Genomic DNA, 72,089 nt, shown 5'->3' with positions numbered 1-72,089 from the left:
ATATATTGAAGATTGTTTGTTGCAGGGTACTATTAGTTTATGACTTTCTTAGGAAATCCATACTAGTAATTCAAACTATATTCTGGATTTCTAAGGCACATAAAGTATTTTGAAACCCCCCTCCCCTTAGGCCAATTGTGGCAGTACAAAATTCCAAGATTCCAAGACTTACCATCTTGCCATATATTCTAAACCTGTTTATGGTGTGGTACCGCATGTTAAAAAAAAATTCCTGGGATTTTTTAGATAGGTTAAAGACTGAATTATGGAAACGAGATATATATTTTTAATTATAAATGTTGATGATCTTTTTTCTGTATCCTCCAGGATGAAGGCAAAACATTTTTTCATGAATCCTTTTTGAACTGAGAAATTTTAACTTCCACAGAAATGAATTAGCTTGTACTCCGTGCAAACATATTTTAAATGGTGATAAGGTAAACTTAGAAAGTAGACAACATAATATGGTGACCTTTCAAAAAGGTAATTATGGAGATAAAGATTTAGTATATTTAACTAAATGCTCATCTTATCTTTCATTTTATGTAGGAAAACAGAAAGGCTGCTTATGAAAAGAATATATGAATGTTGTTATGTTATTTTGAAGGAGAACATGACTACCGCAGTGTACAAATACAGTCTTGTGTGTGAGCAATTTGATAAGTTTCTGTTTGAAATTTTTGAAATCATTATCCTATACCACAGAGTAGGGCATGACAAAATATGTTGAAATAAAAAAGAACTACTATGGCAAAGAACACTTAATGCCATCACTCCCCCACATTGAAATGAAAGTATATCCATAATCCCCTTTCTGAAATTATGACCAGCTAAATTATAGAAGTTAAATGGTTCTCCTTCATAAAATCATGACCCAGATCATTGAGTCTGAAAATGTCGAGATGAAAATGTCATAAGTGTAGATGCACAAACTCCCGGAACATCATATTTCCTCTCTGGGTAAGTAACCACTTGGACACCATGGGGAACTTTGCCCTTTCTCCACTGTAGTGTGATCTCGGCATTGGTATATTTAAGTAGGGGGGTATGGGTGGTGAACCCTCCCATATATGGCAGGTGTGGGGGGGGAGAAGCCCCCCCACTTCAATGCATGTAATTTGCTACCATTTAGGGTGTTTTCATTGGTGGCCAAGTGGTTACTTTCTCAGAGAGGAAATGCAGTATTCTAGGAGTTCATGCTTCTGCATTTATATTTTGGTTACAACGTTTTCAGACTCAACAAATTGGGATGCGATATTTTGAAGGTAAACCAAGTAAAACATACCTTATAATATTTTTTGTTATTTAAATTATGGATGAGTTTGATTGGGTTTACTAATTAAGGGCATGTAACAAAACTATACCTTTTGAATTTTAAACATTTTTATACATATATTTTATGTTTTTACACTTTTAGAAATTATTTTAAGTTGATCATTTAAATTGACTGGTTATCACTATTATTTTACTAGTTGGGTTACTATCCATTTGTGTATTTAATTTTTGAATTGATTATTCTGTGATTTCCTGATTTATTATATATATATATATATATGTCTTTAAGAAATAAAGCACTTAGGCCTCCATTTGCATTTAAGTGACGCAATTTGGAAATATTTTTTGTTCTGATGAAGTTCCAAATGTAGGGGATGAAAGTGTTTAACTGATTATTATTGTATCATTTGTTTTTTGATGTTTTGGATGGAAGAAGTAATTCTTTAAATTATTTTTTTTAATGGTTTATAGCTTTTTACCTCTAAACCAGGATGAGTGGAAGTGCTTGGTGTGCTGATTTCTTCCTAGTTATTAGTTTCCTTCAGCACACACATTTATTCTCACTGCAGGCTGAAAATAATCCTAGGGGAAGAAAGATAACTTTATGCAGGATGACACAAAAAGACAGGCAACTTTCTATACTGAATGGAAGGGGAACCTTACAAGCCTAGTGGCACTCAAAGGTGTAAGTTGCCTAATGAAAGATATTTTTGCAAGCTGCAAATCCTCCTAGTGGAAGAAAGATAATTGTATGCAGAATGTCATAGAAATACAGAGAAACCAACAACTTTCAATACTGAATTGAAGGGGCAATCTTTCAAGCCTGAGGCAATCAAAGATGTCAGTCTGTATATTGTCTGCACTGAAAAATATTTTTGCAGGCTGCAAATCCTTATAGTAGAAGAAAGATAATTTTAAACAAAATGATGCAGAAAGATATATATGTATATGCAGATAGATAAACATATTTTAACTTATAAGTCATTATATCATACATGATAACAGTTTTAGAAATTTGGAAATTGAGCAAACATGTTGAATTCCATAGATGCTACTACAGGGTCCCAACAGCCACCCTCCAGGAACCACAAGTCCTGCCTGACCTTAAATCACACTCCTCATATATCAGACTTTTATATGTAGCGTAATGTTTTTCATATTGATCAATGCACCAGTAGCCTTAGCTATATGGGTTTTATTCTCCCAAGGATATAACAGCCAGCCACCTTTCAAGGCTTCAGCATACCTTCCATGCACCCAAACTGTCAAGCAGCTTAAGCTGAGCTGAGTAAAAGACAAGTTTGAGCAGCAAGCCCTTCAGAGCTTTACTGCTGCCAAAGAGTACACTCCTCTGAGGCATTTGAGGATTAATGGTCGGCTTCTACTTTCCTTTGCTAAGCAGATAATTTCCCTTTGGAGAAAACCCTTCCATTTTCTTAAATTTATTGTAGTTTATTACTTTCCTCTTCAGGAAATTTATTTTAAAGCCAGGAGTAATATGTTTTAATGGGCTGCCTCGAGACTGTAATGTTCTTTAAATTGAATAATCATGTTTTTCTGTCAGTTTAAAAGTACTGTAAACTAACTGAAAAATATTTTTTGTAGAAAATTGAGCTTATTTTTCTATTGTGGGGTTGCCATAGTGTTTTAAAGTGCTTTTTACTGTGTTTTTTTCTCTCAAAAAGGCACAGTTTTTGGCTTGACCAGGGAAAAGATTGCTGATCCCATGCCAAGTCCTTTTTCTAACAACAAAAAGAAAAAGTTAAGCAACAGCCTTTACTACAACAGCAGGCTAGCAATTTGCATCTGCCACAAGTGGGTGACTCTGCTATGGCCATTTATTTATTTATTAATTACAATTTGATGACTGGGATAGTCCACTGGGCCTGGAAGAGCCTGTTTTCAGTGGAGGCCTGGGGAGTTAAGCCCCACAGGGTACAGACAATTTTACAATAGTTATACAAAAGTAAATAAAGTGGTAGAACAGTGAAAAATACAGAGATAATATACAATTTGTTAAAAAAAAGTCATAACATTTCTAATGCTAGGTAATGATTTACAAAAGTGAGATTCATTTGTTGTGCCTTTCGTCTTTTACCCCGGATCCTTCTAGTGTAGCACCTAGAGCTACTGTAGACTACATCCTCTACAGCTGTTGAACTTCCCTCAGAGGGCAAGGGAGAACCATTCTTGTCAGTGCTGGGAGAGGAAATAGGGAAGGTTTCCCTGTTGTGTCAGAATACTGTACCCATACCTGGAGAAGCAGTGCTGCCATTAGTACCGTGGTTGTTCTCATTTTTCCTGTCAAAAAGAAACAGAAAACCAAGCATGCATCTAATCCTGTTCTAAGAAGTAGTTTACCGGGACTGTGTAGGGTTTAATTCAAGGTCTTGATCCTTCTTGTAAAGTAGTTTCCGGTAAAAGAAAGAGGGATTCTGCTTTTCTTTAAGAGATTCAAGATTCTGAAGATGAACAGGAAGATGCAGGAATGGATTCAGGGTTTTGTCCTCAGATTTATGATTCAGATTCAGAGGAGAGCTCAGTTTATGATAATACCTGTGAGGGTTCTGTTTCTCAGCCTATTGCTATAATGTCCCAGTATTTTTAGTGGGAGAACACTGAGGCTTTTCATTCCCTCAGAAAATACTATGAGTTGTTACAGAAGTATTTTCCAGCACCTGCACACATTCCTCCTGTTCTGTCTGCTTTAGAGGATGTATGCCTTACTGCCTGCAGTTTTCCTGATAGATAGCTGTCCCTAAAAAGACAGTCCACTGGGCTTAAAAGAGCCCATTTTCAGTGGAGGCCCGGGGAGAAAAGCTCCAAGAAGAACATAGATACAGAAAAAAATGAAACATTAATTGGTACAGAAGTAGAAGCAGTGTTACACACAGTGATTACAGCAATATATATACAGAATATATACATAAAAGCAGGAATTCAGTTGTTTTGATTACAGCAAAATATACAAAATATATATTGTTCCTAGGATTATTTTTCCCTAAACTCTTCATGACTACTGTGCATTTACTTGCTTACATTAGATTCCAGCATTTTGCATTATGTTACATTCTTTGCATGTCTTTGACTATTTTACCTGATTTATTATACCCAAGCTTTTGTTGTAGACACATAACACTGTCTATTTGTTCAAAGTATGACTATCTTTTATTGTAAGAAGCAACTGTTGGCCTACTGGCCCTTTATTAGTTGTAAACTTTCTTTCTTAACTTCTGAGCTTTACTCCAATCTTGGTAGAGCTAAAATGTATGAGGGAGGCCACCACGTTAGCCTTAGTAGGCCCTCTACTACCTTGAGTGTTCAGATAATACCTGTTCTTATCAGGAAATGTCATCCAGTTTTTTTAAATACATAATTACAGGCTCTGTACAGTTAGACTATTCCAACTACCACTGCTGAAAAACGTGGTCTTTCTACTTCACAAACTAATACTGCCCAGGTGTTATACTTAAATGCATGGTCTATTCGTAATAAGTCAGGCCTTTTATTTAACCTTATTAGTGCTATTGATATAACATTCATCTCTGAAACCTGGTTGCACCACAACTGTGGTCCTATGTTTTCAGCATTAATTTCATCATATTACTCATTTTTTCTTTACATTCAACCCACTCATACTGACAGTGGTGTAGCCATGATCTACAACTCTTCCCTTATATCTAACAGTTACTATATTTTAATTTGCTCTAGGACTAGGTACTTCATTTCACTGCTTTGCTATTTAAGCTCCTCAAGGTGATAATAGAGTATGTTAAGTTGTCAATCTCGCCTTCATTCTTGCTGGATGGGTTCGGAGCCGATCCTCGGCTCCGACTCGGCACTTGCTTTAGCTTGAGAACTCCTTTTACCAGCTCGAGGCAACCCTATATCCTATGATGCAAGGCGGAACTACCTCAGATCTCGTTTGCCGCTTAGCGAAAGAGGTCTCCTTTTTGCCAGCTGAGGTAAGTTGATATTTACAGAAAGCTTAGTCAGGGATTTATTTCTCCCTTATTCCCCTTTTTATAGTGTGTAGTGTTTCTACAGCCCACCCTATTTCCCTTATAGTTAAAAACTTTTAAATTCTTTTTATAATTCTGAAAGAGTTTTCAGTTAGGCCTAGACCCCCTTGCTTAATCCCTACCTGTGTGTCTGTGTGTTTGGGGATTAATTGTGTGATTGTTGGGGTGTGTGTGACTTCTTCCTCTAGGACTATGTCTAAGGAAGGCAAGGTCTCAGGCTTCAAGAAGTGTGACTCGTGCTGTCAGAAAATGTCTCTGACAGACGGTCACACTTCTTGTGTTTACTGCCTGGGGCCTTTGCACCTGCAGGACTCCTGTGCTTTGTGTCACTCTTTTAGCCAGAGAGTCCTGCAGGAAAGGAGGAATAAATTGATCCTCCGTGGCTTTAAGCCAGAAGGTTCTCCCTCTAAAACAGGGTCCAGTAAACCTTCTAAGCCTCCGAAGGTTCAGGCTACAGTGTCTAAGCCTCCTCTGGTGGCTCCGGCTCCAGCTGGAGCCGATCTTTCTGCTTCTAAAGTAGTGGGCTCGGCACCGATCGGTTCCGACACCCAATCTACTGTTGCCTTGTCGGCTCCGGCTGGAGCCGACACCTTATCCAGCATCGGAGCCGGGAAATCTTCGGCTCCATCTGGAATTCAGGGGACTTCGGCTCCGATGACTTCGTCCCGAAAGAGATCTCGGTCCCCTTCATTGGAGAGTATCCACTCGGCTCCGGGGTCTCCTCTTTTGTCGGAGCGGAGCCATCGGAGCCGATCTTCGAGATCTTCCAGGCTGTCTGACCACGACTTAGAGAGGGTGGTAAGCAGGCTGTTAAAGTCGCAGGCACTGGCCCAAATGCTCCATAGCCCGTCTCAGCAGACTTGACTATTGCTTCACCCTTGAACTTCCTCCTCCGACTCCCCACCAGAGTTCGGAGCCGGAGCTCGGGACAGTGACAGTTTGGCGAGCCGATACATCCTTCGGCTCCGTCGTCTTGCTCCGATCTCCTCCTTGAGACCTTCCTTGGAGGGATCCGGTCGTCGAGTTTCCTGGTCGGCTCTGGGGGCTAGTGGCATCGGACCCTTGTCCGACCTCTCTCCTCTCGGGGCTCGGCTTTGGTAAGCTCGGCACCGACATCGGCCTCGAGCCTTCCCTCTCAGTGGAGGGAATTCCTGTTTCCACCACGGGGATATTCCGGTCTCCGGGAGGGAGCCTTTGAGGTGATGAGGAGTGTCCTGGCTCCTGAGCCAGGTCAACGGTCCATCCCTCTAGCTCCTCCCTCTTCGGTGCCTATAGACACATCTTGCCAGCCTCTTGCTCTCAGGCCCAGGGATCCATCACCCCAGGTTTCCCCATTGGGAATTTCCTCCTCTTCCGAAGTTTCTCCTGATCCTGCAGGTGAACCCCCTCGGAAGAGGACGTGTAAGAGGAAACACACAGACTCCCCTGAGTCTACTACATCTGATACCGACTTAGATGAGTCGGAGGGTTCCCCACGATCCCCCTCTGAGGATGTCTCCTTTTCAGACATCCTTGAGCTCCTCAAACAGAGGGGGAATTGGCCATCCATTGATCCCTCCGAGGATGAGTCGGTATACCTGGAGGCTTTTGGATCCTGACCCTCCACCTCCTGGGTGTCTCTGCCTTTCAACCCACTTATGCAGGTAGTGGCTCGAAAGGCGTGGGCAGCTCCAGATTCTGTGGAACCTGTCCCCAGGAGGCCATCCAAGTTTATTACAGCCCCTACGGACAAACAGTTTCTTTCCAAGGGCGTTTCTGTGGATGCTATGGTGGTGGTGGCCGCCACTAAGAAGGAACTTGCGGATCCTTCAGTACCTGTCCATCCTCCTAACAAGGATTCTAGGACCATGGACAGGTATGGAAAGTGGATGTTTTCTTCAGCGACCTTTGCTATGCGTTCGCTGAACTACCTTTGTCACTTCACCAGGCTTCAAAGAGATATTCTCAAGGAACTAGGTGAAGTGGTCCAGGATCCTTCTGCTGCTGGGGCTCAAGAAAAGATTGCCTCACAGCTAGCAATCCTGAATTCCTTATCCAACTCCTCCATGCGGCTCATATCCTATGCGGCCGATGGAGCAGGGCCGCAGGCACAGGAGTGGCTCTTAGGCGTCAAGCCTGGATGCGGCTTTGTAATTTTATGGACCCCTTTAAGGTGTCCTTCACCAATACCCCTTGATGGTTCGGCTTTGTTTAGACCTCAGGTGAAGGATACCTTGACCAGGTGTGAGCAGGACGGTAAAACTCTTTCTGCCGTTGGAGTCCATTTTTCCACCCCTTCTAGACCATATCCCAAGGGTCAGAAGGGAGGGAAGATGTGATTCCGCAAAGCCCAAGGAGCTACACCGGACACACGTGGTCAGTTTACCCCCAGAGGCAGAGGGGTAACAATAATAGACGCCACCCTAGAGGCAGGGGGGGGTCCTCAGAACCAGGGCAACAGGGAGTCTCTTCCTGAGAAGCCCTTTCAGCACCCCTGAGGTGTTGCCTGACTGTCCACCCTTGGAGGCAGTCGGGGGAAGGATTTCGCTGTACCCAGTAGCCTAGCATTCCCTTTCACAAGATATGTGGGTACAGTCGATCATATCCGAGGGTTACAAAATCCCCTTCGAAAGGTATCCCGTACATCAACAATCCCGTCCAGACATCTCACCCAGTCAAAGGGATTTGGCAGAACAGGAGGTTTCAAAGCTCCTAGGAAAAAGAGCCGTCCAGACTGTTCCGGCAGACCAAGTAGGATCCGGCGTCTACTCGAGATTCTTTTGGTCCCCAAAGGACGGGAGATTGGAGACCAATATTAGACCTGAGCAGGCTAAACAGATTTGTCAAGAAGGCAAGATTGCGGATGGTCACGCTTCAGTCCATTCTGCCGTGTCTGGGCAAGGACAACTGGATGTGCTCTATAGACCTTCAGGACGCAGCACTATCACATAAAGATTCACAGGCTCCAGAAGGTTTCTCCGCTTCGCTAGGGACCAGTCATTACCAATTCAGAGCCCTGCCTTTGGCCTCACTTCAGCCCCCAGAGTGTTTACCAAATGCATGGCAGTGGTCACAGCTCATCTGAGACGTCAAGGATTCCAGGTGTTTCCTTATTTAGACGACTGGCTCCTCTCCGCCTCCACCAGGTGTCAGCTTCTTCAGACCAGAGACTACACTCTGCAGCTTTGCAGGAGTTTGGGAATTTCAGTGAATTTCGAAAAATCTTCTCTGCGGCCTTGCCAATCTATCACCTTTATAGGCGCAGAATTAAACACCGTCAAAATGTTAGCCAGACTAACAGATCAAAGAATTCTGGACCTCCAAAAATTCATTCGGATTCTATTGCAGAGCAGCAAGGTCAAAGCCAGATTGATACTAAAGGTTCTAGGTCTTATGGCTGCGGCCATTGTACTTCTACCACTGGCTCGCTTCCACATGCGTCTTCTGCAGTGGATGTTATTCACTCAGTGGTCGTTCCACAGTCTTCCGATGAGGCACGAAATCTTAGTCACACAATTGTGCAGAACTCATCTGAACTGGTGGATATCTTCCCCTCTTCTTCATCAGGGCCGACCCTTTGTTCCCCCTCCTCCAGTTGCCACAGTTACTACGGATGCCTCTCTGATCGGGTGGGGGGGCATTATCAGGGCAGGATGGTCCACGGGACGTGGCAACCCATAGAATACCATCTGCACATAAATGTCCTGGAGATGAGAGCGGTGCTTTTAACGTTGCAAGCCCTCAACGACTTTCTTCCCACGGGGATTATTGCAGTACAAACGGACAACATGTCCGTGGTCTGGTACATCAACAAGCAGGGCGGGATCAGGTCCTATCCGTTGTGTCGAAGCTCTCAGACTTTGGCAATGGGCAATTTCCTCTCATCGGTTTCTGATAGCAACGCACATCCCGGCAGGTCCAACCTCTTGGCGGACAGGCTGAGCAGATCCATTCTCATGCCTCACGAGTGGTCTCTCAATCAATCTGTAGTGGATCAGATTTTTCTGAAGTGGGGCACACCTTGTTGCGATCTTTTGCTACACCCCAAAACAACAAGTGCCCGATTTTTCACCCTCTTTCCCTACCAGGCCAACCCCTGAGAGACTCTCTAACCCAGGATTGGCCCCGGGACTTCTGTACGCTTTTCCTCCCTTTCCCTTGATTCCACAAGTCATTCAGAAAGCCACCGATTTGCGGGCCAAGTTGATTCTCATTGCCCCTTACTGGCCTCGACAAATTTGGTTTCCGTCTCTGCATCGTCACCTCCTGGTGCAGCCCTGGCATCTGGACCCAGTTCCGGATCTCTTGATCCACCAGTCAGGTCAACAGCACCGGGCCATTCATTCTCTCAACCTCACTGCTTGGTTGCTCCACTTCCTTCCCTAGCCAGGCTTCCGATGATCTCTGATTCAGTCAGAGACATCTTAGTGTCTTCTTTAAAGTCATCCACCAGAACTGTTTATGCTAGCAAGTGGCAACGTTTTTCTATTTGGGCAAATTCCAGGAATATTGATCCCTTTACTGCTCCTGTGCATTCTGTTTTAGATTTCCTGGCTGAGGTTTTTCAGTCAGGATCTTCTTCATCTACAGTTAAAGTTCAACTGGCTGCTATTTCCAAGTATCATGTTGGCTTGCATGATAATAACGTTATGTCTCATAGATTATGCAAGGCCTTTCTGAGAGTTTTCCTCCAAAAGCCGCCGATAAAGCATCCTCCTCCGCAATGGGATCTAAATTTAATGTTGGCATCCTTGATGTTACCTCCCTTCGAACCGTCTGCTTCATGTTCTTTGAAATTATTGACCTGGAAAACTATATTTTTACTGGCTGTCACTTCAGCAAGAAGGGTTTCCGAGATTCAAGCTCTCTGCATCCATTCCCCTTACTTGGTTTTTCATAAGGACAGGGTATCCTTAAGAACGAACCCGTCCTTTCTCCCCAAAGTTGTGTCTCAAACCAATATTAATCAATCCATAGATCTACCAGCTTTTTTCCCAAACTATTCTGACAGAGCTGAACAAAAGCTTCATTTTTTGGATGTCCATCATCAGCTCAGGTACTATTTGCATAGAACGAAACAATTCAGGAAATCAGACCAATTATTTGTCTCCTATGCAGAAAACAGGATAGGTCTCCCAGTGTCTAAAGTGACCTTATCCAGATGGTTGTCTTCCACCATTTCCTATGTGTACTCTCTCAGAGGCAAGCAACTATCTTCTAAACCGAAAGCACACTCAACCAGAAGTCTATCCACTTCTGCAGCCTTTCAGGATAGACTACCCATTGATACCATTTGTGCAGCAGCTACTTGGGCCACTCCCCATACCTTTGTCTCTCATTACAAGTTAGACTTGGCCTCCAGAGACAGGGCCAGTTTTGGTTCCACAGTTCTCAAGAGTCTGTTCCATTGAGCCACCCGGGATACAGGTGCTAGGAACGCGGTCCCATCCAGCAAGAATGAAGGCGAGATTGACAACTTAACATTTAGAAGTTATGTACCTACCATAACGTTCCATGTTAGTTGTCTTCTCTCTTCTTTCTTCTTCCTCCCTCCTCCCCCCTGGCCTGGACAGATCTTGAAGAGTTCCTATCAGGTTGTTTCCTCCTGAGCCTTCATTAGAGGACTCTTTATTATGAACTTGGGTTTCCTAAATATGTTAGGTTAGTCCTTAGCAGGGTAGGTTAGCTACCAAACGAGATCTGAGGTAGTTCCACCTTGCATCATGGGATATAGGGTTGCCTCGAGCTGGTAAAAGGAGTTCTCAAGCTAAAGCAAGTGCCGAGTCAGAGCCGAGGATCGGCTCCGAACCCATCCAGCAAGAAAGAAGGCAAGAGAAGACAACTAACATGGAACGTTATGGTAGGTACATAACTTCTAATTATTGACTTTCTCCCTACCCATGTTCTTACTTACTGTCTTTGGCATTTGTGGCAGATTTTAACATTAGGATGGATGAACGCTGTATGCCTTTTTGCTAATGAGATCTATGTAACCTGAACAGTTTTCAATTTGCACAGGAAATTAACTCTTCTGGCATCAGTTTGGGTGAACGTTGGGTCTTATTTTCATGCTTAGCGATCCTATTACCACCCCCACTATTACGCCAGTAATCCAGTCTGATCACTTCACTCTGAGGTTTCCTGTTAATCTGCCTGTCCAATATCTACCTCAACTCTGTCCTATTGTCTGTAGAAGTGTCCATACTGTTTCCCCAGAGAGGTTTACCTCTGCTATCCTATCTCTATCTACTTGCTCCCCTAATGACCTTGAAGACTTTTCAATACTTATAGTTCCTTACTAAGCCACGCATTAGATGAGATCACTCCTGCACAAGTCCACCTTTGTAGTTTGGTTCCTTGAGATCCATTGTTTGAGCCATCTCTACAAGCCTTAAGGGGGAGTCATCATAAAGCAGAACATAGGTGTCAACATGCAAGCTCCCTAGAAGACGAACTTGCCCTTGCAAATCATTTTGCTCTTAACCACTCTTAAATTTCCCAACATAAATCTCCCTACATGTATAAACAGATTGTAGAGTCTACTAACTGTTTTGTAGCTGACCAACTTTACAATCCTCAGTGTTTGGACACCAGGCAGTCACTGTCATATGAGAAGTGCAACTTCTCTTTTACACCATTAAGCCCCATATGTCTTACAGTTGGGTCATGGTAAGACTTCGCCTACCACATCTGGGACGAGTTTATCATTTCTAACACTGATGACAATGCTTCTATCTCCAGTATCTTTACAGCTACTTGTTCACTAGATCCATGTCCATCAAGGTTTGGGGTGGCTATTCTTGAAGCAGTTAGACCACTGATACACAAGATTATCACCATTTCTCATAGGTGGAGGCTGTTTCCTTCTTTTTTTAAAGGAGGCTGTTGTTATCTCAACCCTCAAAAAGGCTGGACTAGATTTTGATGATGTTTGTAACTATAATCCCATCTCAAACTTTCCATTTCTTGGTAAGGTTCATGTGAAAGTGATGTACTGTCATCTGGAGAATGATCTGAGCTGTCATGGCATTCTTGATCTGCTCCATTCACATTTCAGGGATCAACATCATACTAATACAGCTCTTCCTAGAGTTTTTAATGACCTCCTAGTTTTGAGGGAACAGACTTTTTATCCACTATTGTTCCTTCTCAGTATCTCTCAATTTACCTTGGTAGACCTTTCTATACTGTTAGACTATTTGGCTTATACTGTGGTATCTCTGGACTAGTCCTTGACTAGCTTGCCTCCAACTTATCTGTTCTAACCCAGAGAGTGATTTCAGGGATTAATTCCTCTTCCTCCTACCCTGTAACTCATAGAGTACCTCAGGGCTTCATTTTTTGTCCCTTATTGCTCATTTACTCATTGCCAATGGGTGACATTAATCCTTTGAGAGGTTAGCAGTGCCACACCGTCATGTGAATGATGCACAGTTTCTCCCTCATATTTCCTCAGGACTCTGTGTTTGCCCTAACATCATTCTCTTATGATCTGGAATTTAGCCATGACTGGTTAGCCAGTGACAGGCTTTATCTCAGTACCTCAAAGACAGTTGTTTTAATGGTACATATTGCCTTGAGTGACTCTTCCCTTCCAGTTTTGTTGCCTGATACTTTCTATCAAGGTGACAAGCTTACTTTTTTGAAGAAGGTATGAGATCTTGGTAACCCACAAGGACTGTATTTCTGATGTTGTCAAGTCTTCAAGTTTCAACCTATGGAACATCAGTCTTTTCAAGCACATTATCTCTTAGTTGATCTTCTAACTGTAAACATGCTTTAGTTTCTTCATGCTTTGACTATTGTAATACCCTTTATATTGGCCTACCTGCTTCTAACATGTATCCAAGATGTACAAAATTCTGCAGCCCATCATTTGACTGGAATGCTACATTACTGTCATATTTCCACAATTGTGCATGACCTGCTCTGTTTTTTAGTTAGACAATGGATCATTTTTAAGGTTATGCTTATGGTTTATCTCATTCTCTGTAACCATGACCCTTCATGTCTAAAGGTCCTCCTGCAATTTTACAACACACTGTGCTCTAGCTCTGTGGACCTCCTTTCTATACCATGCAACAATCTTGACACCTTTGGTTTCTGCTCATTCAGCTTCTAGGGCCCTTTTCTATAAAATGTTCTCCTTAGGAAGCTTTTAAACTCACCCAAGCTGGCATTTCAAAAGGGACATTATTTACTGTATTTATTTATTTATTTGTATCTATATTTAATATGTTATATTTTATTTATCTTTTGTAACTTAATCTATTTGAAGTTGAATTTGCTATTACATTGTTAGTCACTTCATTAAAAATATGCATTATAATCACATGGCAAGAGTCAAGATGTGAAGCAAAGATCTTTATATTAAATTGTAGTTTACTTGCGGTCATCAAAGGCACTCTGTTTTACTCTTCAGTACTCAATATAGAAATATACATTACTGAGGAAATACAAGTTATTTGCACTTATTCTTCTTGAAAAAAGAGTTTTATAATTTAGATAGACAATGTTTGTGAAGGATAATGACTAGCCATAGATATAGAAAATATTTGTCAGCAAAAAAACAACATAATGCAGTGGTAAACGATGTAAAATTTTCCAACTACAGCACAAAACAAATCATTTAAAAGCAAAAGTGTATTGTTGTCTTAATAATATTTTGTACTGAATGTCATTAATAAACATAATAAGAACCCATATTAACTTTTAATTACATATGAGTTCAAAAACTGGAATATATATGATGAAATTTAGTTACTGAAAAATTAAGCAATTTTTGGAGAATTTCAATCAGTTTGCCAATTGTATTAAGGGGGAAATTATGGATATTAAATGTGAATATTTTATCTATTTTTATGCAATTCAAATTAAAAGTATATACAAATATTAGGAAAGAGATACAGCAGGTTAAGCACAGTTATCCCTCATGGTAAAAAGAAAGATAAACAGTTATATCATGTTTTATTCAAGTGAAATAAAGTGAGAACAATAATTCTAACAACACTTTGAAGTCGATAAAATAAAGGAATGAATAAATTATTGAAAGAATGACTGAAAACTGAAGAATAAGCAAGTGTACACTAACAACTGGCAGTTTACTAAGTCATGAACTTCATAATTGTAAGATTAGTTATTCTAAGAGACAAAATGTTTGTGAAAGGTTCTGCAACATCTACATTGCTGTATCATAAACCTAAGCACAAATCTCTGGAAAAGAGAGAAAAAAAGGTACGTTAAAGTGAAAGCTCCTAGAGCATCTAAAGCTATTTTCATTTAGAATTCTTATTGACTCACCACGTTAACATCAAAAAGTCAGTGGGCATTCATTGTTATTGTTCTTATTGTCATAGCCCTAGTAGTTAAGTGACAGCTTGTCAACTGCACTTATCAAAAGTGTGAAGTTGTTAGACATAGTGTGTGCATGATGAGTATAGAGATGTATTCACATAAGCACGGGATCTATCCAATAGAGTAGCTCCTTTTTTCTCTACAAGTCATATGCCATTTTTGTATGGGTGTATGAAAGTGCTGATAAGTGGGTTTGCATATATGCTTTAGGACTGGATTGGTGGGCTGTATGCAATTTAAGTCAATGTTTGCAGTGTCTGTAGTAATTTGAAAGCAAGTTTATTATATATGTACTCCTACTCTTGTACTGTGTGTGTGTGTGTGTGATTGTACATGTATGGCAAAAAAAGTAGTGAGTGATTGAGAATTGCTGTGTGTGTTAGATGTTTGTGTGTTTGGGGTTTCTATTTGTCATTGAGTGTGTGTGCATAGGTCAGAATTTAATTTGTATTTGGTGTGTGTTGTATAAAAGGTATGGACTGTATAAAGGTTGTATAAAATGGGTATTTTTATGATTCTGAGTCCTGAAGGTCAGAAACTCAAAGTTATTTACCATCTCAGAGTTGGTTTTGGCACACGTGTATAAGAGGCCTCCCCCAGTATGAAATGTGCTTTATGGATTTTCGTATGAACAGTGGTTAAGTGCACCATATATGCAAGCTCATTCACGTGTATGCAATCTGTAGAGAGTTTGATGTAAGACTAGAGTCTAGGAGATGTTTCCTTTTTTTGTTGCTATAAGAAGGAGCAATTGTTATATCAACTTTTGTCACCAGGTTACCATACAAAAAAAAATATAAGGTAGAAGGAAGAATTTTCTTTTATCATGATTACACTCACTGCATGATTTAATCAGCAAGCATGATTCTTTTGAAGCAATTTTTGAATTCGGGTAAAAAAAATAATGGTTATTTTCCTAATGGAGTCACATTGTTTCTCAGATTTTTTTAACAGTTCTATATGGAGTCTCCAAGTTGTAGAAGAGTACGATGATGAGGATTAAATATCAGATATCTTGGCTAAGGCTGATATGAGGGCCTTGTAGGACTTGTCTATAAGACGATGTCTTTAAATTACAAAAAACTAACTCTGTTGTTTGTACTGCAGGCAATATTGTCCTCTATGGAGGTAACCAATTTCAGTGACAAGGCTATGTTATGGTAAAAGACTTTACCTGTTATTAGCTAATGGGACTTAATGAATAAACCACCTTTAAAATAATTAAGTGTTAGCTATGGTTGAAGGGTATAGCCATATCGGCTTGTGTAACTGTAGCTCTATTTTACAGTAAAGATTGTTATGTTTGCTAACTTTTTCTAGTTATTTGTCTGTGTCATCACTCTGCCAATAGTTAAAATTGCTTAATACTATCAGCAAAATAATCATTGAAAAAAATTAACAATTTTCACATTTGAGAGAGCTCATTTTTTGCAATCAGTTTTCCCGTATGGGCAGAGAAGAAGTTTTGGGTTTATCCAGTTGCAATTTCTACAGGTCACATAAAGTTTGAGTTGAAAGAAGCTCTGAAATAAAATTCTTGTTTGGTACTATGACAGTGATAAATGTATTATTTTATTGTATTTATTTTTCATTTGATTACCGAAGGTCTGACTGGACACAAGTCTTTTTTCAGCAGAGGCCCAGGGAGATAAGCTCCACATTTACAACACAAGACAGATACATCAGTGTATATATATATATATATATATATATATATATATATATATATACACACACACACACACACACACACACACACACACACAAAGTAGAAAGCACAGATACAGATATCAGCACAGTCTTAACAATTGATGTAATAACATTTTCTTCAAACTTTAGTACATAGAGCCAGTATACTGCTTAGTAACATAGTAGTATATTAAGTAACATAGTAGCATATTTAGTAGAATTCAATATAGTCTAGAACAAATGTGTTCAACCAGTAGCAAAGGGGATTTGCCAAGACCGAAAGATGTGCTTAACATAAGGGTCAGAGTTAAGCATAGGCAATTTCAGTTTCAGGTAATAAATAGTCCATGATTTGGAGAGCTAGGGAAAACCTCTTTAGAAAGGATAGGTAGAAACTGTTAGTTTAGATATTATAAGAAGCCTAAGAATGTGTTGGGAATTAATTAGATGTTAAGGGGAGAGGGGTAGTAGTAAGGGGGACTGGTTGAATGTATCCAGAGCAAGTACAAGAACATAGGCATGTGTTAGATAAGTGGGATATTAATGTTTTTTTTTTTTTTTTTTTTTTTTTTTAAGTGGGAAGAATTAGTAGTTAGTCTTACAGTAGTTGTTAATGAGTTCCAGAGTTTGGCTGTGGAATAAGAATAGAGAGCTTCTCCAGTAGAGTTAATTGGTTTGGTAATATTTAGTAATGATTTATTACATGCACAAAGTACTCAGTTACTAGTATATGGAAGTAGCAAATCTTGTAGGCAGGGTTTCTTGGGTTGATTTAAGAGTCTGTGGGCTGTGGTAAGCTGGTTGTAGGCTAGAAGATGTGGTAGTTCCTTCAGGGCCGAGTAGTGGTGGGATCAGTAGGTCTGTAGCAAACTGCAATTTGATTGTAACGTGTCTAGTTTAACCAGTTCTGTTTTCCTTAAGTTTGTCATTATTGGTCAGACATAAAGAAGGGTAGAGACCAGATGTGCTCTGGCGAGGGTGGCTTTTGAGTGATTTGTTAGATACTGCTTGTTCCTATAAAAGGTGCCCATATTTTTGCATACTTTATCATCTGGGCTACATGAATGTCAAATTTTAAGGTGTTGTAAATAACACCCAGAAGTTTTGTCTGGGTTACTGCAGAAATATTGGTTTTATTTGAAGATATGATATTGAATAATGGGGCGATCTGCAGGTCTTGTGGGGTGGAAGATCATGATTCTGGTCTTATTTGGGTTTAATATGAGCTATGAATCCACTAACCATGATTCTACTGTGTTATGAGCTGTAACTGTTGTAGGATGGAGTGACGCATATTAATGTGGAATCATCTGTGTACTGGACAAGGAATGCATGTAGAGAGGCAGTATGTAGATCGTTAGTCAATATTGTGAAGAGAAGGGGACCAAGGATAGATCCTTGGGGGCTCCTAAAGTAACAGGTAGTAGAGGAGATAGGTCATGCTGCCATTTAACAGCTTGCTGGTGCCATGTTAAGTAGCCTTTGAGCCATTAAAGAGAAAAATTAAGTTTTATTTCTGAGAAGCCATGAATGAGCTTATGGTTAGTGACAGTATCAAAAGCTTTGGAAACATTGAAAATGATAGAGGAGACTAATTTACCATTGTTTCTATGCTGATTGTATTAGTAAAGCTTACTAGTGCAGAGGTAGTACTGTAGAAGGGATGAAATTCATGCTGGGTTTGGAACAGAAGGTTGTTAGCTAGGAGATGGTCCATAATTTGTAAGTGGATGCATCTCTCCAGGATTTTGGAGAGAGGTGACAAGATAGCTATTGGTTAGATAGTTCTGTTGATTTGGCCCTTTATGGAGTGGGATGATTTGGGAGATTTTCCATGATGTTAGGTCTTGATGTTCAGCAGTGGATCAGTTAATTAGGGGCATACTGGGTAGGAAAGTGATTCAGTAGCTACTCTGAGATATCCTGCTGATAGGTTGTCAGATGCTAAGGTGGTTTGCTTGAGTTTAAGATATTTTTTAATAGTGTCAGTTGGGACAGATTGAAGCAGAAGGTATTGTTGTCATTATATATTATAGGGGAAGTTGTTGGAGGGGTATGACAGAGCTAGTATAGTATCTGTGAAATATATATTAAAGTGTGTTGTTATGGTGTCTGTATTGTTGTTGATGTGTTGCTGTTTGATGTGTTTTATTGTATTTATTCAATGCCTAAGAAGATATGTTGGCAGATGGTCACTGAGGCTGTCTGGTAGACATCCATCATGTAGAGAGAGAGGGGGTCTGTTTGTTAGTATCTAGTTTAAGATGGATTGCCTGTTTGATGTTTTGTCAGTTCTAGTGGGAATTTGAATTATTTGTGAAATACCATGGAGGTTGATGTGATTGGTAGGGGTTTGAGTATTGCAATTATACCAATCTATGTTAATTTCACCCATAATTATTGTCTCTTGGGGTAGAAATTTTGAGGACCAGTGCAAATAATTTCAGCATTATTAAAGTCGGTTGTATTTTGTTTAAATGTTTCTAGAACCAGGTTGTTTTTAAATAAGATGGCTATGCCACTTCCTCTTTTGCCCTTTCTGTCAACCCTGTGAATGTTGTATCCAAGAGGCAGGATTTCATTGTCATTAATTGCTGTTTTTAGCCAAGTTTCAGTTATTGTATCAACGTCTGGTGCATAATGGGAGAGAGTGGCATGGAGCTCTTGAATTTTGTTTACAATACTTCTGATGTTTATGTTTAATGACAGAAGATCAGATCCTTTCCTAGGGAGATTTAGTATGAAATGGGACTAGTTTATGGTTTGTTGGTAATAATGCGTTATGTTGTTATTAGGGCCAGGGTTAGGGTAGATGTCTCTGCTAAGAAATAGTTTAGATATGGTCTTGAGGATTTTAGTGTAGAATTTATCATATTTTTTGGAGGGGTGGGGAGGGGTGGTTGTAGAAGTTTAGTGTGGTTAAGCTGATTAATATATGTATTATTGTATATTGAGGGTGATATTAAAATGCTCATGGGTTTTGAGGGTGGTGAATAGGTGAATTGAGTTGTAGGGTGTTATTGAATCTTTTAGTTATATGTGATATGATGCAAGATGTGCAGCAGATGATAGGATTATAAGGGTGGTAATATAATATGACAGCATTCTGTTTGGTGGTTGTGGTGTTAAGAATAGTTAGGGTGAGAAGTTGTATAATATTGTACCAACAGTTGCAGAGATCGATTTTACCGATTTTGATGAGTAGGTGGTTTGGTTATGTGTATTTGTGTTACCTTTATATTGATGGAATTTTTGTTAGGGTTAGATTGGAGGGATGAGGTGGGCTAATATGTAGCTAGAGGTTATAGTATGGGCAAGATTAGTAATTAGATATAATGTGATGTAATAGGGAAGTAGATGGGTGATTGGATGCAGGGGTTTGTGGGAGTGGTTAGATTGAAATACATATATGCATAGCAGGGATGGGTGGGTAATGGGGGTATTATAGGGGAACAAGGGTGAATGGAGCTGGTAGACCCGACCCTGACCATGATGTGCACAACACAAAAAAGTAACAGCCATACTGAGCAGAAAGGTTAGTCTAATACATTAAACTGTAAGTTGAGTTATTAGTGCAGGAACACTTTGCTTGAGCTCACTGGAACGGATACCTTTTATAATCTTATTTAAATTCTTTCAACCAGGATCAAAATATGCTATAATTTGTGAAGTGGCCTTGTAATCTTGGTTAGACAATAACTTAGTAGTATTTTGGGCCAAAATGTAAACAGACTAGTTAAAACTTAATAGTTTTCAACTACCAATCTTGGTGATATGCTCACCAGTGCAGTTTCAACAACTATATTTATGTGAGAGATGTCTTTCAAGGCTGACACTAGTTTAGATGTAACTCCTTCAGGGCCAAGATTTCTTTTAGGTTCTGGTCTTAGGTCGTGTTTTGGCCATGATTACTGGTGTTTCAGGGCACTCCTTACTTCGTAAGTTAGGAGACAATGACACTAGAATAAACAGTGGGAGAGTTAGAGCAATTACTAGAGAACTTTGGAAAGAGTAGGTACATTAAACAGAATAATATCCAATCGCCTTTGCTGTATAAAAGCCAGAAATATCAAGTTGGAGTAAATATGCAAGTAAAGTGAACATTATTGTTTTGGACACTTGGTCTATATGGTAGAGCTGTATAAAGTTAGTAAAATACATAAGTTTCCTCCTTGAGTAATTTCTAGCCTATACGATACCAAGTTTAATTACAATATTTACAACAATTTTTAAACATCTGCTGAGGTGATTCACCACTTTACAAAGTGGAAATAGTATTATCTAGACATGAAAACTTGTTCCAGAACTTTACTAAGTACGACTGCACCCTTCTCACATTTCCCAATACTGTTTACCCTTTGTTTCTTTGCCTGCTTATGTTGTTAAAAGTAACATTTACCGCCACTATAAAAAACACTTTTGTACTCTCAGTATCCCCTCACAATACTTGTTTTTGTTAGTGCCCAGGCTAATCAATGTTTACCATATTGGCAGTCTCAGTAATGTAGTGAAATATTAGTCAAGTTTAGACAAGTGATAAAATAATATTAGTTCTTTGCTATTAGCATTCTACATGCAGCATAACATCCATTCAATGTTCAACACTGTTTGGTATCTAGCGATTATGAAGAAGTGTGCTTATTTGAAATAAGTTCCGCTAGTCAAAGATACTAAGATTCACTTCTCCTCCTTAAATTCTATAGTTCTATAGTCAGCCAATTGTTCCAGCACCCACCATTGATTGTTAGAAAAAGCAACAAACTAAAACCCAGTTATAGGTTATTCCAAAAGGGAAAACTACATTACTTTACACAGTATAAGCTGTTGATAGTATACCATGGACTTCTGGTTATACGTTAGTGACTTCAAAAGCACAGTAATTGTAAATCAATCTATTGTGTTACAGTAAGGTTTTGAACATACATCATCACCCATCATACTATAGTCTTATATTACAATCAAGTAATTGTCTGGCATGGAGAGTTCCTTAAACAGAGAGTAATAGAGAAAAATACTCACAGGAGGAACATACAACGCTGAGGTCCAGGCAGTAGGTACAGTTATTTAAAAATAGTGCCCATTTTGTGTACACAAGGCATAGGTCCACTCTCAATAGTTTGTATGATACTGGGAAGAGAGAAACAAAACTTTGAGTCAGTTGTCATAGTTTTTATAATTTAGCCCCTTGATTTTGTTTATTGAGGAAAGTGTTGCAGTCTTTCTGTTTGTGACAAAAGTTGTGTTATACTCATTGATGATCCTGACGACTGCCGAGTATAGTGGAACAACGACATCTCTGGATCTTGATGCTGTATCTTTAGATATAAGCAGTAAGATGAAAAAGAACTTCCTTACAATTATGGCTGCATTGTGATCAAGAAACAGTTCATTCATGATATATAGGTCCCCATATCTCTAACTATGGGATCAATGTACAGGAAGGTGCTGTCAAAATGACAGTGACAAGGGGAGTCATACTTGCGAAGAACACGATTATCTTGGCATTTAAATTTTTAAGTTTGCATTACTACATTGAAATATGATCAAAATGTCATAAATCTAATGATGAAACTATAAAGATATAGAGCACTGAGATATCCAAATATCTAAATCAAAATAATTTGCAAGAAATATATTAATAGTTCAAGCAGAATGTGAGCTCGTGTACATATTGTTTCTTTTATAAGTAAAAGACATTTAATTTTCTTATAATTTGAATAGCTCTGCATATAAGTAGTTGTAATAAATTTCAAAACAAAGTTCAGTAACACGAGATTTGTGTCAGTTATTCAAATACTATCAAAGGTTAAATCATTTGCATTAATCTACCATTCCAAATTTGCTACACCTCCTGCTTGAAATAGGATCATGGATAGAATATTGTTTCTGGATGCACATTTAGTCCTGAAACTCCATTATTTGTCAACTACACTTGTCACTCAGTTCCGAATGTGTTCCTCATGTAAACCCTCTTCATAGTTTTGAATTATGTTTGGTCATCTCTAATTAAGTGTCTTATTGATTGTGATCCTAGATTTCTCTGATGGAAAACTGTTAGCTACATTGAACAGTCTACCATGTGTTTCTGTAATTTTGCTTTATTATTGATGATTAATGTATGTTTATACTCCTAAACCATCTGTATAATGTCACCAATTATTTTATTAATACTAATAACTGGACATTAAAGAAGATCAGTGGTCTCAGCAATCTGATTATGAAAAAATGTATCCTTTCTACCGATAGTGCCATCAGTTAGAAAAACAATGTTCTACAATGCTTTACCCATTTCTTTTTAATTCTGGATCCTATTTATTGAATTCCTTAGCTGATAAAAGAGCCGTTCTGAGCTCACTATGTATCATTTTCAGTTCAAGTTTATTTCAAAAGGAAATATGATAGGTTCATGGGTTTAAACTAAGCTAATGACCACTGGTGCCTTTTTAAGTCTAACCATGCATAGCAATTCTCTGAGAGGTTCTGGTGCACTTGATAAGTGTAAGCAGGAGCTTGGGAGATGAAACATTTACAAGTAGAAGCCTGGGAGATTAATCATTTACTCATTGACAGTGTCCATTAAAGGCATGGGTGCCAAACCAGGAATGAATTTCTTGTTCCTCATCCAATTTTCTAAGTAATACTTGAATTGGGTTAGGGAGGAACTCAGCATCACATAGCTGGGGAGCCTTTTCCAGAGATGTGGAAGTCTCTGGGATACATACCTGTCTCTCCAGCAAGTCCTGTTTATATCACTTGCAAGGTTAAAGTCTTATGGAGAATTCTGGTGGTTTATTTTGTGAATATGTAGGAGGTCCATTAGGCTGGGGTCTGACAATGTCTTGTATGCCAAGCAGAGATCTCCCCTCAACAGCATTTTGGAAACAGAATAAAATGATAGGGCTTTGAGGTGGTCTGCCTAGGACATGTTACTTATGCCTTGTATTCTTTTAGTGAGGAACTTCTTTGGACATTCCAGTTGTTGGGTGTGCCTGATTTAATTTATACCAAATGGGGCATTATACAAATACATATGCCTGATGAATTCCGAATGTAGTGGAACAATGGCCTCCTTGAATGTGGATTCCACACCTTTGTTTAGAGGTTGCATAACATAGAATGATTTCTTCACTACTGTAAACATATGATGGTCAAAGGCTAGATTACTGTGTATTTGTGTCCCAAAGTCCCTGACTACTGGGTCGACTCTTAGGGATGTGTTGTCAATATGATCGTTACCAAGGGTGGATGACTTCCCAAAGGATACTGTTATGCATTTCTTGGCATTTAGGTTTAGTTTATGACTCTGACACAAGTTATCTGTCTATGTCAGCACTTCCTGGAGAATATTAGAGTTGGTGTAGGGTTCTATGACTGCTCCTAATTTACAGTAGTCACAAATTTCATCAGCTAAAGGTCCTTGTCATTGGACTTGACTTCAGAGATGTAATGGCAAAAAGGAGTGGTCTCAGGACTGATCTCCAAGACAAGCTGGCCTCTGTGTAGAGATGGACTCCCAATTCTATCTTCCTGAGTCCTGTCAGCGAGCCAGCTTGCTATCTAGAGAGTACCATAAGAGTCTGTACCTTACCTCTTGAGTATATCAACAATACTTAAGTGGGATATTGCATAAAATGACTTGGTAGGCAGTATGAAACATTTTTTTCATTATCCATTGCTTTGGTGACCTTCTCAAAAAAGTCCACCAGGTTGAGTAGGCATGACCTGCCCTTGATGAAACCAAATTGGATTGGGTCCAGTGTCTGGACATTTCCTGTGTCATTATTGATCATTTCCATGATAATTCTTTCCATGGCTTTGTTATGAGATTAGTGAGACTTATGAGTCTGTTGTTTCGGTCTGTAGATGGTCAACCTTTGTGCAGGGGGATGACTGTTGCTGTTCTCCAGTCATTAGGCACAAAGCCTGTTTTGAAGCTACATTTAAATAATGATTCCAGAAGACATGATAGGTCATGTTTCATGCTATTAAGAAACCATCATTTGATACCAATCCCCTTCATAATTTCATATAAGTGGAATGAATAACATATTATTGTCTAGATTTGTGCAACCACAATTAGGAAATCTTTAACTTAATACCATAAGTCATGGGCATTATAAAATATTTAATCACTCAAAAGAGCCATGGCAATTGTTAGTTATTTATTAGCTCCTGCAACTTGACAACAGTTTTTAGTGAAGCAATACAATGGTACAGATACAGCTCATTTGAAATGTGTCTCTCATATTTTTTTCAACAAATTTTTATTTGATTTTATATTCAGCAGTTTACATACATTAAACTAAAATATGAATAACAAATTCTATTAAACTATATACAATCATCCATAACAAACCTGTTTGTAAATTATATAAAATCATTAATATCTGTCCAATAAAACTTGCAATTTTTGCCAAGCTAACCATTTGTGAGTTATATTAGATCTTCTAACAAGAATAGTTTGTATTTTTGTATTACAGATACACTTAGCTAAATTTATAAAATCACTAAAAGGAGATCTTGTTTATTTTTCCAATTTTTATTGTGATTATTTTCCTGGTAATGGCCAAAAGTGACCAAAGGAGAGGCACTTGAAATTTTGGGATCACTTTTGGGATTGGGACATTAAATAATAATAAAGAATCCATAATTTGACACTTATCAGTCCACAGAGCCTTAATGAAATCTTTAAATTCATTCCAAATCTGCAATACAACTCTACACTCGATAAATATATGTATCCAGTTAGCATCTAGTATTTCTCCACACCTCCAACATTTAATTTTTTACTTACTTATAAGAGCAATTTTATAAGGGTGTAAAAAAACTTCTGTGTAGAAATTTCCAAGCCAAGTGAACAACTTTCAATAGAGAGAAGATGTATTATTAACAGATTTTAATGCCAATTGTTTTATTATCTTCGGATAAGGATTCCTTATTAAATTTTGAGGAATAGTCCCAAATTGCTTCATCAAAGGGAAGACTTAATTTCTTAAGATCTTATATAGGAATGATATACATAATCTATGTTTAATTTCCCCTCAATTAATACACATAAAAATTGTATCAACTTTGGTTGTTGTTGTTGTTTGTCTTTAAGCTTTTCCCAGTTAGTGGTCGCCACAGCGGAACTCCAGTCCACTAATGATTGGCAGTAGATTTTTACGAATGCTGAGGTGCCAGCTCGATGTTCAACCTTCAATGAAGGCATGCCCATTTACGCATGTCTTTCAAACACCCACCCAACCGCAGGGAGGACATGCAGACTCCACACAGAAGGCACTCCCCACATTCCAGCCGAGAATCGAACGGGAGAACCTCTTGCTGTGAGGCAACAATGCTACTGCTGCACCAGTAAAGAATCTATTTTTATATTGAATAATATTTTCACTTTATTATCAATGAAAAATCATATAGCTTTTAGGAATAGCCAGTTATCCTGTTTAACATTGTATCTGGCTAAAAGAACATTAACTGAATGTATTTTATTGGAATCCAGAAAATTATACCAACATTTTAGGTTGTTATCTTTAAAATTTAACATTTTACTCAAATTAAAGTACTGTAAACAATCTGGAGTGTAGGCAATGGGCAACACTAAAAATAATAAATGCTTAACAACATAATTACTATCTATTACAGTCTTACAGGTATTAAAGATGTGATTTATCCCATAAGTAAAGTTGTTACCTAAACAAAAGTCTCTTAAAATCCAATATATTTTACTAATGCCAAAAGAAGAACATATTCCAGTATCATAAGTAGTATGAGCGATTATACTAACTTTGTGAATATTTTTCCTTTCTGAAATATAAGAAGTGTTTAGCTAATGGCATACTGTGTTAATGGATTTTGTATATAACTCAATATTGGGAAAGGACATTATCATCCCAGTTTCTTATATGCCAGCTATAGGCTAGCCTTGGTTTTTCAGGATACCAAAGAAAATTGATTAAAATAGTGTTGATTTGTTTACAAACATTTTAAGGAGGAATTAAAATTAAGGATTGTGCATAAAATAAAATTTTTGGTAAAATAACCATTTTTATTAGAGAAAGCCTGTATTCAATGGTAAAGAACATTTTATTTCTATTGTTAGTTATTTTAGTGATTTATCAAATTTGTATAATTTGAGAGTACAGTATATTTCCAAGTAGATTTTATAGTAATTCCAAAATATTGAATTGATTTATTTACCCAATTGAAGTTTTTGTAATCTTCTATGTGTGGATTTATTTTTTGTTTATTAATAAAGTTCCATCATTTGATTAAAACTTAAGCCTGAAATTTTCTGAAATAGATGAATTGATTCAATGATGTAATATAAAGAAGAATCAGTGTCTGCACTCGTTAAAATAATATCAGCAAATAATTGAATTTTTGAACAATCATTATTCAAAGAGAACCCTTTAATATTGATATTTCTTATGTGACTATCAAAATGTTCAGTTGACAAAGCAAACAATAAGGGTGACAATGGGCAACATTGTTTTGTGCCTTTTGATATTTCAAATGATGATGATAAACATGTCACAATTTTAGTATATGAGTAGGGTTAATATATAATTTCATTATTAAATTAATAAATTCTAAAGAAAAATACATCCATTAAAATGGAGTCAAATGCTTTATCAATGTCCAGTGTCACAATGGAAAGCTGTTTTTTCATTTGCAATATCAATCAGTGATAATAGCTTAATAATGTTATACTGAACCATCCTATGTAGTATGAATCCTACTTAATCATAATATATTACATTAGGCATTATGTTGTTCAATCTCTTAGCTAATATGGGCATGAATATTTCATAATCAATATTTAGAAAAGAAATAGGGTGATAAGAGGAACATTGAGAGTATTTACCTTGTTTTAAAATAGGCGCAATTAAAGAATATTTTTAGGTTTTTAATTTGATCTTTCAATTCTAAAAATGATATTTGTTTGTTGAGCATCTTTGCTTGTTGTAATGATTTATTCTTGATATTGCTTTGCAAAAACATATCTGTTATAGTTTTATTTTGAAAAGTATGACTTTTATCATTAAGTGGCTTATGAAACAAAGTAGAACACTCAAAGGAGCAAATGCCTCACACCAACAATGAAAAATGAGTAAAACGAGCAGAAATCCTTTGGTTGAGGCAACCATGCATCGGTTATAAAAAGTCAATGCCAAACGATGTCACTAACGTTAAAACCAATTTAATAGTAGTGTGCACAGGTGAGCGCTTTCACAATAGCTTCATCAGACCAAGAAACCTTTCTTGAATTATTTTATTTTGTTTAAAACCCACTCTTTAAAACCTTTAATTTTAATATATAAGCTGGAATTCTTTGCCAGTAAATTAAATCATCTTTGCTTGTGTTAAGCTTAAAGGTCATTGCATTATAATCAGAAAGTGGCATGACATTATTGAAATGTCTTGTAATTTAGAATAAAGATTATTAGACATGAAAACCTTAACAATGTTCATTTGAGTTCCAAATCTAGACGAATAATGAGTATAGTCCAAGGAGCTTGTCATAAATATCTCTTGATTCGATTCACTGAAATAATGAAATTAGTTTTTTTTGATTGTGTGGTTTGTCTATGTTTGCTGCTTCTAGAGGTATCTCTATCAGATAATAAACAATTGAAATCTCCAGCCAAAATGATTTCGCCTTTTGTGTATAAAGTTGTAGTATCTATGTACTTCTCAACAGATGTGGTTCCCAATCCAGGTATCCAATATGAGTTAATTGGGGTGTAACATTTCTTAATTTCCAGTACGATTAAGCATAACATAAGGATTTTAGGCATAATAATAGACCTTTTCCACAAAATAAGAGTGCCTCTCCTTTTAGTTTTATAACAAGAATCCACTAAGATTAAATAACCATTAAAAGATAGTTTATCAAAATCATTTTTAATCAATGAGTCTCTTGTAAAAAAATGATATGTGCTTTATGCATTTTTATATATTTAAGTAAGCTAGCTCTTTTGATATTATTATTGAGGCCATTGACATTCAATGATAGAAATGTATAAGCTAACATCTAAGTGCAATATATTTAGAACATCTGTAATATGGTATTGTATATAATGAAATAAAATTTCTATTACAATATTTTGTCATGGATGTCACAAACAATTTAACTTTTAGCCTTTGAAGCCAAATACTATGTTCCTGGTTTGACTTAGTTGTCAGTCAAACCACTTGTTATCCACATTTCACATGCCTAATACTCAATATTAGCTATTGCCCAAAATAAAAAAATCAACAATTTGAGTATAGAAAATGTAGTAACTCATTTCTATGATAAACGCTGGAATGAAGTATTACATAACCTTATATATTTAACCTAATTAATAAGAATGTAAATGGCATGTATTAATATAAAACATATAATAGAAAACAGAAGAGCTTAATCAGAAACTATTTAGGAAAGAAAAGTATCAATATCATATACATACACCTATACAAGAAACACCTGTTTAATATTTGCATCACTAAGATAAATGGCGCATTTTGTATGTGACCACAGTAGATAACCCTATAACTTCTTTTAGTAAAACTTGAGTGAGTTAAAACTAATAACTGTAACTCACTGTGTTCATTTCTTCAAAAGATGTTAAAGAGAAATGATTTATTAATAATACTAATCCTATATGTATAGGGGTTATCACCTAACTAGAATAAACATTTCTAAAGTATTAATTTAAGTACCAGAGTAACCAATGCTGAATGTATATGTATATATATGTGTGTAGATACATATACGTAGATGAAGAAAAAAGACAAATATATAAGATAATACAGTTCTACCTTGAGACATAAGTTGCATTATTAGTAGAACAAAAACTGTAGAATCTATATTCCTCTATTAGACAATATACTACAAAATAGTCAATTTCTCTACTATCATATTTTCCCATAACTTTAATAACTATGAGAAGGGTTAAATTTGCTGCTATCTGTATAAACACAATACACAATAGACAATAAAATATTTATAATCCAAACTCACTTTTAAAAAGACTAAACAGTGCAAGAAGTCATAAATATTTACAGAGTACTCGGTTTTAAATGTATACATAATAATCTATAGTCTGATGTTTTAGGATATAACTTTGAAAGAAAGAAAAAAAAATTCAAATTCACCATCAGTCAAGTATATAACAACACTGTTATCTCAAATGCAAACAATATCCTTTGGGATGATAGTAAAAGTAAAAAGCTGTCACTAACATATGAATATAATTTAGCCAAATACTTGTTTGCCACTAGTGAATTTACCCTTCCTTTTGAATAAACCTCTTTCCTCCAGATATGTTGCATTATCAAATTCATTTATTAAATAAAAGCATTTTGTACATGAATTGGCTCAGTGGTCAGGAAGCACTTCATATCAAGCACAATAACGTTACTCATTGCAATGACCCCTCACAGCCATTCAATAAAAGACCCTCTTTTTTGTTTTTAAAACTTTAGTCTAAATTTAGTGGTGTATCAAAAACACATCTCCATATTAGAGATGAATGACCATACAATGACAGTACTCTTTGTAGAAGTAGATCTGACCAGGGTAATACCACCTAGACCCCATGCTGACTGACTGTTATGCTTGCTTATGAATTAAAGGGCTGCTCATGAATCAATTATATTATGGTCCTAACATTGTCAAAGTAATATACATTATTGCTTAAATGTTTATTGTTCTCATGATTCCTGCAAACATGGACTACTTATCTGATTACAGTACAAATATTCATTCATAACACAGGACGTCCTTTGATAATAGTGTGAAAAAGCCATTTCTTTATGTAATGTCACCTGTTTAGAAACAGTTGGTACTTGGACAAGTCTGAGGCTAGCTTATTAAGAAATATAAAGCAAAGATGGCTACCACTAATCCCTGCAGCACACAATGTAGGGGCAGAGGTGTCTAATGGTGCAATACTTACCTTAACATAAAATTATAATTTGCTGCATATGTCTCGAACTAGACTACAACATTTAAGACTATGCAGCTAGAGGATGTCAAGAAGCAAAGTGTTATCAACAAAATCAAAAGATTTAATTGAGTTTATAAATATCTATCCAGTTAGAGTAACTTTGACCATGCTAATGAGAATATAATTTGCTAATATTCATAATATGGTGACTACACTATATCTAGGACAGAAGTTAAGTTGAATTTTGGGGTCTATATTAGAATCTGGAAGTCTGACAATATCGAATACGATATTGTCGACACGAGATTGCCTAAAACACACAACATTGAATGGTTAAACGGAAATCTTCATAAGGGGAGATTTCCATTTACTTCAATGTTGTGCGATCTCTGAGTTGGTATATTTAAGTAGTGGGGGTGTGGGGGGCACAGCCCCCCAGCATAAATGCTTTAATTTTTTTTGTTTTAATAATTTTTTATTAGGGTTCGATGGTTTAATACTTCGATGCATAAAGTTCGATCTTTATGCATTCGGAGTATTAAATCTTCGAGGTTATAATATAGACCCAAATTTTGGACAAGATTACTTATTTTGTATTTAGAAAGACAACTGATATTACACATTTTTTTTCTTTTTTCTTACCCATCCCTCCCCCCCAGCATCCTTCCTAGCAAAAGGCAGATGAATATGAGTTTAAGGAGGCATAAATATATAATGTAGCTAGCAAATCAGTACCACAATCTGCTGCAGATGTTTCTTGAAAAAATTCAGCAATCATTTATGTAAATATGTTTCTGGCCAGTCAATCTCTGATCTAAGTCAAATTCAGATGGAAAATTAAAAACAGCAAATAGATGAATTTTCCATTATATAGTTCAACTAAATAACAACTTAAAACAGAATTTGTTGACAGTCATATCAGGAAAACTTGAAACACTCATGATAGCCTCCTACTAGCTGATATCCTAATCCTGCCTTCAGAACCTTATTCACATCTAAAAAACATGCTCATCTTCAGAATCAGACAAACCTTTCTGAAAGAACCTACATCTGATATTACCTGTAAACCACTGACATGGTTAATACATGGAAAGCTATTCCATAAAATGGCACCAATGTTTGAAAGATGGTACACATAGCAGGTATGTATAAAAGGACTCTGAAATAAATTAAATAACCATAAACTGTAATCACAGTAATAATGAAAAAAGCAATGTATCCCATAATTATATCCAATTTTGACCATAATCACAGCATATTTTTTTAATTAACCTGGTGTGCCTACTGAATGCCAGTGCCTATTTTTAGGTGTAACTTAAAACACTGCTAGAATAAATAACTTGCTCATAGTCAGACATTAGGCCAGAGGAGACTGAGAGAATGAATCCACGTTCTACAGTAAATAGCTCTTTAATGATTATCATCCATAATTCTCCATATCAGCTATCAAGGAAGTAAACATTTTTCTGGAGATTGCTGTATGGCTTTTACTCAGACTATGGTGTGTACAGTACATTTGGTATTTTCATTAAGCATAGGGAGTAAAACCTCAATGGGCTTACACACTGGATCTCTTAATATTTAAATGGTAACATCAATGGTAAGTTGTAGTATTTTATTTTTCAAGGCTTCTAACACTATTCTGGAGTAAATGGCGTTGAAACATTTTAAAACATCCTCTCAAACTGTACAAAATTTCAAAGGTGAAAACTAGACAAGAGTTTCTTTAAGTCCTCGCAATAGATGCAACATAAGCATTTAATCTATGGAGTAATATTTCCCACTGTTATCTTAAATTCCTTGTATTAAAGCAACAAACATTGTGCCGCTCTGCAATAGTCTGGCCATATTATAGAATTATACCTATCATCTTACCTTTGCACTTAACAGATAATTTTGTAAAGTTCTTCAGAACTTATTTCAAATTGGTTTATAACAGTACAAGCCATGACCAAAGCGTGTCTCTGACACAGAGCCAAAAAATTATTATACCATGATCCCATGCTGATTGGTTATACTAATGGAAAAGGTCCGTTTTCCATTAGTATAACTCGCTATGTTAAATGGGTTTAACATAGCGAGACAGTTTTAAAAAAGCAACGGAGATCTCCGTTGCTTATTTTAAAGCTGTCTCCTATGTTAATCCCATTTAACATAGCAAGATCTCCGTTGCTTTTTTGTGTTTCGCTATTAATGAGTTTAACATAGCGAGACAGTTTTAAAATAAGCAACGGAGATGTCCGTTACTTATTTTAAAACTGTCTCGCTATGTTAAACTCATTTAACGGAGATCTTGCTTTCTCCAACTTTTTTTGTCTGATGTACATGCCAGACATCTGCGGAAGGGCAGTAAACAGGCATTATACTATGCCATTATTTAAGAAAAGTAATAGTTTCTTTTCTTAAATAATGTCATTGGTTGGCTTTGTTTGGTCCCTCGGGCTTCACCTTCGGGACCAAACCACGCCAACCGTGAGTAAATTTAGCATTACCCACACCCAGGCGTGGGTTATTGCTATAATAATTAGCACTGACAAAGAAATTATTGGTCTATTTGTGTATAGCAAAATGTTATATGTAAATAGAGTTATATTCACTAAATGTAAAACTATTAGTGTGAAACATCAATAGGGCTGAAAACCATCAGAGATTAAATATAATCTTATGAATGCAGTGTCAGATATCAAATCGTACATCAGCCAATATAATTAAAATGCCTTTTAAAACTAATACAAAGTCTTCTGGAGTAGCCATGTCATACAAGAAAGTCCTTTCTGTGTGAAGTACTGCCTTACTGAAGAAACCTGTAAGGAAAAGACGTTAAACAAAAAGCACATTAAAGTCTTCCAAAACAACCGTTTCAGCATTCTGAGCATTCAGTGTGGGTTCAAAGGTCACCACCAGCGTTCTCTTTCCTCTGCTTGCAGTTTCACACAACAGAACATGAGAAACAAAGATACTGAGCTAGCTTGAGACTTTTAACATAGCTCTAAGCCATTTTTTAAAAGTCTTTGAGTGAGAAAAAGGTTGGAGAAAACAAAACAAAGGGAAAAGGTATCGAGCTAGTCCATTTAAAGTGTCATGTCCTAATGAACCCAGCAACAAGTTTCTCACACATACAAGTGAGGTCTGTTTATCAAGGGATGAACAAAGCCCACAATAGTCGTATTAGACCCTGATATCATACAATTCACCAGCATAATGACAGCTGTCTGTAAAAAAAAAAAATATATATATAAGTACAACCCCCTCCCTCTTTATAACTAATATCATAACACACATACATATATGTACACATGCAGAACATCCTCTCTTTTATAACTAATACTATAAAACACACACACACACACACACATATATATATATATATATATATATATATATATATATATATATATATATATATATATATATATATATGGGTCTACTGCTCTACATCGAAAATACACTTCTAAATAGAGCAGTAGACCCTACACTTCAGCGAAAGTCCACTTAAATGAAAGTGCCCTTTCGCTGAAGTCTAGTTACCCGGATTACCCAAAATCCCCCCACTAAAACACATTTTTGCAGGGGGCAAGCCACACTGCATCCCCCATGTGGGGGTCTGTGCCCCCACACCCCCTACTTAAATATACCAACTCCGAGATCAGACTACAGCATGGAAAAGGGAATATTCCCATTCTGCTCTGTTGTGTGACTGCCAAAGTCAATGTTCGAAGCTTCACTATTTCGAACAAGTGGACTCGGTGAGGTGGGGTTTGAAGTAGTGAAATTTTGAACATATTGACAAATCCCATATATATATATATATATATATATATATATTCGAAAGACATGCGTAAATGGGCGTGCCTTCGTTGAAGGTTGAACGTCGAGCTGGCACCTTGGTGTTCATCAAAATCTACTGCCAATCATTAGCGGACCAGAGTTCCGCTGTGGCGACCCCTAACTGGGAAAAAGCCGAAAGACAACAACAACAACATATAAGCACAATCCCCTCCCTCTTTATAACTAATACCATAACACACTTAACAACTGTACAGTGATCTATTAACCACATCCAAATCTAAGATATAGCTATAACTACAATTATATAATTTATAAGTGTATATGAAATACACTACTTCCCCATTTAAATAGAGTTATATTCACTAAATGTAAAACTATTAGTGTGAAACATCAATAGGGCTGAAAACCATCAGAGATTAAATATAATCTTATGAATGCAGTGTCAGATATCAAATCGTACATCAGAGCATAGTTAAGAATAATTACCACCCTATGAAATCACTCATACTTTGTTAAAAAGAAAAAAACAAAAAGGGGGATATACAGAAAACATAAAGGGAGAAAAATAGAAAGTCATAAAAATAAAAAGGAGAAAGTAAAATGACAGGCACATAATAAAGTGCAATATATTTACCTTGCTGATACCTCTCAGTGATACAAACTAGAAAACCAGATAACCAGAATAAAAAAAAAGAAATAAAACTTTTGTATAGCATTTACTTGTATTTAAGCTTTTTGTTAGCTCCCTCTTTGACAGACCATCCATTATTTGTTGCATGTCTCTTTAAACTTTGTGAAGACCAGTCCATATCCTCTATGTCAGATAATAAGTTTTTGTTTTGAGCAAAGTTTAAGGCTTCATGTAGGGAGCTGAAAATCTTTTCCCCGTCTGGTAAATATATTTTTATTATAGCCGGGAATAGTACTTGTGCTTTAATGTTAGACTTTTTTAGAGATTTTTATTAAAGGTACACAGTCTTTTATTATGGATATGACAGAAGAAGTGTAATCATTGTTGAAACAAATGTTTTTTCCAATTTATTTTGACAGGAGGGTTTCACCAGGAAGATTTTAATACCAAATCTTTGTCTTGAGTGGATAAAAATCTGACTATTATAGCTCTGGGAGTGGAGGAATTACCAGTGGATGTTGTTTTAGATAAGGACCGATGAGCTCTTTAGATTCCAAATGAAAGGGATTCAGGTAGATTCAAAGCTTTGGGTAACCAGTTGTTTAAAAATTGCACCATATTATTCTCTTCCTCTTTTTCAGGCACCCCATAAATTCTTACATTATTCCTCCTTGATCTACTTTCCAAATCATCCACTCTCTCCAAAAGCAATGTATTTTGCTTAAGTAAGAATTCCTTATGACTTTCACATTCAGACAGTCTGCCATCAGTATCATTTATAGCTTCCTCAATACATGAAATTTGATCAGAATATTTTTAATTACCGCATTGAGTAAATCCAGTTGTTTTGCACTGTCCTAGTTTATATTATCTATTTTGTTCTCCAGTTTGTCCATTTTGATTGAACGTTTCTGAATATTTATAATGATGGATTGTAATTCCTTCTTTATCACACTCTCCTGATGTGAATTCTTTGAGTTACTCATCCCTGTATCAGTTGTAGAAGAACTTCTGACAGGAAAAACAAAATACACACTGCAGAAATATTGATTTTCCTTAAAAAAAACAGCAAGCAGATGATAAACTGTCTTCTTATAAGTAGGATTAAACTTGTTTTTTCACAAAAAATCCTATCAGAATAATAAAAGAAAGGCAGAGCTAAAATTCAGAGCTGTTTGGCATCTTGGCCACATCTGCCTCTCTCTTACATTTTCACTTTACTTGGGATAATGCTTATTATCACGTTGTTAAAATTTAGTTCCTTAATGAAAGAAATACACCTCCTAATGAATTCAAGCCTTTTGTTGGTGAAAAAATATACATTCAATACCAACAAAAGGCCTGTATATATTTATATGTGTGTGTGTGTGTGTGTGTGTGTGTGTGTGTGTGTGTGTGTGTGTGTGTGTGTGTGTGTGTGTGTATATATATATATATATATATACATTTGATTGTAATTAGGCTTGCTCATTCCTAGATGACCCCAGATGTTGATAAATTTGCTGAAAAATCTGTTTCAGCTTTGCCTAAGAAACATAAACATTTATTTTACTGATACAAGAATAATACCTGGATACCCATTCTTTCTGTCCTTCCAATGAACATCACTTTCACTTAGTTCATAGGATGGGCTAGCTTCTAGATTAAGGAAGTCTGCCATGAGTTTCTGTAATGTTGCTTTCTTAATGACTATTACTGTATGTTTAACCTCATAAACATCCATATAATTTCACCAATTATTTTATTAAATACCAGTAGCTGGAATTTAAACAAGTTCAGCATTGTCAGTAATTTGATTGAGAGTTTTATTTTGATAAAATATCACCTTTGCACCAATAATTCTATCAATTAGAAAAACAGTTACCCCCATTTTTTTTAATTCTGTACCCTATGTATTGAATCCTGTGCCTGCTAATATATCTATTCTGAGCTCACTATGTATCATTTTAGTTCAAGGTTCTTTCGAAAGGTAATATGATCATTTAAATACTGAGAAACTGAGTTTCTTTGTACACAATTTTCTATAGCATAAATGTTTCTACCACTATAAGCAATTTCTGTGCATATTTTACAAAGGTATAACAGATATCTCAGATTCTTTTCTTTTTTTTTTGGAATTGTTAATTTGTCATATTGAATTATTTATTTGTTCATTCTTTTTTATTACCTACTTACTGTATCTGCTGTAACCTATTATTGCAAGCAGCAGGTATAAGGCAGGAAGGCAATCCTGAACAGAATGTCAGTTAACTGCAAATGTTTTGAAATGTGTTCTTATTTCCTTAATTATTAACATATAAGTGGAATGAATAACATATTATTGCCTAGATTTGTGAGATCACAATTAGGAAACCATTAACTTAACAGAAGTCATGGGCATTATGAAATACTTAGTCAAATACTCAAAAGAGCCTTGGCAATTGTTAGTTATAAAATGTTGTTAGCTCCTGCAGCTTGACAGCTATGTTTAGTGAAGCAATACAGAGGTGCAGTTACAGCCTACTTGAAATACATGACTATTAAAATAGAGATTTGTATATTACTGTACAAGCAGCATTGTCTTTCTTTGGTTAATGGACTATCTATTGCTAAATCCCTTTAAATCCTTCATTTTCAGAATGGTGGTATTACTGGCCTCTGACCTGTTATCAAACCAGTCTTTAGACAAATCACTGACCTTTGTGTGTGTGTGTGTGTGTGTGTGTGTGTGTGTGTGTGTGTGTGTGTGTGTGTGTGTGTGTGTGTGTGTGTGTGTGTGTGTGTGTGTGTGTGTGTGTGTGTGTGTCTGTGTCTGGTGTGTGCATGTGTGTGTGTGTGTGTGTGTGTGTGTGTGTGCATATTTGTGTGTGTGTTGTTAGCGCTCATATTTATGATGATAGTGATAGTTTCTGAACAATGTTAGCAAAATTATGTGAAAACTATAAGAACACATACACTTCACCAAAATATGGAAATGAAGACTTAAATATTATTAGTTGAAACTGGGATTCCAATAGACATTTGTTTGTTTATTTTAGTCATTCATTCATTTATTCTGAACTGAAAAAAATATTGTCTATTTTGTTAACCTAACAATTCATGCATTTTATAAATGCATAAAAGGATCCAAGGTAATATACATTGCTACTGTAGTTCAAAAAAGTTGCATACAGTACAATCTATATAATACATGTTTGTATGTCGTGACTAATAATACAACCTACTTATTACTAATGTTATCTAAAATAACTGCATTATTTAGTATAGGAACATCTATGTAGGACATTGCATAAAAGATTTATTAGTTGATTAATTTATTATAGGAACTAATATGTAGATTGCATACCTCTTATATGCATATTCCTGTAGACAATGTGAATATCTTGTGCAATCATGTCTCCATGACACTTCCATAAAGAACATTCAAAAACTGTGCAATGTGTTAGTTTTATTAAAAGTGGAATGTGCTGTAGAAAGGATACCTAATGGTAAATGCTTTTCATGTATTTTACATGAGCCTTGTCATTTAACATGCACTCAGCACAAATAATATGGTTTGGTGTATCTATTTTGTTGCAAATTATTATGTAGCCATATATATACATATCAGTAATCTCAGTCTTTTACACTGTATCATTGTATCAGGCAGCTAAATAACTGTCAGTACAACAGTCAACAAGAATACACACCTCTCTCAACTTTATTCCTAAACCAGGTAATAGACATTTGATCAACTGCAACTAGCACTTCTGAATTACCTTTCTGTCCAGCTATAAAGAAAAATGCAAATTCATCTCATTATGAAAAAAGAGAAGGTTAACATATTTACGTTTGAGGAATCCTTTCCAACTGCTTTCTCTCCAGCACAAATCATGCTGTCTTTTATGACCTCTTCACCAAATATTTCACACAGTAATGCCTACTCATGATAGTTACATTAACTTCATACAGGGTGTCAGGAAATGTGGTGTCATCAGTCATGCCCCATCCAGCAACATTATACACGTTTCCTGGTTCTGCATTTGAACTGGAAAAGGGAAGTTTAATTATCTCCACATATTTATTCAGAGTCGCTTTTTTATCCATCTGCAAGTGAAAGGGAGAAAATGTTAGTGCTCTTTCAAATATGTAGAGATACAGATTGTACAGAAGAAATGAATTCCAGTATCCAGGACTGCAGATGAAAATATTTTAGTATGTCAGCAGTTATGACTGATATTTGCAATATTTTAGTTTATGCTCAGAGAGTTCTGGTTTATCTCTCTCACACACACAAACGCACCCCCCCCCTCTTTCATTCCATCCAATCCTGGCCCCATTCCCCACTTCAGGAATGGGTAGAAATAATCAAGGTTTCCCTCTCATACTTCCACAGTCTAAGGTTCCACTTGTATTTATTTTATTTGTTCAGTAGGTAGATGTGTTGGAATGCCAAAGCCCATTTTCAGCCATGACATTGTTAAAAAAGAATAAAATATGAGAAACATACTAACAGTAACCTGTAGAAATGGAAACAGAAAGGAGCCATAAAATGTGTGCTCATCATTCAGCTGCAGTATAGGCATGTATATTTTATTTTCCTTTTTTTATTTGCTTGCTGGGTAAAGATACTCTTCAAGAGAACCATTCCAATCATGAACAAGGCAAAAAGTCACAAAATGCCAACAAATATCTATAAAGCTGACAAAAAGTAATTAACAGAAATGACAGACAGACACTCCTGGGAAAGGCTGACACAGATTCTCCAGCTGTGCCCCTTTACCCAGACTATATGGTAGTAATTTCTGCCACCACCAGCTAATATTATCAGCTACTAAAAGGACTTTAAAGGGTGTCAAATTATTAATGTGCAATATTATAATCCATTGGTAGTATGACTAAGCAGTCAAAGCTTAATTTGGAGTGACTTGGACAGTAAAATCTGTAAATATGTAATGTACTTTAGAGGTTAAATTATCTCTACATAAACCAGCCACAGGTAAAGGTTTTAATAAAACACAAAACAAAACTACTACAGTACAATGCCACTCAAGTTCAGAGATCACACAGAAACTTAAAACAGTATCGTAGGAAAGATATGATTTCAAAGAAAAATACTTAGTCTAACTTTTTTCTAAGTTTAACTATTCCTAAGAGAAATCACAGTGCTATAATCCTACTTACATACATAAAGAGCAAGCAGTGCTGGGTTAGATGTCCAAGATCAACATGCTTACAGTCTCTCACTGAACAATAGTTTTTAAACACTAACCAACAGCTCTGCTGAGGCCCCCCAAAATTACATCATTTTGACACTTAGGTTTTCTCAGGCCACAAACTGCATTATTTAGCAAGCTAACACCTGCTCAGGAAACTACAACAATACAAGGAATTTCACATATACACTCTAGCAGAAACCAGAGTAATAAAGCACCTTCCACATGTAAATTCTGGCCCTTAACTTTAACCTTAAAACAATGGGCATGAAACCTTCATCCAGACCCACTGGAGCCAACTTGTAAAACATCAAAGAGATTCATAATATCTTTTCAACTTCTAAAGACACATTTGAAATACTTGGCTTGGTTTTCCTTACAGCAGATGGCAATGTTGAAACAATCTTGAAGTTCACATTTTACAGTGTTTTCTTTCATTTAAAAGCACAAGCCTGTATTTTACATTTATTTATACAGTTGATAGAATTATGTATCAAATTCTATTTGACTAGGCTGGCAGCCTTCGCCCATCTTCCTCCAATCTTCACAAGAGGCACAGTAGCTGACCTTAGGATTCCAATAATAATATAATGACTTCTGATAGGTGAAGTTCTTGGTATAGTGGCATGAAATTTAAAGCACCATTATGGAAAGCAGCTAAGTGACATATTGTCAGGATACAACACTTTCCCAGGAGATGCAGTGATGCCATCTTCTAGGAGAGTTACACTTAATCTGTTTTCTTTATTTAATCATGATCAGAGTTTCTAGATGTTGACTGAAGTGACAGCAGCAATTGACAAAGATTAGTAAACTGAAATTTAGTTAAAGTTCATTGGTCTTGATTTGAAAATGTTAGAGTGGAGTCGATCCACAATGCCAGTATCTCCCTTATTAGGGAATTGAGCTGACCAATTTAAAGTAATTTTGCACACCTTTTGGGGTTTCAGAAATAATTTTTTGAAGCTTATGCCCAAGTCTTCCTGCTTGAATGTTGCATGTAGTGGCTAACCAGATGAACATGCTATCTATCTATGCAAACTAATATGGTTATCTGTCAAAGGCACAAGTAAATGACATTAATAAATACTGCACAATGTAGTGGTCTAAATACCAATTCCTCTGATAGACCATACATGGCAAATAATGAACAGGGAACTATTCTGAATGTTCCAACTGACAGGCAGTTTTTAAATCAGTGCAGGCTGGCTCAGACTATACCATACAGGCCCAGTTTCAACCTTATAATTTACTAACAGACTGAATCAAATGTCTTTGTCAGATCTATAAAAGCTACAAATGTAGGTTTACTGTCACCTTTACAGTTCTAAGTGTGGCTGGCAAGGATGTACACTCCTATAGCAATGATATTGCCTTTGTAAAATTATTTCAGCATTTTACAAGATGAATGTGGGTGTGTAAGTAAATTTATTGCTCTAACAAAACATTCTTATGTAGTATTTTAAAAATAGTAAAGGGAAGAGACTGTACTACATCACTAAACTTTATTCTGTGGACATGTCTTTGGGAGTGGGGTCACTGTGCAATATTTTTGAAGTTCAAGTAAGGACTCAGTAGATACGGACTTGCTAATAAAGTGAGCTCTAAGGATACAAATAAAGGGGTCTATATTATATCCTCGAAGAGGCATTCCATTGAACGCCTCTTCATCAACACTTAAACAGCGACAGCAGAAAATGCCGAACATTCACATCAGCAATTTCTTTCCCTGGGAAAGAAATCACTTGGCCATCCCTGTAAGTTTGCCATTTTCCCCACTGTAGTGTGATCTCGGAGTTGGTATATTTACATGTTGGGGGTATATCCCCCCACTTAATGTTTGCAGTGATGTGTTTTTGTTTTGAGGGCAAGTGATTTCTTTCCCAGGGAAAGAAATCTCTGATGTGAACATTTGGCACTTTCTGCTTTCGTTGTTTATGTGTCGATGAAGAGGCGTTTGATGGAACACCTCTTCAAGGATATAATATAGACCCAGACAAAGACGTCACAAACTCTAATGAATTTTGGATATAGCCTGCAATGTCATAATTAGAAATTACTTTTAAATACTGTTTCATATGTAAAGAAAAACAACTAGCTCCAAACCGTTACTGGAATGTAAAAAAATACCAGAATAACAAAATGACCAGTTAGCACTCAAAAAATGGAAGTTTAATAAAAATCCATGTTAAAAAACAGACATGGTTAAAGCCTTTGGTCAAGAAGACATCATCAAAACCATGAACAAAAGTGAGGAATTGACCTATAAAAATACATAAATTGACACCCCCCCCCGCATAATACGACCAATTTGTTTGGTGAAATAAACACAAATTGGATGGAAAATGCTAATGAAATATGAACAGAGAACCTATCATAAGTTCCTGTCAGTCAGAATACAGAATTGTTAATTTCATCCAATAGTAAACCTCTCACAGGGTGTGTAAACAAATGGGATTATATAGCATAAACACCAGTCAGATGAAACATGCTAATAAACTATAACAGAGAACCAATCATGAGTTCCTGACAATCAGAATACAGTATTGTTACTTTCATCCAATGGTAGACCCCTGACAGAATGAACAAACAAATGCAAGCAAAACCCAGGAATTTGATGTCAACAACTTAGAAAACATATAGCATTTTGAAGAATGATGACAGGAGTGCATTGGCTCAACACTCCTCTCACTTTCACAACTTCTCCTTGTTTAAGTTTTGCATTTTGGAGAAAATTGACATAGCAGCTTTCTTGGGGGACTGGAAAAATCACTTACTACATTGTGTAAAGCTCTGGCATTTGGGGATGGATGGTATGGAATTCCTAGGACTAAATGATGTCATTTCAGTTACCAGTAAGTTGAAACTTGAAATATCAAAACTTTAAATAAGTCTATGCTATATGTTTAAGTTGTTGATATTATGATCCTGGGTTTGGTTTGCTCATCCTGTGGGATGTCTACCATTGGATTAAAGTAGCAATACTGTACTTTGATTGGTAGGAGTTTATGACTGGTTCTCTGTTCATATTTTATTACCATTTTCCACCTGATTGGTGTTTATTTGACCAAACTAATTGGTCCTATTAAAGGGGTGTATCAATCTATGTATTTTTATAGGTCACTTCCTCAGTTTTGTTCACGGTTCTGATGATGTCTTAGTGGCAAAAGTGTTTAACCATGTGTATGTTTTTAATGCAGAGTTTTATTAAATTTCAGTTTTTCGAGTGCTGTTTTTTTATTTTATTATACTATTTCATATGTGCTAAATGATTGCAATAAATAAGAAGTTGGACAAATTTTTTCTATGTGGGTTGTGAATGCATCAGCCAAGCAACATATATCTCATACATGTAGGGAGCAGTGTCTGGCAAATGTTTCACCCACAGATGAGAGACTGGTGATAGGTTCTCCATATTTCCCATTTAAAGCCCTAGGAAGTATTTGACACATTATTTTAACTAAAAGATGTAAATTAATTTATCATCTGAGAAATGGGATCAGGAAGTACTTGTGGCCTAGGTTTTGACGTCCTCAGTAAATATGCTTGGCCCTAGAAGCAAATGCTATTTCAGTTCTAGACTATGGCATGCATTTAGGAGAATGCTAAGTGAACTCTGTCCATCATAAATGCATAAAGCAGACCACATCCAGCAAAGACATAAACAAGCCTATAATAGAAAGCAAAGTAGCTGCCTCCTCTAGGTGGTCTCAACATCATATAGCTCCACTGTACCTCAGATGTATCAGACAACAAATTCTAGTCTCCTACAAACATCCCTCCCACAATCCTACCATTTTCTCTTCTCTGCAGCAGAGATGCATGGAGGACATCAAACACTGACTAATATATGCCCAAGGGGCATACCTCTCAACCTCTTATAGCAAGAAATCTGAACAAAGCCATAAATAATGGGAGGGGGGCAAAGGCCCAAAAATAGGAACAATTTCCATATATTGCTATTACAAACTTATTTGATAGCATAGCAGGTTTTGCATTTGCATGAATTTTCTGAAGAGTATGAAGTCTGAAACTCAAATGACTGTCATTATTTTCTGACTTTATTCTTTAATGAATTGCCAATGATTGCCAAAAAACAACAATTTTATGAAAAATTGACCAAAGATGTGGAAAAAATCTGGGTATTCTGCAAAATGTGTACAGTTGAGAGGTATACTGAGGGTCTAAAAATCCTCAGTCTTGTTGGTTGCATAAATTTCTGACTGTAAAAGATCAGGTTTCCTCTTCCTAGAGCCCTCTGTAGAAGAATTTCCAAATTTCAAAATATTCTAATGCTGAGGTTTTTTAGAATGGTTAAAGACAATTACAAAAACAAGCAAAAGATTCCATACAAATGATTAATGCATCAGAAATTCAGAAAACTCAAAATGCTTTTTTCAAACTCTCAGAGCTTCAGCACTGTGACTTCAAGACAATAACTACATAAAATCTTATTTTATACTCCTTAATGATATGTTTATATGTTGGGCAATTAGTATTGATGATTTTGAGGATTGTTTTCTTTTACTTATATTGGACAGACTACTATGTTTTCAAAATTTGCTTACAATTTAGCTAGAGAAGTAATTTGTTGATGGCAATATTTCTAAGGAATTGGTGAATCTGAGATAGAAGGAAAGATTTTTTGAAAGCCAAGATTTTATAACAGTTATTTTTATTATGTTAGTTGCCATCTTCTGTACCAAAAGCAGGGTCTAGTCAAGGGGAAACTGATTAGAATTTCCAAATTGACAACTTATGACCTTATTTTTTTCCTTAAATATATTATCCTAACCACCTTTTTAAACAAACAGTAGATCTGGTTTAAGAAGGAATGAATTCAAGATATGATGGAATTATGGGCAGAATGCAGCACAATTAAATAAATCTATTGATAATTGTAATTTTTCATTGTCTATGATTCTTACATTTTCTCTTGCTGCCTAAAAATAAAAAAAAGTATTACCAGACATTGGAGTATATTGTTACATGGCAGTGTCATGAGTAACATATGAGGACTTTTCTCCATTTTGCTTTTAAGAAGGATAGTAAAGTCAAGAGTATTTTAGAATGTAATGTCAATCCCTCAGCTACTAAGCAAATTGGCACTTTTAGATGTGTGGCTTTCAGTCGATCTGAATTTGTATCTGGAAAAATCAGTGTTTAATATAACTATAAACATAGCCTGTACAAAAAGGGCATTTTACTGGTAATCCTTCAGGTGTTGTCTATGTAACAGAGTGCAGTTCTTGCCTAGATTTATACATTGGGAAAATTGTTCACCCATTTAGGAAAAGGGTTTATGAACACACAAGCAATACTGTGAAAAAAGATGTTAACAACAATTTCAGTAGACATGTTCATCATATCAATGTTTTAAGAAGTTTATTTCCACAGTTTTAGAACAAGTTGATTTTATTGAAAAAGATGGTCCTATTAATAGTAGATTAGATGTTTGTGGCAGCTTAGATGGAAAATTTCCTTGTTTAAATGATGATTTATCAATCTATAATTTATTAAGAAGGTGTTCAATCATAATTGTAATATTATTATGGGAAACCAAGAATTATTTCAAGTAGTAGGGGAAAAGCAGGAATTTGATTTTAAGAAGACTTCATCTATATATTATTTTTGGAACATATCAGTAGCTTCATCCCATTGCCAATAAATAATAAATCATGTGGAATGTATAAATGTAATGAATGTAGTATATGTAGATTCATTGTTGAAGGCCTTTATGCCACTATCAATAGCTGTGATAAAACTATTGGTGTAAAGTGTCATTACACTTGGAAGTCCAAAGGAATTACTTATGTTATGTTCTTCATATTTCCCCTATGATCCAAGAAAGCCAAAATGCCTATTTCTTAGATCTAGTATCACTCAGTATTAAACCAATATCATTTCCTATGTGATCTAAACTTTCCAAGTATAGACTAGGAAATGTACACCACCACCAGTCCACAAGTACAGACATTCTTGGAATTTGCCAGTGCAAATGACCTAGAATAATTACTCAGAGTGCCCACTGGGGGAACAACATCTTGGATTTTGTCTTTACCAATATGGGGGCATCTTGCACCATCCCTTGTGTATCTTCATCACTTGTTAGGTCTGACCATAAAACCATCTCCTTCTAATAAAAACTAACACCAGCAATCATTAGAAATTTCTCTAAGACAAGAGCCTACTTGTAATTGATACATTAGTAAGCTTCAAATCACCACCAAATCATGTTACCTCCACTGAATATGCAGAAATATAAACCAAAGCATAATACCAGCATGTAGATAGATGCATCTGTACCCTGTAGGAACAGCCATAGCATAAACCCCAGAAGCAATAGTATATACTGGAAACATAATATCAAAAAGATTTACAATAAAAGGAAAATAATTTTCACCAAAAGTAAGAAGAATAATTCCTAGAATGATGGAGCCTTCATCACTGAAATAAACAAACAAACAACTCAGGAGATTAATAAAATCCAACAAAGCAAAGCCTGAAGCTAAAATAGCTACCCAATCCAAAGACAGTCAGAAGGCCTTTTATATTTATATTCATAACCTCAGAAGCACAACCCAGAAATAGACTGAGCTAATTGTAAATGATGTTATATATACGTAGGATGAAGACAAAGTATACCTACTGACTGTAACTTTACCCCTATGTCCCTCCATCTGTCCCATAAGATACAACTGAAACTGGTTGCCTCCAGCTGTCACACAAGACCAACTCATAGAAGTGTTATCAAAGCTAAAAATACTGCATCAGTGGGTCCTGACAATATCTCTAGATGCATCATATGATGCACAGATGATGCATGATTTAACCAACCCCTAACAACACTGTTCAACAGCCTTCATACAGATTTTGCACCAAGTGATTGAAGAACAGATACTGTCATTCTGCTGCATAAGGGAGGACCTTCTAGAGAACCAAGCTATTACAGACCCATACATTTGACCAGTCTCATATGCAAAGCTATGGAAAGATTTTTTCAAGGAAGTAATCATTAAGGACATGGAGAACCTCCAAACACTGGACCAGTCTCAGTTTGGATTCCTCAAGCACAGGTCATGCTTATTCAACCTGCTGGAGTTTTTTGACAAGGCCACCAAAGCAAACCATGAAAGTAAAATGGTACACACTGCATACTTTCTCTTGTCAATAACATTTTGACACAATTCCTCATTCAGGCATAGTAGAAATGCTAAATAAACTGGGAATAAATGCTTACATCACCTACTGATTTGCCAAATGACTCACATAAAGGAATTAGGAGATAAAAATAAGAGAATTTACCTCCCGAAAGAGACCAGTCACCAGGGGAGCTCCCCAGGGTTCAATGCTGGAAGCTGTCTTGTTTGAAATCTACTTCTCTAAAGTAAAAGCCAATAACAAAGGGCTTTTTGCAGATGACTGCAAGTCAGGAGTGGTCATTGAATCCCCAAATGACTTAACCATTCTACTGAAAGGTTTATCCTAAACAAATAACTGGTACCAGACTCATGGACTGTAACTAAATGCCAAAAAATGCATTATCATATCGATTGGAAAGTTGTCCCATAGACAAATACACCCCTGAGAACTGACCCACTTGTTTGGGATTTGGGAACTTATGGCCTAACTTTTGATCAACATCTGTCCACTGTAGTAAAAAAAATCTGATATTGCACAGTTTGTAAACAAAGGGATTTTGTGTGGATCCATGGATGTCATTGTCCCCTTTATTCAGCCCTCATTAGGTGAGTCATTGAGTATAATGTCCTCTTTGGCATGTATCTGTCCAGACACATTCGCAGTTGGAGAGCCAACAGTGATACCTTGCTATGAAAATGCTGGCTCTTGCCTCCCCTACAGTGCCTTTTTAGGTAGTGTTCCAGAGACCAAAATTCCACTGTAACAGCTACAAACGCAATCTGAGGATCATGCTGTTCAGTGCTAGAAGTCTAACTCTGAAGATGCACTTCCTTGAAGCTTTCCTCAAAATGGACAATGTCAGCATCTGTGCTGTAACTGAGACCTGGTTTAAAGACCAATTCTCCCAAGCTACAACTCATTCCATACCTTTCAGCCCTAGAATATGTCCGGAAGCTCAAAATGTGGTGGTGTCTCCATATTCTTAAAGGATACACACACCTCTAGACTAGTAGCCCAGCTTAATGCATATCAGGTACAACTAATACTGAGTAAGATGGCGATACAAGTCATAGCTGCTACAGAACCCCTAACATGTCCCTAGACTCTAACTCCAAGTTCCTAAGCACCCTGGAATCTATCAAGGTCCAACCCAATACTCTCATACTGGGTGACTTCAACTACTCTTCCATCAACTGGGAAAACTATTCAAGTGCCAATGTACAGGTCCAACACTTTCTGGAATTTATCAATTGCAATGCCTTGGACCAGCTTATTTTGACATCCACTAGAGGAAGCAACATCCACAACATGGTTATCACCAACATGGGAGACCATTGTTCCATACCTATAGTCAATTCCTCCCTGATTAACTCTGACTACAAACCGATCACCATGGAAATCTCCATCTCACCTACACCCCCTGCTAAGGTGACCACCCTGAAAAACTTTTCTGAAGCCGACTCTGGGCTCCTAAAAATAGAGGTGGCTAACTTCTCGGCACCCATGCCAATGTAAAATAGCTGCATGACTGCCAAATCATACACCAATGCACTGTATGAGCATGTATACAAATGCATGGACCTTGCCATACCAAATAGAACTAAGATGCTCTCCTCCAAAAAAAAGGAAGCCAATCTGGTGGTCCCCAGCCATCAATAAACTCTACAACAGAAGGAAGAAACTGTTACAGAGAAAACTGAAGTCACAAGACTGGAAAACCTCCCTAATCAGTCTCAACAAAAAGCTGAGATCCCTTATCAAATCCTCTAAAGCCAGCTATGAAGGCAGAATTGCAGCTGACACCAAAAACAACCACAAAGCCTTCTATAGCTATATCAAAAACCTCCAAGGCAATACCCAGATTTGCTCTGAGTTATTGAACAATGGCACCTCCTAAACTGAGCCAACAGATATAGCCAACATACTGGCTGACAGATTCAGTGCCAACTTTACCCCTCTCCCCCCCCAAGGGCCCTATCAAAATACCACAGGAAAGCATGGTACCCACCATTTCTGTGGCACAGGTAAAAGCTGCTTTGGCCAAAGCCAAAAATACAGCATCCATGGGACCTGATAATATCCCTGGCTGCATCCTACATGAGCTACAAAATGAACTGGCATTACATCTGTGTGCCCTGATCAATCACAGCCTTACCTCAGGCTATGTCCCTAATGAATGGTGCACTGCTACAGTCATCCTGCTCCATAAAGGGGAAGCAACTACATACCCTGGGAACTATTGCCCTATTAACCTGATGAGTCTGGTATGCAAAGCTATGGAGCACATCATCATGGACCTGCTTAACAAAGATATAGGCAATCTCCAAACTCTTGACCCCACACAGTTTGTCGTTGTCAATGGGAGATCCTGTCTTCTGAACCTGGTTGACATCATTGAGGCAATCAGCAAGGCTGTGAATGAGGGTAAGGCAGTGCATACAGCCTACCTTGACCTGGCCAAGGCCTTTGATACCATTCCCCACTGTAATTGATAAACTCAACAAACTAGGCATCAGTCCTTGCATCACTAGGTGGGTTGCAAATTGGCTTACAGACAACCAGTCATGAGTGGAATCCCACGGGGCTCGGACCTGGGCCCTCTCCTGTTTGGCATCTACTTCTCAGATGTCCAAGTCAACACAGAAGGACTCTGGCTGGCCAAATCCACTGATGACTGCAAGCTAGGAGTCATTATCAACTCCTCAAGTGATGCAGACATCCTACACAAGGGCCTCTCTGAGACAAATGTCTGGTTTCAGAACCATGGCCTGAAGCTTAATGCCAAAAAATGCGTTATCATCCCCTTTGGAAAAAACTCCCACAAACTACCACATTGATGGGAGCCCACTGAACACTAAAGGGGCCAAAAGAGATTTGGGCACCCAGGTCGACAGCCACCACACCTTTGACCACCACATTGCCACTGTGGTCAGAAAGTCCTTCTACGTGGCACATTTTATAACCAATGGTTTCGCATCCAGGAAGAAAGAGGTCATCATCCCTCTCTACTCATCCCTTATTAGACCAGTCATCGAATATAACGCCACGTTTGGCATGTACCCGACCAGACACCTACAACAGCTGGAGAGGCCACAAAAGTACCTCACAAAAAGGATCCTAGGCCTTAAACACATGTCCTACACAGACAGACTCAGGAAACTTCAGCTGTTCTCAGTCTCTTATCATCTACTTAGAGGTGATCTCCGCTTGACTTACAAAGCCATGTCTGACCCAGCCCTACTTGAAATGCTACACTTAAGGAAATCCCAATCCCCCCATGCCACATACTCTAGAGATCACAACCTCATTAGCACAATTAACAGAACATACTGGAGGGACAGGTTCATCTCCCAAAGACTGCCCATACTCTGGAATAAGCTTCCCATTCATGTCAAGCAGAGCACCTTGCTGGCCCTCTTCAAGAGAAATCTTGAGTGGATGATTAACAAAAAGTTCACCCCAGGGATCAGTCCAGTTGCTTTACTGGATAGGGGCACTGTGAACTAATATCGGGTGGCATTGTCCTGGGCAATTTTTTGTGTCTAGGCTTGTAAAGACTCCAGGGCCATTAGCCTAGTACACACCTATGAACCTAAAAGAATAGAAGGACTAAACAATGTGTCCTACATATAGTGACTCAAGGCCTTATCACTATACTCAGGATCCAACAGACTGCTAAGAGGTGATCTGTTTCTGGCATACAAGGAATCCCCTGACCCATTACTGATGGATTTACTGCACATCCGCAAGTGAAATTGCATCGTAAATACTCTTCCAGGGATCTAAACGTCTTCTGCAACATCAGCAGAGAGGTTTGGAGGGACAGATATCTCTTGCAGAGGATATCACTGCTTTGAAACAGACTAACCATTCATGTAAAACAGAGTTTATCCTTGTCCTCATTCAAACGCCACTTGGATTAATGGATGGGTGATCGGAAGTTTACACCAGGACTGCCCCCTGTACTACCAGTAGAAAATGTCAGCTCCCGCATGCTTTATCCTATACATGGGTCTCCTCAAATTAGATATGGTATGATCCCAATTAGCCTGAGTAGGGGCGACATACAATTATCAACCATGGGATGGGTAAGTCCAACCTAACAGCAAAAGGAAAATTGGCTAAGCTTAAAATGACCCACAAGGGTCGCTAGTATAATACTTCCCTATGAACCATTGTAAATGTTTTTATATTGCACTTTATGTGAAAAAGCTATAAAACACACACACACACATACACACACATACATATATATATATATATATATATATATATATATATATATATATATATATATATAGGTTTAATATCATATATTCAAATTCATTGCGTTCGAATCATCAGATGTCCGAACATATGTTCGAAAATCAGAATACCAAACACAGTAAGTTCCGAAATAAGCATTTCAGTAAAGTCGAATGTTGACTTTACTGAAATGCTCACATCCTCTCAGCATTAAAACACACGTTTTGCAGGGGGGCAAGCCCCCCTCCACCCCCCCATGTGGGGGGCTGAGCCCCACACCCCCCCCTACTTATATACACAAACTCCGAGATCTCACACTACAGTGAAGGAAAGGATACATTTCCCAATCCCCACTTTAGTGCAATCTGCACCACAATGTCGGACCTTGTAATAGTGAACTTCACTATTACAAGGTTCGACATTGTGGTGCTCATGTTTTCAGTTATGCAAATCAGATTTTGCACTTATGTCAATCACTCAAAGTGCAATCGACTAATATATATATATATATATATATATATATATATATATATATATAAATATATGAGTCTACTACCATAGATCCAAATTACACTATTTCGAAATACGATAGTAGTGTCCCACAAATGGGAAAGTGCACTTTCGCAAAAGTCACTAGAACGAATGAAGGGTTAAGGCTTGGGTTATGGATAAGTGGATAGCTAGTGGGGCTATCCACTATCCTTAACCCAAGCCCTAACCCTAAGGTCCATGACTACCGCAACACAAGGCAGGAAATTGTATTTCCTCCACTGATCAGTAGTTACAGACCTATTTCCTGTACTGTGGTGTGGTAGTCAAGGACCTTAGGGTTAGGGCTTGGGTTAAGGATAGTGGATAGACCTACTAGCTGTCCACTATCCTTAACTCAAGCCCTAACCCTAAGGTCCGTCACTAACGCACCACAGTGCAGGAAATGTCCCGTTCGACTTAGTGACTTTCATGAAAGTGCACTTTTGTTGAAGTGCACTTTCACGTTAGTGGGACACTACTATCGTATTTTGAAATAGTGTAATTTTGATCTACGGTAGGAGACCCATATACATATATATATATATATATATATATATATATATATATATATAGATATGTATATATATATATATGGATCTACTTTCAGTTGATGAAAGTAAGATCCACCGAATGCCAAAACCATGAGCTCACTGCACTGAAACCTTAATTTCATGTAAACTAACAATGCTGAAACATAAATCAGACAAACACACTTGAACAGACTGCAGCATACAAAAGAATAATAAAAAAAATACACTGCACTACACTATTCAGGGGGGCAAGTTCCCCTGCACCCCCTACATCCCCATTACTAATATATACCAACTCCAGGATTGCAGTACAGTGGGGATAAGGGAAAATTCCCTTATCCCCACTGTACGGTGATCTCCAACAACTTTCTAAATGAGACACATACCCTGTCATAATTAAAGTCTCATCTCCTCATAATTTACCTGTACAGTATATTTCACACAGGACTCAGGGAGCAATTGTGCACAAGTCTGACATTATACATGCCATTACGTTCATACAGCAACAGATACTTCCTTCTTAAATTTAAAGCAGTATTCATCTATTCACCGTCAAAGTGGATTTCACTGATTTAGGTTTCAGCATTGTTAGTTTTGGTGAAACTAAACTTTCGATGTGGTTTTGGCATTCAGTGGATCGTACTTTCTCAATTATATATATATATATATATATATATATATATATATGGATTCCTATTACAAGAACGAAAGTTCACTACTTCGAACTTGTAATAGGAAGCCTCAATTCTGTGAAAGTTCACTTTAACGAAAGTGAACTTTTGCGTAAGTGCACTTCACCGAAAACACCACAGCACAGTGCAGGACATAAAAAACAAGCTATGTCCTCCACTGTGGTGCAATAGTCATGGACCTTAGGGTTAGGGCACTGGTTAGGATAAGGGGATAGTTAGTAAAGCTATCCCCTTACCTTAACCCTAAGTTTCATGACTATCGCACCATAGTGGAGAACATTGCTATGTCCTTCACTGCGCTGCAGTCATCATGGACCTTAGGGTTAGGGCACAGGTCATTGTAAGGTCATAGCCTGACTATGACCCGTGCCCTAACCCTAAGGTCCATGAGGACTGCAGGAATTTCAGTACAACACCCATTCATTGTACTGAACTTTGCATAAGTGCACTTTCGATTAAGTGCACTTTCGCTGCAGTGAGCATTCCATGCACTATTTCGAATTAGTGAAAATTCGATCTAGTGTATGGAACCCATATATATATATATATATATATATATATATATATATATATATATATATATATATATATATATAATGTGTGTGTGTGTGTGTATGTATTATGAAAGAATATAAATAATGCCTCAGACATTCCAGGGATTGTAATAATTTTAGAAATTTTATTTTTATGTCTTAGATTACCATTTGAAAGATTTCAGGGAAGATGATTTTTTGAATCATTTAAAAATAAGGGTTGCTAGATGGCAGTTATATTTACATGGCAACGTACATCCAGGACTAAATGCTTTTGTAAATATTGCATGTTTCTTTTTTTTAAAGCAAAGAAAGGAAGATCTGTGTTGAAGGTATAATATATTGGGTAGTGTTTTGATTTAATTATTAAGTTTATTAAGTTATAATGTATATATAAAAAAACTGCAGTAAAATATTTTGTGATAAGATTATCATGTGATTTCCTAATGATTGCTATTTATGATTGTGTGCTCTGATGAAATCTATATTACTTTCAGATGACATTTTATTTAATTTGGTTTCTCATCTTTATTCAAGTGTTGTGTTTAGTTACATTTGTTTACATTTGATCGGTAATTCTGTTTTTATATCAGTTTTCATTTTCACTATGTTAAAAATTAAATCATACTAAATTGTAAAGTTGCTTTTGTGTATTAAATTAATGAACATGTATGTAACTTACTCTATGCAAGTTAAAATGTATATAATTTAAAATGCAGTTTAGGGGGGTTAACTTAAATGTTTGTGCCTGTGTGTGGATTTCTTTTTTGTGTTATATTTGCTATTTAAATACTCATACCTTATTTTGATCACATGATGTCATAACGATAAGAACAACAAATAGTAGCAGGCTTGGTTTTGATGTTATTCTGAAGAAATACTTTTACAGTTATTGGACAAAACTACCGACTTTGAATTTTATAAATGTTTTTTCCGCGGTATCCCGGTGACGTGGTTTTTGTATTTGTTTTGTTGTTCGGTTGTGTGAATAACATGTTCCTCTCTTTTTGTACTTCGTTTGTTGTGTCCTGTGGGTTTTTGGAACTAGCATGGCATAATGGTTACAAGACTCAGTAGTTTTGAAACTCTTTGATTCCTATGAACAAAAAATAAATAACTAGTAACATTTCCATATAAGCAAAAATATTTAGAAAACAAAGTTCTAATCTGTGTCAATTTACAGTTTATAATGTAAAACATTTATACAGTAAAGAGATGAAAGTGTACCTATGTACAATATGCAAATACTTTATGCTAAAAATCTGATACTTTTATCTAATAATGCATACCATACCTCTCAACCTCTTAGCGCAAGAAATCTGGACAAAGCCATAAATAATGGGGTGACAAGGGCCCAACAATAGGGACACTTTTTAAATACTCTTATAACATTAAAAAGTTGATGGAATAACAGATTTTGCATTACCATGTATTTTCTTAAGGGTATGAACACTGAAATGCAATTGTCCATCATTATTTTCTGACTTCATCCCTCAATGATTTGCCATAAAACCGCAATTTTATGAGAAACAGATAAAAAATATGAGGCAAAAAATGGACATTATGGGAAAATCTGTACAGTTGAGAGTTATGATCTATACACATGACCTCGTCATTAAGCTACATTTCTTACATGAAGTAAATTGTCTTCTTCTGGAAAAATAAAACAAGCCTCGGCAAACAATGTCAGATGCCACAGACTTAAGGTATGATGCCTTATGTATCCTAGCATCTTTATTACATTAAAGATGGCCCCAAAGTAAACTCCTCAACAGCTGTAACAGGGCAAGAGAAGAATAAAAGGGCATTTATAACCATAACTCTAATTGTAATAAGTCTAAATCACTGAAAAGGTTACAAAAACATCAAGATTCATAATATATAGATATAGATCTTAATTACCTCTTCAGAACATGGAGCTAAGACAGCTTCATGAAGCCAAAAGGTATGGGTCAGGAACATTGTGCGAAGATCATGGAGGTCTCCCACACTGCAAGATTTCAAGATCCCAGTAATCATAGCTACTGCCCTTGTTCCAGTTTAAGGCTTCACTGAAGCATTACTTAACTTCATTGTGCATTCACAGTACACCAGTTAAAACTGCGTGGCCATCCCTCAGTTTCTAAGCCAAGTTGCAACACATATACTGAATGCAGCAACTCTTTAGGCTGGACTAGTTTGGATTCCCTTCAATACACAAACAAAGAAGCATTGTGGCTGTAAGTTCAAGGTAGAAGACACATAAGAAGCTTGATTACTGGAACATTCTGTACCTGTAACGTGTCTGATCATCCTCCTTAAACACAGAAGTTCACTGAGTTACTCCTCTCACAGGCCTGTCACATACAGACACTTCTGCTTGCATTAATGCAATTCGTTGAGTGACCTACATTGCTTATTTTGCCATGGCTGCCTCTCCCCATGCAGGCATACACATGAGTTCTGATCACAGACTTCACAAGGACATGGCTCTAATGTATCTGACCATTCAGCTGCCCAACCCTTTAATTTCTATTGATGATCCAAGCCATCTGTCCACTTTAACTTTTAGTCTTAGATAACGGGGATTAGGCTCCACTCCACCAATCATAGGGACACTACTGCCTTTAAAAATACATTGATGTATTTGATGGAGTTTTAAATGAAAGCACTTATATTCTTACTGGACTGTACTGTATTTCTTGGATTAAACCCGTGTTTTACACTTTTACTGGATTGTTTTACACTTCTTGAGCAGCACTTGAAGCTTTTACAGCTTGGTTTTGGACTGTTTGGCTTTTAGCAGCAAGTATTTCTTAGTTTGAGATTTTGGAACATATTTTTGTGCAAAAAGAGTTTTTGTGAACAAGACACATCTATCAAGATATATTTATTGAATGACAGTTGGCTTATCTTGGTTTATCTTGAATCTGCTACCTGCTACCTTCCAAAGGGTTTGTGTTTTTAAGTAACCGTGGGATTGTCTTGTGTGTTTTGAATCCATTTTAACGAGGGTATATCACTATGGAAGGAGCGGGACCTGAACCAGTAAATGTTTCGAATACTACTGATTCATATATTAGAATGAGGAATTTTCTCACGAACAGTCTGAATCCACTGTTGCAGTTGAATGTGGATGACTCTGTACCTACGTCTAATCCTGATAATAATAAGGAACAAGTAGTGAGGACATTAAAAAAGGACATTGAGAATAATGTTTATAGGTTTAAGCGTTTACTATGCCAGAGGTATCACTTAGAGGCAAGTCTACAGCACAATGTGATACCTAGAGATCTCCGGATTTTGAACATGCCGACTTACGGTAACCTCTACCCAGAACTTTTAACAAAATGGCAACAGATAAACCTGGGGGAAAGTAAAGCCTACATACAACTATTATTAGATTTTTTTCAACCTGAAGAATTTATGTTGCGTGATAGTATTGCTGAACAACAAAATGATCTGGTAAATGCCATTGGGTATGATCAAGCTGATCTGTTTTCACATGATTTAATAGATAAAGTGCAGAGATATGAAAGGAATCTCCTCGAAACTAAGAAAAATAAACTAATTAGAGATATAAAGTACTTCGCTAATAGCAATGTATTAGTTTGGCCAAGAGCAACAAACGAGGCACACCAAATCCCACGTGGAGTGAATCCAGAAGTGGGCAAGACAACGAGATGTTGGCAGAGAAGGTCGGTAACCGCTGCTGAAGATAGATGGCTTGAACAAGCCATACATAACAGTCCGAGGTCTGAAGAGATGGGGCAACAACCTGATAACAACTTGGAACAACTATCTGGTAATAACTTCAAATCAGTATTGGTCTTAAACTCTCCTGAGGGGCCATCATCAGTGTACACCACGCCAGCAGAATCAGTTAACGTGTCAAATAAACAGGGCATTGATGAGAAACTGTCACATCCAGGTATGGATGTGAGAAGGAATATCCCCCTTGATAAAGTACAAGCACAAGTTGGAAATTTCCCTTTAGCTCCACTTCCAATAAGACAGGGGAGAAAAAGGTCGCTAGACATAGACGAACAAAAAGCACCGAAGAAGAGGGATTACCCTCAGGTCCAACAGGTATGTACTCTAATGAAATTATGGAATACGACAACTTAGTATGGAATATCTCGAGTTTTAAATTAAGTACGAGTGAAGTTGAACTATTGAATAAGGGTGTTAATTTTGTTCCGTCTATGGAGGTCGATGTCAGTGACAATCTACTAGCAGTTAAGATGTTTGCTAGAAATTTAGCCTTAAAGTTAATGTTTGGGAATGATAACCCAACTGATGTTCAGTTATTTAAGCTTAAAAGTAACTATGTACTGCATCTTCCACCCAATGTCGAGCTGTTTGTTAAAGCCGTGGAAAAAAACTATTTATGAAGGGCGCAATGATGTTCATGGAAGCAGTCCTGATAATTTGAATACTGATGAAAGACGAGCATTGAAAAATTTGAAATGCAATGACAAAATAGTTATACGACCCGCCGATAAGGTGGGTCCTATCATGGTAATGGACAGTTCGTATTATTTAAATACCATGACGAAAATGCTGTTGAGTGATGCATATATTAAAATACCACATAACAGGGTGGAATGCATACATGAAACTATTAACAGAGCATTGAATGAATGTAGAGCTCTTGAGTTGCTGAATGATGATATGTTTAATTATTTTAGAGTAGAGTACCCATTAGTACCTAGAATGTACAGACTGCCAAAAGTACACAAGAATTGCTATCGACCAACTTTTAGACCTATAGTATCCAGAGCTGGCTGGTTGACAGAGCCTATCTCTGTTTACTTGGACTCAGAGTTGAAAAGAGTTCTTCAACAATATGATTATGTGTTAAGTGACACCCAGCACTTCTTATCTAGTCTCTATGAATTTTTTGAGGATGTCAACATCTCAGATGACTTTGTACTTACAACTATGGATGTTGAATCCCTTTTTACATGTATACCCAATGATATTGGTGTCCTGATGATTAGAGATTTATTGTTAAGCTGTGGTTTGATGGATGTACATAAGATAGATTTTATATGTCTGCTACTTGAATTGGTTCTTGAAAACAATATTTTCTTGTTTGAAGAGAATTGCTATTTGCAAAGAAAGGGGGTTGCAATGGGCACGAGCTGTGCCAATGCATACGCAAACCTAGTGATGGTAGCATGGGAGCAGGAACATATCTTAGGGCATGCACAGGTTTTATGCTATAGGCGTTTTGTGGATGAGCTGTTTTTTGTGTGGCACAGTGATGTTGCTTCTTTAAATTTATTACATATATATACATATATATATACACACACACACACACACACACACACACACACATACAGTGAACCAAATCCCTTCAGTAAGCAGCTATGCAATTTAACAAAACATGCATGCATGTGTAGACAATAAGGGTGATACAAATAGTTTTTGCCCATGACCCCAGAACATGTGTAAGGTAGTCTTGCAATCAGTATTATGCAGTGATTATAGAGTAATCATTCTGCACAGTGCTATATGCAATATATATGTTACTATAATGCATTAATTCTCATACCAAAAATCAGGTCTAATCAGTCATCACATTTAGCAGAGATTCTCTGTACACCAGGGTATTGTCTTATCCCCACTAAACACACACACAGCAGCCATGACAACCTTTTAAGTCCAAAGTCAAAAGTAATTTTATTGTCATTTAGATCTACACAAGTGTAGATTAAATGAGATTCCATGCAATCAGTTCATCATGAGACAGACAAAAAAGAAGTCACATACATAGAAAGATATAATTTAAAATAACATATAACAATACTACCACCATCTTATAAATCAACTCTGCACTTAAGTATATAGCTACATATATTCCTAGAAAAACACACTTGTTAAGATACTAAAAATACACATCTAGCAGCAATGTTCAACTAATATTATTACACATGAACCTTGTTCCACATTATGGGTGAACAAATACATAGCAGTAGCAGCTGGAGAAAAAAAATGCACCCAGGTTAGTAGTACAAATTATAATGGTTGGATGGGCTTAATAAATAATAGATAAAATAATATTGTGCAGTGAATGGGAAGTCCCAATTTTCTGACCTGTCAGTGATCAGACCTAATGTTGGAATTAAGTCTGATCACCTTTGGATAAAAACTGTCTTTGAATCTAGTTGTCCTGCATAGAATATTGTAGTATCTTTCACCCGATGACAAGCTCATAAACAGTTTGCAGGATGAGTTGCATCATTTAGTAATTTGATGGCTCTCTTTAGGCTCCTCAATGTATAAAGAGCCTGGATTGTGAGCAGATGTCAAAGGAAAAATATACTTTAAAAATGATCAAAACACGGTAGGTTCAGGTTAAGGCACTTTAATCTTGCAGCAAGGAGACAAAAATGTGCTAATACAGAGTTTGTCTAACCAGAAACAGGAAATACTTTCATTTTTATACATTTATAAACTGGTTGTACCCTACCATGCTGACATAACAGATTACCACCTTTTTCATCATCATCTGCTGACCATCTTTCCCATGAATTTCTGCTGATTTATCAATTTTTATGTGAAACTTCCTGAGGAAAACAACATGGCCTTGGTTACTCTCAGTTAGATACATGTTATGTTATATTCAAGATACTATGGCTAAATCAAGCACAATGCTAGCAGTTCATTTCTCTAATAATCCTTTGTCTATTTTATCTCTAAATTACTACAGCTGCAGAGGTTCCCATCCTCTGGACAGAGCTGTTTGTCTAAAACCATTACATTTATAACACAAGGCATTGTTCATTCATTCGCTTCTGACCTAGCAGATAAACACCTGCTTCTCAAGTACATTTCCACAAGGCATAAACAAGAATATTGCTGTGCTAGCAGTTACTAGGTCAGAGGGCAACTTGCAAGTTTCTGAAAGCATACTGCAGTCTTCAAAAAGCATCTTTTTCAGTCTCATATGAAACTCAATTTGTACAAAATTCAGTGCATGAAAAATAGAATGAAAAGTGTATTAAAATACTTGATTATTAATTGGCATTAAGCATACACACATTAATACATATTTTTCTAACATTTCCCTCCTGTTAATACTTTTTTATTCTATTTTCAAAAAAGAGTAAACAGTTTGCTTTTTTTTCTAACCTCTTCCACTTAGGATTTGCAGTTAAGAAAGTCATTCAGTTTAAACTTTTATGAAAGTGTTTCACATTCTAGCAGCTCTTCAAATTCAGTACTTTGATACATAGTCTCAGATACGGATATATTTATGAATTCTTTAACTAATCTCTTTATGCAGGGGATTCTACAACAAATACAAACTCCTATTAGGAGTAATTTTACCCCAATAGCAATCAATATGTTCATAAAAATGGAGCCCCACCCCCCCAAATGCATTTTGGAAAAAGTCTGTCAGAGGGTTTGGGCCTGGTTTGGTCATGGCCGACACTTGCTGAATCACTTCGAGATGGTCATTAATTTTAGGCTGATGATCAGGAATAAATGCACAGCATTTTTCTTTGATTAAAGCGCACGTCCCACCCCTCGCCACTAGGGTGAAGTCAAGAGCCATTCGGTTTTGGAGCACTACAGTTTTCATGGCATTCAGTTTATCAGTTATCAGTTCAAGAGCAGAAAAAAGTCGCATTACTCATTACTTCGAGAATTTTTGACAGTTTTTGCAGCTCTCATAATGATTTAACCGCACCATATGCAGGTAATATACCTGCCCAGGATATAACAGCATCACTCAAGTCCATGTGCGCAAGTTTGGTTTCCACATTACGATGGTCTTTTCAGCCTGCTTTGATCTGTCCCACTGGATTCTCAGTTTTTTTAACAGTCTTTTTGGCTACATCTCGAGTATTTTGAATACTTCCCTGAGGCAAAACTGCAGTGTGTCGGATGGCCGGAACCAGGTACCCCAAAAAGCAACTGCCAGACCAATTCTCAGGTAACCATTTATATGCTTTTTTACCACACACAAAATAACAGTCCTCTACTTTAGTTGTTACTTTGTTACGAAATGACTGCCCTGCATGAAACATTTTCCTATCTATTACAGATAACTGTTTGAAAAGTACAGGATTGCGTTGCACCTGATCAAGAGTTTTATGCATAGATTTCAAAAATGAGTCATAATCTGTACTACATGATCCACCTAAATCGTTTGGTTTTCTATAACATTTATATTGTATTGTAACATTACACTTACTCCATCCCACTTGGATGGTATCATTTTTATAGAAACATACAATTCCTTTTTGTGTCACAGGCAAATACAGTGCTACCTTATCATATGCTTTAATAGCAACTGTGTCAAACACCAGATTTTCCCAGGTCTCATTGACCCCTAGGGGGATAGCAGTCATTAATAAACCCCCGTATGCTGTTGGTATGGCCATACAGACCCAGCAGTTCGAAACATTAAAAGTCTCTGCGTACACACGTGTAATTGCCTGATAAGTGTTAAAGTTCGGATGCCAGTCTATGTTTGGTTCATTACGTCTAATCAGTTCAACCTTTGTGGCAGGAAAAAGGAATGGCCACAACAAAAAGAACAGTGTGATCAATATTGCAATAAAAATGATCATACAAGTTTTCTGAGGTTGCTCAATGTATCTACTCACTCTGTACCTGGCCATTTTGTTCTTGTTGTGCAACAGTAACAAAGTTTTTGTCCAGTTCAAAGTTTTTAACCAGTTTACAGTGTGTCAAATGAATCCAGGAAGCTCATTCTGCGATCTTGACTGCAGTGGATGTCGACAGTAGTACCTGGTATGGACCTTCCCACTTCGGAGAACTCCAATTCTTCCGCTTCACAATCTTCACCCAGACCCAAGTGCATGGGGCTACTGGTGCTTCCGATTTTTGTTGCTCTTTATCTGAAACAGAATTTAACTGCAAAAGTTTGTTATTCAAAAATCGCCTCATATACCCTGCAAGTGAACTGTCAGCCTCCTGCTCTGTAGACATGAGAGGTTTCCACTGAGGTGTATAATATGCCCTCCTAAACAAAGTTTCAAAAGGAGTTAATCCCTTTGCATTTGGAACAGTTCTCATACTCAACAGTGCTAAAGGCAAACAGTACACCCAGTTTTTCTATGTTTCTGCTATCAACTTCCTAAGTTTATTCTTCAGCACCCCATTATGCCTCTCTACTAGCCCTGCAGATTGGGGGTGATAAGCGCAGTGGTTCTTTAACGATATCCCAAAATAGCGACTAAGTTGCTGAATCGTTTGGTTCACAAAATGTGTCCCGTTATCACTATAAATCTTTTCCGGTATACCAAATCTGGGTATAATCTCTTTAACAAGGACCTTTGCAACAGTAGCTGCATCTGGATTTTTAGTTGGAAATGCTTTTACCCATTTGGAAAACATGTCTACAATTAACAAGGCAATACTTCTTATTTTCACATTTATTCAATTCTATGAAATCCATACAAATAGTATGGAACGGATATAGTGGTTTAGGAAAATTCCCTTGCTTAGGCTTCAACGCCCCTTGTGCATGATGCTTGTTACAAACATAAAGCTAAGAAAAAACAGTCTCTTGCACCAAAGTCCTCTGTACGTAGCAGATCCACGAATATCCAAAAACAAGCAAACAGAGGACAACCACGTCGATAAAAGTACCATAAAACTTTATTTCCACAGATGAGCGCTTTCAGGCCATATGCCCTTCATCAGATAACACACAGTATAAAACCTCACATATTTAAAATAAATCTCAGCCTATCACATTTCAATAAAAAGCCCTCGTTTTCTTTAGGATGGGTTTTAAAGGTATATACCCATTAATACCAGGAGACCTATCTGCTTCTAATCGCACTATCCACCTGGTTTCAGCACATTCAGTTTCATTTACCAAATTGCCCCCCCCTGATGTTTGGAATCACAACCTGTATCACCATAAATAATATCCCTGTAATAAGAGAAATATTAAGATTAATAGTAAAGTACCTTCCCATGTTATCAATGTAAGGCTTGTCACTTCATATTGCAATCTCAAATATTTGTACATCCCAGGACAAATAAACAATATGTTTTTGAAGGATATGCTAATTGTAAAACTAAGAATTTGGTATATATAGCTGTATGTCAAGGATGTGAAACTTACTATGTGGGGAAAACCAATAATATGTTTAAGACCAGAATTTACAAACATTTATCAGATATTAGACTTGGTAATGAGCGTAATGCTCTGGCATTGCATGTGAAGGATAACCCTACGCATTCATTTCTATATATGGTGATACAGGTTGTGATTCCAAACATCAGGGGGGGCAATTTGGTAAATGAAACTGAATGTGCTGAAACCAGGTGGATAGTGCGATTAGAAGCAGATAGGTCTCCTGGTATTAATGGGTATATACCTTTAAAACCCATCCTAAAGAAAAGGAGGGCTTTTTATTGAAATGTGATAGGCTGATATTTATTTTAAATATGTGAGGTTTTATACTGTGTGCTATCTGATGAAGGGCATATGGCCTGAAAGCGCTCATATGTGGAAATAAAGTTTTATTGTACTTTTATCGACCTGATTGTCCTCTGTTTGCTTGTTTTTGGATATTCGTGGATTTGATTGTTACAAACATGGCATGCTGCACAAAACTTTTTTGTATAATTGGTAAATCCATAGGTTGTAAATACTCGATTCACTAACTGTACCATCCTCCCTGTTGAGACATGGCTCTACCCATGACTCAACAATGCGGCATATCTAAACAAATTAGATGGCAAAATCGTTTTTTTCTCCTTGGAGATGTACAGTCCCTTTTCAAGGATTGCTCCTCGTTTTATCCACTTCTGTTTTTCTACATTTGTAGTAAGTGTCTGCATTGTTTTTAACATTTCTAAATCTAAAATCTCAGAGGGTTGTAATTCCTCACTCAAAAGAAAAGCTTCTGAGGCTGAAGCTGCCTGCTTCGCAGCTGTATCAGCCCGTGCATTACCTTTTGAAATCTTGTCCAGTTGTTTCGTATGAGCTACGCATTTGCAAATAGCTTCTTTTTTAGGTAACTGAATTGAATCTAACAAGTCTAAAATAAATTGCGCACGATTGATCAGTTTACCAGTAGATGTTATCATTCCTCTATTTTTCCACTGCTGCGCAAAATCGTGTACAGTAGAAAAAGCATACTGACTGTCAGTATAAATGTTCACATTCTTACCTTCTGCTAAGGTACATGCCCTTGTCAAGGCAATCAATTCTGCCGCTTGTGCAGATAAGTTGTGTGGTAAAGATTTTGCTTCTAAAGTTTCAGTATCAGAAACGACTGCATACCTCACTAGGTTCTGTCCTGTAGGACCCCTCCTGCACGAGCCGTTCACATAGTATGTCACCTCGGCATCATCCAAGGGAACATCCATAAGGTCTTGTCTAGGTAATGCTTTTTGCTCAATCTCCTGCAGGCAGCAGTGTGGTTTGCCATCTGCAGGGGTCGGAAGCAAAGTTGACGGATTCAAAGTTGTGCATCATTCAATTGTCATATGAGGTTGGCTCAATAGTATGGTCATACAGGAATGATGCCTAGCTGGAGAAAGATATGCTACTTTTTCTTGAAGTAAAATAATTGTGACTGCATGAGGCACTCTCAATGTGAGAGGGTGGGATAGTACTACTGAGGCCGAAGCCTGCACTGCCATTGCAGCTGCAACTACTGCTTGCACACAGTAGGGCAGGGATTGCACCACTGGGTCTAACTGTGATGAATAGTAAGCTATGGGGCGTTGCTTGTCCCCATGTTGTTGTGTTAATACTGATGTCATATAACCTTGCTTACAGTCTACAGTTTGAATAAACTGCTTGTAATAGTTTGGTAATCCTAAAACTAAGGATGATGCTATCAGTTGTTTCAGCTTACAGAAAGCTGCTTCTGCTTCAGGTGTCCATTGTAATAAATCCTGTGCTGCCATCGGATTCTTAAATATTAAATCGGCCAGCGGAGCAGATTCCAAAGCATAGTTCGGTATCCAACTCCGACAAAAATTAGTAGTTCCCAGGAAGGACATCATTTCCTTCTTGGTAGTTGGTCTAGGTGCTTGTAAAATTTCTGTTTTTCTGTCTTCATCTAATATTCTACCTTCCTTGGATATTACATATCCCAAGTACTTAACTTGTTTTCTCCAAAGCTGTAACTTGTCTTTGTTTACTTTGTGACCTTGAGTAGCTAAAAATTGTAATAAAGCTATCATATCCTCTTTGCATTCTTGCTGGGTGGGGGCTACCAGCAGAATGTCGTCTACATAAAGTAGAATCTGACTACCTTTCGGCGGGATAAATCCTGCCAGGTTGCTTGCCATTTCCTGTGCAAATATTGTTGGACTTTCACAATATCCCTCTGGTAATCTTGTATATGTGTACCGCTTACCCTGAAATGTAAATGCAAACCAATATTGGCTGTCAGGGTGTATTGGTATAGAGAAAAATGCATTACTAATGTCTACCACTGAAAAATATTTTTGCTCTGGCTTCAAATCATTCAGTAAAGTGTGTGGATTTGGCACCGTTGGTGCCCTTGGTATAACTGCATTATTTACAGCTTGTAAATCTTGGACCATACGCCATTACCCGTTTGCTTTCCTGACGGGAAATAAAGGTATATTACATGGTGAATCAGGAGATTCTATTAAGACTCCTTCCTTAAGTAAGGCTGCTATAATAGGCTTAATTCCTATCTCTGCATCCTTTCTCAAGGGATACTGTCTTTTCTGGGGTCTAAATGCTGCCTTTGGCATTATGGTGACTGGTCCTGCTGTTCGTATAAGTCCTACATCTGATTTCCCTGCTGACCAGAGAGTGTCTGGTATGTCCCACAAAGCTTTTTCCTCTTCTTCCAATAAGAGTAATACTCAGCTATTCTCACTAGCCTGTGAGTGCACAGCTGGGTGTATCTGTGTAATCCAATTTAATTTCTGTTTCTGTACTCCTTGTTCAGAGAGCTCTAATTCTGTCTGCTTTTCCCACTTGGTGACTTTTTCACCCAAGTCTGCCCATTTCAAATGCTTATTCTTAGTTAAGCTAACATGTGGTAGTCGATTAGATTTATAAAGTGCTAAAAATTCCTGGGGCAATGAACAGCTTGCTACACTGTTCCCCTCTGCATCCCAGTACAAATTTCGCAATACTAGCCTGTTTGCATGGTTCTGGAACAATTCCTGTTCAAAATCTTTATCAGGTCCTGGTCTATTACAGTAATATAGAGTACAGTGCAACAAATGCTGTTTGTCAGTGTCGAGGGAGGGGGACTTACTGATGGCTACGTTCATTAGTTCTTCGGTTACTGCCCCTGGACCAGTCGTAACTAAGTCCTGGCTGTACCAGTAATATGCCTCACCCTCCGGCCGCACTACAAAAGTATCCATTTGTCGCTGTGCTTCCATACCCTGCATGGTTGGAACTACGGCTATGCCAAATATCTGCATTAAGTCTCTACCCAAAAGATTTACTGGGCATTTTGCAGAAACTACAATTTTACTTTTTTGGGTCATTCCTGAAATGGGGTCTGTTATTGCTATGTCATGGGAGAGTGGCTCCCGATACAGCTGTCCATTAGCTGCTTTCACTAGTATATAATCTGGTGATTCTGAATCTTCCGGTAGCTTGGAAGGGTGTATCAGGGTCCGTGAAGCCCCTGAGTCGCACAGAAATTTAACTTCCCTCCCCTCTACCAGAAGCGTCACTTCTGGTTTTGTGTCTGCTAAGTAAAGCTCTAAACTCAATAGAGCTAGGTCTAAAATTTCATCTTCTTCTATGTCTGCGAATTCATATACATCCCCTACTCCTTGTGTCACATCCTCTACTCCTGCTATTATATTTGCACTTACCTTTCCCTGCTTATTCTCATTCAATGATTCCTGACTATCATATAGTCATTCCTCATCCTCCTTACTTTCCGAAGTCACCTTCTTGTTTAGCCTGCAATCCCTTGCTAAGTGTCCTTTTTTCCCGCACTTAAAACACTCCCCCTTTTTCTTTCTTTCTTCAAAATCTTCTGATCGCTTGTCAGATTGTTTATTTCCCTGGGTATTTTTCTTACCCTTTTTCCCAGTTTGTACTACAAACACTTCTGACCCATCTTCTGCCGAAAATACTTGAGTTTTCTTTTTCTTTTTACTATTGAAATGTCTTTCTGCATGTCGAGCATATTCAAGTAATGGCTGTAATCTACTTGTTCGATGATCTACCATGTGCTTTGTAATAAAGCTGCTAATGGGAGTTATACTACCCTTTAAGAATGCATTCTTTAGCTGTTGTTCATATGGGGAATCTTGTGTCTGGTTTTCTGGTATCTGCATTCCGCAGTGATTATTAAAACACTCTAACAGCCTAGCATAATATCTATCAACCGTTTCACCTTCCTGTTGAATGCATTGATTAATGCAAGTCCAATCAGCCCTAGGCTTCCACTTTTCAGAGATTCGGTCTGTCAGACCTTTTACTCTGCCATCCAGTTCTGCATTAGTATGTGGGAGTGGTCTAAGTTGTGCGTCACGAGGATTCCAGTCGCCACTGATCATGTGCCAATCTGGACCCACAATTTGTCTAACTACTTTTTCTACTTCCTCTCCATTTAAATGATAACTTAATCTCATACCTTGTAAGTCTTCTAAAAATTTTCTAAAATTCACTCTTGGGTGGGGAATTCCCTCCGTGGCTTTCCGGATATCTTCCGGTGTCCACGGTCTATAAACTAAAAGGGTCGGATCTTGTCCCGCCTGTCCTGCCTGAGGATTTGGTACTTCAATGAGTGGACATATCTCTTCTTCACTCATAGCCTGTGATTTTCTATTTAATTCATTTAACTCAATCTCCCTCCTCAAGTCGTGTGTTCGAGACCTGGTCTCGATAGGATCCCTGACAAATGGTTGTGATTTTGCAGGAACAACTGGGTATAGCGGAGGTGGATCAGCTTGTCCACTTGCTTCGTATTCTGGTAACGGAAGTGGAGGGGGTGGCAGAGGGGCCATTGCTATTACCAAGTTATTGTCTTCTTTGTCTAAGAACATTGTCTTTGAATTTTTAATTCTCTGCTCTCTGCGATTTGCTTCCTCAAGCCACCTATGTGCCTGAGGAACTCCTAATTGTCTTTGCTTTTTTAGTTGACCTTTCGCGTCTATTTTCAACTGTTTAAAAAGTTTCATGAGTGCAAGTTTATCTAAATTACCCTCAAATTTATACCTATCAACCCATTTGGTGTAGTACTTAACATTATCAGCACGCTGTAATTGCATATACTTCACGTCTTCAGTTAGGGGTGGGTCTCGGGAACATTTTGTGCACTGATTTCCCATTGCTGTCTTAGTTTAAGCTGTAAATTGTTGCGTAACCATTTTTATCACATGGTACCACAAATCTATACCTCTTCACAGTTTATCTAGAATAACTGTCTACCTATTCTGTTTCCCTGATCTATGACAAAAACAGTAACCCCTTTTTCTGTCCCTGATCTGCACATGCAAATCTACCTGACACAAAAACAGTTCTGCAATTAGTCCCTGATCTTGAAACAGAAATAAGGTAATTCCTCATTACCTGACCCTCCGTGAGTTGATCCACTGGATCGTTGACTCGTCCTCCAATCCCAGATCAGAAACAGTGGCTGGCCTCTTTCGAACGACAATTCAGTCGTAGGTCTTTCAAAGCAGAAGAGCTGATTTGGCCTCTTCTCCATGTGGATGCATGCCACCGGGCCCAATTCTGACCTAGGCCTAGAGCGAGAGGTACTTTCCGGTCCGAAGGACCAAACTGTCAAAGGAAAAATATACTTTAAAAATGATCAAAACACGGTAGGTTCAGGTTAAGGCACTTTAATCTTGCAGCAAGGAGACAAAAACTTGCTAATACAGAGTTTGTCTAACCAGAAACAGGAAATACTTTCATTTTTATATATTTATAAACTGGTTGTACCCTACCATGCTGACGTAACAGATTACCACCTTTTTCATCATCATCTGCTGACCATCTTTCCCATGAATTTCTGCTGATTTATCGATTTTTATGTGAAACTTCCTGAGGAAAACAACATGGCATTGGTTACTCTCAGTTAGATACATGTTATGTTATATTCAAGATACTACAGCTAAATCAAGCACAATGCTAGCAGTTCATTTCTCTAATAATCCTTTGTCTATTTTATCTCTAAATTACTACAGCTGCAGAGGTTCCCATCCTCTGGACAGAGCTGTTTGTCTAAAACCATTACATTTATAACATAAGGCATTGTTCATTCATTCGCTTCTGACCTAGCAGATAAACACCTGCTTCTCAAGTACATTTCCACAAGGCATAAACAAGAATATTGCTGTGCTAGCAGTTACTAGGTCAGAGGGCAACTTGCAAGTTTCTGAAAGCATACTGCAGTCTTCAAAAAGCATCTTTTTCAGTCTCATATGAAACTCAATTTGTACAAAATTCAGTGCATGAAAAATAGAATGAAAAGTGTATTAAAATACTTGGTTATTAATTGGCATTAAGCATACACACATTAATACATATTTTTCCAACAGCAGACTAATGCCAGTTATCCTCTCGACAACTCTCACCACTCTCTGCCGTGATCTCTTATCTGCGACTGAAAAAATTGGATGTTAGGATACTTTCAGTTGCTACTCTGTAGAAGGTGGAAAGTGCTGACAATAGTAGTTTCACCTCTATGAGTCTTCTCAAAAAGTGGAGACATTAGTGTGTTTTTTGCACTATGTGGCAGGTGTTCCCAGACGAAGAGAGATCATCAGAGATACAAACTCTTCTTTTGTGTATTACAGACTGATGAAATGTGTGCATATGTTATCTAATCATTGTTCTCAGAATTAAGTTAAAAGCTTTAAAAAATACCAGTTAAGGACTTAAGCTCTGTGTCCTTATGTGTATTTGACTGCACTTGTAGTGCCTCGTCTGAAAATGTGAACCTGTTAACACAAAATGCAACACATATTGGGAAAGAGGCCACAGGGACCATGGCTGCATAGTTTGTACCTGGCAACCTCATCATCTTCTCACCACTGCTTGTGTGCCCCATATAACAAAAACATCACTGTTACCCCTAACTGTTGATGTGGGATACATCAGCTGTGTAAGTCAGATGCCATTATTGTATAGGGACCCCTTGTTCTCTAACTTTCTCCTCTGTTCATGCTGCACTCTACCTGAATAAGACATGATGATCGTTGCTACTCCTTTATCATGTATAGTCCTGTGGCCCACATTCAGTCCACCATCCACGTGTACAAGTGACACAGGACAAGGACAGTGTATATGCAGCATAACATTAGCTCCGTTCACATGTATGAGTCTTGTCAATGTCAAGACTGCATGCAGATAGCAGAATGCCCAAGCCTATGTGCCACTGTACCCCATCTGAAAACCCTGAATTTTTGTATATGTACTATAATACACATTGCCCTTGGCCCAGCCCACAACTGAAAAAAATCTTTAGATCATCTGACTTATCTTGATAATCAGTAAATAAATAAGATTTACCAAGAAATTGTAGCTCACAAAGGGTGCATAAATAATTATTGCACAGAAGTGAAATTTGAGATGTCATAATTATGCCATATAATGAGAAATAATTAAAATATTCTGATTTTTATATAATTATAATTTTATATATGTTACACTATTGTACTATACTATACTATTTTGGTTTATAATGTACTGTTTTAAACTAGACATCTAAGAAAAAAGTAAGTTTACCAAACATGTGAAATGCAGTTTATTTCAAACAGTATTTAAAGAAGTTAAATTAAAAAAAATCCTATTAGTTTCTCCTTCTATACAAAACGTGTGTGTATATATATATATATATATATATATATATATATATATATATATATATATATATTTTGCTCTAAATATAAAGCTTTGCACACTTATTAACATAATAACACTCACAATTAATACAAGACATGAAGAAAGTTAGCTTTTGTGTAAAATGCTCCTACCTTCAAGAGCATGATGTCATTAGGAGATTCTATAATTCATAGGTTCATAGGTTCATACTAGGCTATCTGCCCTAGGGCATTTATAAGCCTAGCCAGAGTGTGTTTGGCTTTCGCCACCCATTTTAAATTAATTTTGCTATGCCCTTTTTCGAGGTTAGTATACTGTGCCTCTGTCTAACAGTGACACAGAAGTGATACCCGGGGTAAACCTATGATCTCCCATCCACTCATCCAGATTCCTCTTGAAGAGAGTCAATGAGGGACTCTGCCTAACCTGGACTGGGATTTTATTCCAGAGTGAAGGGAGCCTCTGGGTTATGAATCTGTCCCTCCAGCATGTCCTATTTATTTCAGTGCTGAGGTTCAAGTCTCGAGCGTAGCTCGATGGGATTTGGATTTTCTGAGGTGCAGCATGTCCATTAATTCCGGGTTGGACATGGCTTTATACATCAGGCACAGATCGCCTCTGAGCAGGCGGTATGCCACTGAGTAGAGCTGGAGTTTCTTTAACCGAGCAGCATATGGCATCTGTTTGAGCCCTTTGATCCTCTTGGTGAGGTACTTTTGGGGTCTTTCCAGTTGCTGCAGGTGTCTGGTAAGGTACATCCCAAAAAGGGGCATTGTACTCAATTATGGGCCT

Source organism: Protopterus annectens, chromosome 13.part0 (assembly GCF_019279795.1).
Source record: "Protopterus annectens isolate FY-2018-M chromosome 13.part0, PAN1.0, whole genome shotgun sequence".
Classification (NCBI taxonomy): domain Eukaryota; kingdom Metazoa; phylum Chordata; order Ceratodontiformes; family Protopteridae; genus Protopterus; species Protopterus annectens.
This window is presented reverse-complemented; position numbering follows the sequence as displayed.